A 72,089-nucleotide genomic window follows, 5' to 3' on the forward strand; every position below is an offset into this window, starting at 1 on the left:
GAGAAATTTACATTTCACAACAGCAAAGTTATGAAAGGAAGGGAAAAGTAAAGAAAGAAGGAGAAAAACAAAATAGAGGAACTGCTGGAAAGACAGACTCTCGGCCATCTTGAAATAAAAAGACTAAACAAATAATATGACAACACAAAGACACAGAAAGTCATTCATTCTTAAGCATTTTCTGTTGCATCTTGCACCCTCTTTGTTGCATGAAGCAGTTCTAGTTCAAAGAGGAGAGGATCAAAGTGTCCTTTTCACCAGTGGATCAGGGACGTCATGGTGGAATGTGCATGTCTACTACAAAATAAATGTTGAAAGCAAACATGAAGCTGTTGCATCCATGGACGAAAAGAGATTGTCTCACATTTTCTCATATTAGTATTATTCGTATTTTTTATTATTATTATATATATTTTCTTCATACTCTTTTTATTACCATTATTAGTGTGAAAACAAAGCGCTGTGTTCAGTTTTTTTTCCCAATTTTACTTTGTCATTTGGTTTGTCGGGTGGTTTCACAACAACAATAAAAAAACATTTGTTCACCAATATGAAATACACAATTTATGATTCTCAGAGACATTAATAAACTGTTTGCAAAAAAGAATTGCAAAAGTGAAAAGGAAACCATGCCACACTGAGGCGAACATTAAAATATAGTTTTACTTTGTGACAAAGCCATCAACACTATAATCCTCATGTACAAGGATTTTTTTTCATGCCGTGCATTTTTATATCCGATATTGCACCGTGCAATGAACGGTGTCACAAACAAAAAAAAAATTGCGCCACTGCGCAAGTAAGTACGCTGAGATAAAGCTATTCTATCAGCCAGTGAGTGGTCGGTTATTGCATCCGTTCCGCGTCTGTGAACTGACTGCTTAAAAACCCAGCAAAGTGACTCTTGGGGAGGCTTGTTTTCAACTGCTTGAATCACTTTCTGGAACACAGAGTGGCCTGGCCCAAAAAGGAAAGGAATCAATCAAAATTGTTCCATTCCTGTCCGGCTGTAACATGCGCAGGTAATGTTGGAGTGAAACGCAGAGATCATGAGCAAAGTTTTCACGACCCGTAGTTAAAACGAGCATCTCTGTTCCTTGAGTCAATATCCGTTGTGGATGGTGTGGAGGCTGATCTATGTTTAGCCATGCAAATGTGGGGATTAAAACTTCAGGCAATGCTGGAGAGAGGGTTGGTGCGCGCTGCTAAATTAGTCATTCTCAGAGAAACGCATTCACAGGCAAACGCGCAGTCTCATATCAAACGAGACCCAGTTTTTTTTCGTTCTTTTTTTTTTTGTTTGGTTGCGGTTTCTGTCAAATGGTAATGTAAAACGGCTTTACCAAAGTGTTTGATGTCAAGAATAAACCGTAAATCTACTGCCTCGCCATTTTATATTTTTTGAACGACACTCTACAGAGCAAGGGTGAGTAATGTCCTCCTAATGTGACAAACATCCGCTGTCTTAGGGACATCACCAATCTTCTCTGGCATCAATCAACCCAAGGCGCGATACTTGTCCCCAAAGCCCATTCGGCTCCTCTCATTGATGTGCTTCCTTCAAAAAGGTGAATCATTTGTTCCACCCCCAGACATTTTCTAATTGGATTGTAAATCTTGGGTGATGATTAATCATACGGCCTGCTTCAGAGGTGCTAATGAGGAGCTATTTTAGCTGAATGACATCACCACCAATCACCTCTGGCCAACTTCAGGCAATGCGACCCACTGTATTTTCAAATGTGTCTGTCAAAGATGAGAAGAATTTGATTGTAACTCCTTTCGCTGAAAGCACTATCGAGTTCCTCTCCCGGTTATCTTGTACGATTTACGGACTTCTTTCTACGTGACGAGGGGGTAATTCGGATTAATGTGTTATTATAATGCAGCCTTTATGTTTGACATCCTCGTTCAATGTTAGCACATTAAGACTGAATTATGGTCTCATGGGGGACAATCAAAGTAACTACAGCGACTGATTCTGTGTCAGAACTATGATTCAAGTCATGCATAACCCGTCAATATTTAATCATTAGGATGGCTTAATGCTTAGTCTATAGTGTACATGAATGTGGTTTTGTAGATGACTGATCAAGCAGTCTTTTTCATTTATTATAAGTTATCATAGTCTTCGAACACTAGATCACATTCGGTGGGGGGAGTAGCTCAATTTACAACATATAGTCATGTTTTTTTCATGCTATTTAAATATTTTTACATAGTCTCTCAAGGAGGTGGTTGTTGTCTCTTCTTTAATCTACTCAAACAACATTTCCCCTATTTCACATTTTAGCATTTGTTTGCTATCTTGTGGACATTTTTTTACATTATATAATATATAGAAAGATTTGCAGTTTGAGATTTGTAGATTGCAGGCAGCCTTGATTTAAAAATAATTATTTTTCTTCAGACTGAAGCTATTTGTCGTTCAGTCGCTCTATGTGATGAGAAGACAAACGAATCACAGACCATCACTGTGACAAGGTTTTGAGACATCTGTTCTTCATAGAAGAAAGAAAGGTACATTACACAACGTGAAATGGGTAGTTAATTAAATTTGCGGAATATTCACACTGTGTAATAGGAAGAGAAAATCTTATTCCAGTTTCAGACTTTGATAGAAATATTGTCCTTGCAACAGACATTTTCTGCTCAATCTCCTTTTTTTCTTTATTTGGTACTGAAGATGGCTGTTACTGGTGATATTGGTGTCATCAATGATTCCTTTGTATCGGTTGATTTGCTGATAACAGAGGCTAGCAACAGTAAGAGTTAGACTTTTTAAAATTTTGGTAAAAGAAACATTTGCTACTTTCTCACTGACAGATGTCCCATTTTCTTATCAACGCTAGCTCATTCTTCACATACGTACAATTACAATCACAGGGGTCTGATCCACGAGTGGGACTCAAAGTATTTGGTGACCAACTGTCCAGTTATCCCTCTCCCCCATAAAAGTCCCACTGTTAGCCTCATGGCTTATTGCCCAGTTACATTAGCCTGAAATAAGCAAAACACGAAGCAGCCGATCTTACATCACATCAAACAAAGCAAATAAATTGTCTAAAGGCGCAATCGCCAAGACACACCGCATAGTCAGAATGCCCTTTGTTGACTGATACGAAAGTGATATACCCTGGCAATCCCTCCTACACACCTCCTGTTAGATTAAGGACTTTCTTTTAAGGACTACCTTTTCAAAAGAACCCCCAACAGTCAAACATAATCCATTGTTTGCCTTCTCTCAAAACACAAAACACCGGTTCCCTATAAGGCGGTGTGTTGAGCCGATACACTCCGCGCCCTACAGACTGATTGAAGACCCGCCAACTCCAGCAAAGGTGACACGGAAATATGGATATGACATCGAGGTGCGATTTATCACAGCGGTGGAGGGGGATTAGGGGTCTGTTTGAAAGAATCATGCTCTAAACAATACAAGGCAAAAGCGACATCAACCCGGAAGGCACAGAGCAGATCTGTCCTCTCTTCAAATGATTGTTGACCACGTGGAGAGCATCCACACCTCCACCTTTTTCTGTACTGTGATCTCCACTCTTGCTGTTTCTTGACATGAAACATCTGCTAGCAACCTTCTACACTTAACCATTGAGAACATTCTAATGTATTGCGTCATAGTGTGGTTCTTCAATTGTACTGGGGCAGATGAAGGACACACCCAACCTAACCACCACACCTCTTACACCTACTGCCTTCTGGTCCAATCAAAACCAGGTATACCGGCAAAGTCAAGGACAGAGTTGGAACACAAACTATCACTTTACTGAAAACATAGCAACGGCAACATTATTACACTGGCACACAGTGAAGTATGCACATTCTGTCCCAATATTTCAGGATGCCTGCTGTTATTTCATCAGTATCTTGTGTGTGTGTGTGTATGTTGCACCTGAGGGGGAGAAGAGATAAAGTGTCCTAAACTTTAAAGAATAATATACTGCCATATTCTGCTGGCACTCACCCATGTGGTCAAGCCGCCATTTAAAAGTGGCCTGGGCACTTTGCTCTATACTGGGAAACATCGAACAAGTCAACTGCACCGTCCAACCTCCTCAGGGAGCGTCAGTGTGTTTGGCAGGTGCAGGTATGCAGGCAGGATTGATCACAGAACAGGAAAGTATCTCCCTGGCAGCTGATGGCATGTGCTGCCCACCCCATTGATCTGTCCCGCCTGTGTAGGCAGGGCCGCACGATTCTACTTAATATATGAGGAACAAGGGAGTGCTGTAGGCTTGTCAAAGTCAGTGTGGACTTATCCATCTGGCTTTATTCGAATGCAGCCAAGCAACCGCTCTACAAGGACAGACCCCAGCTTCAGGCAGTCCTCAGTCTCCCCGTGCAAATTCATCAAACAGGAGAGCACTCTTTCTGAAAACAACTTGACAGCTTGAATTAGAAAAAACGGGATGAAGATATTGCACATTAGTTACTCGACTTGTCAGCACTGCACACCTGAGTATATTTTCTTTGAACACAAGGAGGATGTTTGATTAGGTTAATGCGAGTGACTGAATACCTGCAGCAAAAGGAAACATTTTTTAATCATTGTTTGTGTGAAAGTGTACATGAAAAAAAATCCACATTGCTGTCGACCTGTCAAAGCCATGAGTTAATATTAACTCACCTCAACTTCACTGAATTTCTAGAGCATTTTAAACAACCAATGCTGAATAGAAAGTACTCTAGGTGGTAATCAGAGTCAAATTCCAAAGAGTTCAATTGAGTTTTGAAGCGGCATTTAAAGAGGGGCAGCGAGGGGGCTTGCCGAAATGTTCAGTGGGAGGTTATTTTAGAGAGAGAGACCAGCAACAGTCAAGGCTTGATCCCCTCACAGCCTGCGCTTAGTTCTCGGTTCCTCTAATAAGGTCTGGTCTGAGGCACCGGTAGATGTGTGAAGAAGCTCACAGCGGTAAGGTGGAGTGAGGCCAAAAGTTTAAGAACAAATAATAAGATCTTAAAAATAACTTTAAAATGTATCGAGAGCCAGTGGAGGCATAGTAGAATGTTATGTGCCCCGTTATGTGTCCCGTTTTACGAGTACCAGTCAAGAGGCGAGCAGCAGCATTCTGGATCCACTGGTTACACTAAATGGAGGATTGACTGACTCCAAAGTAAAACGCTTTACTGTAACCCAGCCGCGATGCGACAAGGCCACAAATGACTGTTTCAACCCTGGTTTGCAAATATCACTGTCTCATGACAAAAGGTGTGAAATTATAAACTCTTCCAGGTATATATTTCACTGGTCCGTCACTCCATCAGTAAATTTGTCACTCAATCTCTCAGTAAATCCCATCTGTCCAACCCTCACCAAAAACATTAATTAAAGAGTTGGAAAAACCCAATGTGATTAAAATGGTAAAAGTATTTTGTTGATGATCATTAATGTAGCTTCTTAGTGATCAAAATCGAATATTACAAATGAGTTTCAGTTAAAATCAATAATTAAATACATATACCTGTAAATAAATACATAAATACAGAAATGGTATGGGAAATAAGTCAAAATGAAAAGCTGATCGTTTGTAAATGTAATCAAAAGTGCTCGTTACATACTTTGTCATACTTTGTTTGGGCCAGCACAGATCATTCGGAGCATAATTTTCTTGACAGGGACGATCGTCACAAGTCTTTTTTCCCCATTTTCCATACACGGGTTGTAAAAAAATGAATAATATTGAATATATTTGGCTCAACGCACTTTATAATCATCAAAATGAACACTGTGCAAGACACAGAACACCAAACACAATTTCTCGAGTGCCAGGAAAAAAAATCCCAACGGTGTGGAACACGAAACTACGCTTCTGCAAGACATGACAACAAATGGAAGAATTAAGACTCAGGTTAATCAGCCGCATGAGACGCAGCTGGTTGAGCACAAGGGCAGGCAAAAGGCTGATTAGATGAAATGGTGGTAGCCGGGGGTGGCGGGGGGTGTAGAGATGATGACAAAAGCTGAAAACCAATGAACAAAAGTAAACAGACACCAGGAAAACATCTCCCAGATTGAGGAGAAAAACAAACCTTCATGAATAAAAACAATGGAATTCCAACCGAAAACTGTCAGGTGAGACAGCTCAGACCATCAAGTCAATGATGCGGTCAACAAAAACGGAATGCAATGGATTCAGTATCTATCTATCTATCTATCTATCTATCTATCTATCTATCTATCTATCTATCTATCTATCTATCTATCTATCTATCTATCTATCTATCTATCTATCTATCTATCTATCTATCTATCTATCTATCTATCTATCTATCCATCCATCCAAGGAATGCATTAATTAAAATGTTAATGTTAACCATCTGCCGTAACAAAGGAAATAGACAAATGCAGAAAAAGTCAAGCCTCAGTTCATATTGAAGTATTTTATTTTGTGCAGTTTGTCCTGAACACTTCTCACTGGGATTCTTCTCAACAAAGTGATTATAGATCAGGCTCATGTTGTTTTACATTTTATTAAGAGCAACACCAGAGTACTAAATGTACAGAAGGGAACAGTCCAATGAGAATCGCATTTACAGTGCTTGCAAATACTGAGCTTTGTCGTACAAGAATAACCAAAAAAAAAAAAAAATCACCTGGAAATTTGTGATGTGTACCGATACCTACAAAATGAAGTTTTTTCAAGACAAAAAAAATAAAAATAAAATAAATAAACAACCTACACAAATCAAAGTATACATTTAGCCGTCGCAATGACGGACTTCTTTGTGAGTCACGTTCTTTGTATTTGTTTGTAAATACACGTCATAAAGTCAGAGCGGTCTTGTACAAAAAGTTCACAGAGGTACTCATGTATATATTAAACACAAATATCAAAAACTGTTAGATACAAAGTACAAACCCTTCATATTTATGGCAACAACACAACTTGAGTCAAGCTTCTCATGACAGCGATGAATTGTGATTGTACTTTCAAACGGCGTGTCGCTCTTTTTCTCAACCGCTTCAAATCAGCCGATTCAACATCACTTTTGAAAATGTGTCATGCTTATTTCGTGGCCCTATTCCAATATGGCACCCGGTTCCTTCTGTGAATAAGAACATTGAGCAATGTAGTCCTGATTATATCCAAGCATTTTTGAAACCGAGCGGATAATTGGATTGATTGACAGATGGTATACACGTGCAGGCCCGTCTAACCTTGGCTCCTATTCATCATGTTGTGTTGATTGAAGGAATTCTGTCAACAACGTGGCACAATCAGAGGCTGAAAGTCTATTGGAAAATGCTAACGTATATTTTGGCTCATGTATATTTTCTTTTCTGCAGAAACCCAACCCAGGGTTGACATGCCCAGTAAGTAAAGGCCTGTTTTTTTAAACTGCTCTCTAATTTTCTGTGCCACTTTGGGATACTACACAATGGGAAGAAAATATAGCAACTCATTCTTTTTTTGTGTGTGGAGTCGACTGGTGAATTCTGCTGCCCCACCTGCAACCCTCCGGTGGAACTGCTAATTAAATTTCGGCACGGTGTATTGCACGCCTGGAAATTTTGTGACAAGAAAAATAATTGTACAAGCAGCACCACCAGGTGTTTTGGAGCGGGGTTTTGTGAAGAAAGAAATAGAGGAGGACTGTATTTTTTTAATGTGTTGGACGACTTGGAGCAACTAAGATACGGCATCAATTAGAATTCAGGATATTATTGACTGTTTGTGATCAATTCCCAAGAGTCATATTTATGTCAAAGACTCACGTTTGCTAGATGGTCCTAACTTTTTTTCACCTGAAATTATGGTACTGAATTGTTCAAAATGGGATGTCGTGTTCACACAGCTGTTATAACTTTGCACTTTCAGCTAATTGGGCCACAGCACAAATTCTGTTTGCATGAATGTTAACAAAAACAGGTCAGAATTCAAGGGTTTAAGAAGCTGGGTACTTTTAAATGTTTTGATTGCAAAGTATTGATTGACTGCATGGATAGGAACAAAATATGATAGCGATGAGATGAAGACAAAAAGCTCTTTTGGACATTTGTAAAAGCCAAGATAAACATTTCTACAATTCGCCCCCTGGTTTCAAACATTTTAGTTATTACATTTGAACCTTTTTTTGTTTTTGTTTGTTTTTTTTGTCGCATAGTGTCCTCCTTCTGTCTCTACACTAGCTAGTGAGGACAAAACAGTGCTAATTAAAGAGAGTTCAGACACCGAATTTGCCCTTGCGAAAGGCACAATGTTTAAATATAAATCTTCACTGCATTTACGATAAGTGCAATTCATGTTTGTTATTCATCATTTCCTAGTCGCTATCCACCAGAGTCAACTGTCAACAAATCAATTTAGTCTCCGCCAGGAACCTAATTATCATGTCAGCAGATTTATTTTTAGTGGCAGGAGGGCAACATCATAAGCTTTCAAATAGAATATTTATGCCGCCATTGGACCGGATTTATCAACATTATTTAAGATTCTGGTGCATACAATGACTTCAGTAAAGCCCGCGGTTTGTTGATACGTTGATGGGAAAACATTTGATTGCTCATAAACATTGAACATGCGCCAGTTAACACTTGCCGATGAATTGACCCCATGCAAAGCAAACAAACAAACGCGGTACAAATCACTGCCATGCAAAATGTCAAATTTGAAAAAAAATGCTCAGGTCCACGCTATTAATAAATAAATAAATAACGTATAAAACTTCTCTTGAGGTGATGAACATGCTAGTTTTGAGCGGGTGGTATTTTACAAAAAAGTTAAAGCAACCCATGCAAGAAAAAAAAAGAAAAAAATAGCAGGCGTTCCATGACAAACCAATAGGCTCGCGCTGGCACCCAAAGACTCATCGGGCGATCAAAAGTTGACAGGGTGAGTTTCATCAAAGGAACTGCGACTATCTCAGCAGAAACTTCTTGACAGGCCATCTAATATTTAAATATTTCAGTTATTTTATCAATTATGTAACGGGCGGAAGACACACCCTGATATCACCATGACTTGCATCTTGGGAGGCACGCGCAGAGTTTCGGGTAAGGCCCGATTTGAAATCAAACCAAGAGTCTCCTTTTGATAAAAAGTTTTCCAGATTGCATCAGGGACACTTCAAATCTTATGTATGTGGAGTCGGCTCGGATTCATGTCGTACCCACATCAATCCAATCATCGTCTTTCACGATCACTCATTCGAAATTCCCGATTCCCTGTCGCCCTTGTCGGCGTAAATTCCGGTGACAAATCATACAGGATGTCAAAACAACATACAAGTGCGACAAATGAACGGAACGCCATTTCGTTTGGAATGTAATCGGATGGCTTCTTGGCAGCTACTGTAAGATGAATACCATTTATTGTCCATGTGACGAAACACGGTCTATCATCGTTTACACATCGGTGACAGGAAGTCATTGGTTTCCCAGCCGAACATGAGCACAGAAAAACTGAATAGATCTCCTCGCTGCCGCTTTTTTTCCCCCATCCCCCCTCGTCTTTTGCAGCGTCTACAGAAATATTATACTGGTGGTCTAAAGATATAATACACATACTGCCTGAAAGTGCAGGTAAGAAGCTTGGCACAAAGTTAGTTTTTGTGTTTGAATAAAAATTATCGTTATTACACATGTAAACAAAGACACTATCTCAGACCTAGCTTAAACCATTCCCCAGAAACGGGTGAGTTGTTGAAAAAAAAATACACAATGGTACAGAAATAGAAGCAAATATATAGAAAATACATTTACACATGTATAATATACATGTATTTTTCCTTTAGAACCATCTGTCTATTAAGATTAACACTCTTCATTCCAAAAATATATAGGTTATGTCAAAGAAGCAACTCGGCAGCCTGACACCAGTGAAGCTGAACTGGTCGATGTCATTTGTGAGGGTGGTAAATGGCGGTAGGGGGGGTTGTTAAAATAAAAGAAATGAAATTAAAATAATTTTGCGCCACAGTGTTTGCGTCCGAGGCCATCTGAGGGCCTCCTTCATAGCATTTACGCAGGATGATGTTTTAATCGAAAGAGGGTGGAGGGGGTTGGGGGGAAGAGATTATGATATATGGTCAAGGAATGTCTGTAAACCCAAAATCAGTTTGGTGACTTATGATGACTAATGGACTTCAGTCCACATATGTCAAGTGCTATCTACACCCCCCCTAAAAAAAACATGAAGATTTGCAGAAATGGAGTTGTGCTTTGTACAAACCAACAGCACATACAAAAGTAGCTTCCTGAACAGAACAAATGTAATCCAGCCCCCTCAAAGCTTTGTGTTTCACCGTTCAATGATTTGGAACTCGGAGGATCGAGAGAGTCTTAGGGTGCTTTCACATAAGCTACCTTTTGGTCCGTTTTGATCTAAATCGTGTTTGTATAGATTTGTTTAGTCAAGTAAGAACTCAGGTGTGGACCAGATCAACTACCACGTGCTAGACAAACTCGGTGCGGTTATGTTGGTGTGGAACAAATCTGCCAGTGTATTGACAAAGTGGTGATGCCACCAAAGGGAAATCTTCAGTTTGTCATGTCTGAAGTTAATTTTATTCGCAACAATCCCTTTCAGTACCACTTTCATTCGTCCATTTTCTGATCCACTTATCCTCACAAAGGAGTCTATCCCAGCTGTCTTCGAGCAGAGGGCTGGGGACACTCTGAACCGGTTGCCAGCCAATCATAAGGCACGCTGAAACAAACAATCATAGCACGGGACAATTTCGAATTTTCAATCAGCGTGCTATGCATGTTTTTGGAATGTGAAGGTACATGACATATGCATGGGGAGAACATGCAGACCCGAGAATCGAACGTTGCATGCTTGCATTGTGAGGCTGATAAGCTAATCAGTCGGCCATCAGCCCCCCTTTCACTTCACTTTCTAGGAAAATAAAACTGTATACCTGATTGTGTTCTTGTTTTTTTGTCTTTCTTTGTGTGTGTGTGTATGCATGTACGCATGTATGCGTTTATGTGTGTGTGTGTGTATGTGTGTATGTATGTATGTATGTATGTATGTATGTATGTATGTATGTATGTATGTATGTATGTATGTATGTATGTATGTATGTATGTATGTATGTATGTATGCATGTATCTATTTATCTATTTATCTATTTATCTATTTATCTATTTATTTTCGTGGACCAGAAAATGAGAAGTAAGGAAGCACACCCTCCTACCTTTCCTGCCTATGAATTCTGATATGAAGTTTCAAATACAGGTACTCTTTGTTCAATCCCCCAGAAGTTGCCAACTTTTGCTTCTTTGCAAATGACCATGATCGTGAGATACCCCTTTCCTTGTTTTACGTACCACTAATTATTTTATATGGATTCATAATATTGTGTAACATCACATTTTATTTTAAGCAAATTCATTTTCTTTTCTCCCAATTTTATGAATATTATACTTTGACTGGCTACGAAACAATGGTCTCATTTATGGAATAAACTCGGGTGTCACTCAAGAGGATTTCCTCTCGCAATTATTCTTCTTATTCATGTGAATAAGCACATCCCGATACATAAAAAGCCGTATCTGCTTGTAAGGCTCATTGATCGATTGCTGAATGATGAGAAAATGTAGAATTGATTCCATAACAGCTTTTGCGTTTCCATAACAAATCGTTCGAGGGAGTTGGACAGACCTGAGCCAGTTAAATGTCCTGTCCAGCTGTTAGCAGTTTGTTTTGTACAGTAGTTTCCCCCTCCTGAATCCGTCCATACATGGGCTGCTGTGAGATATGTTGCAGCATGCTTTTTAATAATAAATAAAAAAGACAGTTTCCAGTTATTCAAATAAGGGAAGAAAATCTCAAATGACCCTTTCATAAGAGTGGCAAATCCAAGGGGCTTTGAATCTGCGTGGTCAGGGGTGTGGCAGGGTGGTCTGTATAAAAATAGCACTGTTCTGTTTTTAAAATGGGACTTTATATTGTATTTTTCCTTCCATTCTTTCCCAGTCTATTAGAGTTTTACATAAATAACGACCATTTTCCAAAATACCTCTTAAAACTATCCAAATACAATTGTATCATTTCACAGTTCTTAAAAAAAAAACTACGACAACAACAAAAAAAAAATGCAGATACAAGGTTAATATAGCTCTCTTTGTTTTTGTCCATCAGTTGTCGTTACAGCTTCCTTCTATCCAGGTTGTGGCACATAGTGGCATTATTGGCACATTGTTCAAAAATTGAGTTCATCTTCTACCCACAGAAGCCCCTTTGGGTGCCTTTGTCAAATGTCAAACGCGTATCAATGATTACAGATACCAGTGATGATGATCCACACGTCCTGTGAATGTCCCAATGCGATTATCTGGTCTACATCTTCAAGGTGAAACATGGAGGGGGTGTGCACTGTGACTGCTCTGTTTGTCATCTCTACAAAAATAAATATCTTCACCAGTGTCCAAAGACAGATCACACTACTTTACAAAAGAAGCCGCTTGTGTCCATTTGGCTCCTGTGGAGATGTAAAGAATAAAAACAATTATAGTGATATCCCTAACTATGAACGTTTTTTCACATGAAAATTTCAAGTTGAAACGGCAGCAGCAAAATATTGCCTCATATTCTTAAAGAAAGTTCAGATTCAAATGGTAAAAATACAGTGTGGGCCACTATTCACAGCTCGGAGTCTTATAGCTGCGTTACCATTTGCTATAACTGAGCATCTTCCTGGCATCCCATTGGCTAATTGGGACATCTATCCCACGTGTCTATGGGTGTAGATAAATAGAAATGTGTTGATGCAGTTTCTTTGTCATTCACCCCTCGAGCCATGTGGCGCTCTGATAGTGTTAGGTAAAGTGAATCACCCAGAAAAAGTGTTCGCTAGTCCAGCAAACGCTCATTATGCTGATGTTTGCCTTGGACATTTTCGAAGGATTGTTAAAAGGCAACAAAAGCATAGGTCCCTGGATCAGTTCTTTAAAAGTCACCAGACAAAAAAAAAACATTCTAAGAGAGAGCATGAACAAAGAGGTTTAAAAAAAATGATGATGCAGTTTAAATAGAAATTGATACATTTCTATTATATACATTTAGGGATATATTTATTTTTGAAATATGGGAAGGGTTGGAACGAATCAGGGTATATACATTGAAAACATATCTCTACATACAACAGTTTTCTCGTTCTTCCTGAACCAGTAAATTTACCAATACATATCTCATTTTTGTATTGTATTGTATTATTAGCTGAGTTAAAAACAACATGTTGGAGCCCTGAATTGACTGCGACAAATGTATGTTCGCGATCAACAAGATGCTTTGCTCTCATGCCACCACCTGCTGGTAATCTGTTACTTTTTAAATATAGGTCAGTGGTATCTCGAATATCTTGTCTGACGACGTTTCCTTTTTCATGGGGAAATGAAATCATGTGTTGCTTTAATTTAACTGCGGTATTTAAAATGATTGATCAACAATATCCAGCTGGACTGCGTATTTGATGAATGTTGTTGACGACGGAGAAAAATCTATATCAATTTCAGGTTTATTTGATTTGTTCTTTTTGTTGAAATGTTTTTTTTTTTTATCATCACTTGATGAATGACATTTTGGTTCTGATGCTGTTTTGTGGCATATACGATTGAAAGACGAGGCTTTCTGACTATTTTTGGGGCTTTCTCATTAAGCTGGGAAGTGAAGATGGGCGGAGCCTGCTTCACACATGATCTCAACGACAATCAATTCAGGCACAGGAGCTACATGCCAGGCCATTTCCGAACTGTTCACATTTGCCTGTCAGTGTCTGATTTTTTGTTGTACATACAGACGCTCCCCTACTTACGAACATTTGAGTTCTGAACAACGGTACATACGAACTTTTTTGTAGTAACATATGTAGTATTCTCTCCAGTACATATCTTTATAGACCATATATTTTGGCATATATTTTATGAAATGTATATTTTTCAATACAAACCAATACAGGTTGCTTATACTAACCTTAAACATACATTTCATACAAAATATATCACTGAATCAACCTACAAACAAATTCACCTTACGAATGACCGTTCGGAACGTATCTTTTTCGTACATGATTGTCCCTCTTAAAACACTTTTGCTCTTTCTGTAACGCTTGAGTTCTTGATAGTTTCTCTCGTTTTATGTTTGCTGAAGTTTTTAGGCAGTAAGAATTTCACTTTCACTTTAGTATCTTTCATTTGATGAACTGGCTCTGCCTATTTACTGAAATGTTTATTTTTGTTGTTTATTTTGGACATTAACATTTTAGTTTTTTTTAGCATGTTGTAGTGAGATTTTCTGGTGTGCCTTTTTGTTCTGTTCTCTTTATTTTTTGTATTTTGTTTGCCCACTTTCGGGTTGAAGATTGAGCATACCGTACAATATTCCAACCATAACAATAGTTGATGTCATGTAAACGACCCACCCGTTTGAGTAATCATCTCTCTTTTGTCTCAAATGTATCAAAACATATTGAATCAACTATACGGCAACTTCTACGCTCCGTCCGAAACCCTTGACAAATTTTGTCTGTAGTAACCCAATCCTTTGACTGGAGAGAGGACAGTAAGACGCCCACAATAGTAAAATATCAAACGTACAGTAGAGTAACATCATTTTACAGTCACGATGCATTACCTACCAAAACGTGGATTGTGGAACCCTTTTTCCCCCCCAAAGGGAAGTGAACAAAGCCTTCAGCTTGTCAACAAGAGATCTCAAACCATTTCTCTGACACAAAGGCGACAGGAATCAGTTGTCTTTCAGATGGGGAAGGCCTGTGAGTTAAGTTGAAACATATTAGGATATTCAGTGCAATATTAAAGTAGTATTGTATCCGAAATATGATGACTGCATAGGTGGTCATAATCATTAAAGAATTGGGTCACAACAACCAAGCCCCCCCAAAAAAATAATGTGCCCATATTCACCAGCAGCACACTTTGTAGGCAGCGTGTTTAATTATTCAAGACACTTTGGACTGTTTGTACCAGATGAATTACTCTTCCCTCACTGCCAGCATAATAAATCTGTTGCAGGGCTTTGGATACAATAAGTAAGTGTGACCATCTTTGCATGCCCAGCAGCTCAGATGACAGAAACTGTTATCCCCTCTGACAGCGAATGCTGTTAAAGTGAAGAAGCTTCCCATCGCACGACACATACAATGGTATTAAAATCCAAAAAAGAAAGATTTCAATGTTACCCATGACCGCCACATTCATCCACAAAGCGAAATGTCTTCTAAATTGGAGTGAACTCCCTCTTCACCAATGCTTTACCGGCATTTGTGTTCTGGGATCTCTCCGTGGTAAACGGATAAACTTGGATTGAAGTCTTCGATTGCAGCGGTGACCGTTTGTTTTTATAGCGACTCAGATGTATTGCACTTGTCAACTATTATATTGAAGTTGACTTTTCTAAAATAGTATACCTGTCTGCAATTTCTATCAGGTAGAAAATATCCCCGTAGAGACTTCATAGCCTTTTTCACACACACAACAAAAGCAGCGGTGCCTGGTAGTTTCAATCATACAGTCGAGTGCGATTAAATGTACGGGGCATGTTGCTCAAATTTGCTTATTTTAAAGATTAAAGTGCGTCATATAATTTATGACATAGCAGACATGTTACCTCAGACTACTATTTAGCAAACATTAAGACTTGAAATTGAAGCTTCATATCATGCAAATATTGGAACTGGTTGATTGATTTTCAGTTGAGAGAATATCTTGTCATGTTGCAGCGTGACTCCATACAAAAAGAACGTGCGTTTCATTGATGACAAATCAGTCACATCATCTTCAACCTGGAAGATAACCTAGCCGAATGATTGAATAACAAATATATTTGATGGGTCCTTGTCTATTGTACCTGTTTCCATTATAAGCCGTCTTGTAGACGGGCGTCTGCTGGATCATCTCGTCAGTGTAGATCGGGACGGCAGTCCGAACGCACTCGTGAGAGCACTGCAGGTTGTCGTTGTAGGCAGTGAAGATATCCACCTTGCTGGGAACCCTGGCCGGGGTGAAATCTGTCAGGTTCTGGCAGCTTTCTTCCTGCTGGTGGATCTTACGCTGATGGCTATTGTGGCGGCCATTTCCTGACTGTGCACAGCTACAAAAACACGCACCAAAGACAAAAAAAATAAAATCATACCTTGTGCTTGAGGAGTTTAAAGGCCTATCTGAAGAAAGCAGTGAAGTGTTCTGAACATTGTTTTGCTAGGAGTAAAAAGAAAGGAGACTTTCCTACCAGTTTTTAAGGACAAGTGTTGTGATCAAGGCGGCAATAACCATAATGAGAGACACAGTGATAGTGATTATCTGATGAACTGCCAAACCTAAAATACAGTCAAGAAAGAAGAACAGAAAAAATATAATTAATAATTGAACACATGAAATAAAATCAAAATATAAAATCATCAGTGCTGTGCATAGGCCCGTGCAGTATTTAAACAAAATACATATTCACACGTATTCATTTCTATTCCCTCTCATTTCCCTCAGATCCTCTTCCTCCCTCCACCTCTGTGTGCCCCCCCTGCTCATATCAGCACGATGGGGGACAGAGCTTTCAGCTGCTCTGCCCCCAAACTCTGGAACTCACTTCCTCTCAATATTCGTAACATCGATTCTCTCACCTTCAAATCCCATCTCAAAACCCACTTATTTAAAATGGCATTTTATGTGTAGCTATATCTCTTGTTTCTATTTATAATTGTATTTTACTTATTGTATTGTATTTATAATTGTCCATCCATCCATACATTTTCCGTACCGCTTATTTATAATTGTATTTTATTTATTATTGTATCTATGCTTGTCTGTGACTGTAAAGTGTCCTTGAGAGCTTTGAAAGGCGCTTGTAATAAAACGTATTATTAATAATAATAATAATAATAAGAATAATCTGTACAGGAAGTACAAGAAGTACAGATGACGGCTGAAGAAACCTTTTCATCGATGGACCACTCCTGTACTACTGAGATCTTACACAGACGTATCAGGGTGACTCTTTTCAGTCCGACTTGAAATGCAGAAAATACGGCATACTATTTTGTGATTTTTATTTAGTTTTCTTTGATTCTACCTTTACCCCCCCCCCCTCTCTCTCTCTCTCTCTCTCTTTATCTCTCTCTCTCTCTCTCTTTCACACACACAGACACACTCCCACAAACACACACCAAGCTGACAATATCAACCGAAAAGGGAAATATTGTCGTTTGCATCATTAACACCTTGCACAAAGAGTAAATCTAATTTATGCTTCCACAATGTCAAACAGAACATACTCGGCATGCACGTCATAGACCTATCATGATAACATTTTTGTTGTATTTGTTTTTTTTTTGACATTTTTTTGGACCTTTTTGTTTGAGTGGGTCATTTGTGCATGTGCATAAAAGCTTACTGGGCACAATGACACATTGCAGCAGGTGACACACGTCAAGGGGAAAAGAGAAAGAAAAGAGCTATCGTGACGAATAGGTCTCAGTGGGCCTTCATACATCTCACCTCTCTGTCAACCAGTTGTCTCGTAAGACTGATCCAAGCCAATTTGTTTTTGGGAAACTCAAAAGGAAGTGCAGCTTAGTCATTTTGGAAAAGCTGCCAGGCTGGATAGCCCCCTCGTATTATAAACTTCACTGGTCCAAGTCAACCTTGGATAAATGATATGTACACTTGGCAGTCTTAACATCCAGCTGCAATCAGAAGTCCGTTGCCATAGAAAAGACAGATTGACCTCTGACAAGTAATTTGCATTTCCTTCAAAACTCTCTCTGGCCGTGACTGACGTCAAGGCTGTGGCCATTTATAAAGTAACATCTGTCCAATATCAGCCATAATAGAGCAAGGCTCTGACCTTGATCAATAGATGAGGTCCCTTCAGAGTAGAATAGCTTCATTTTATAAATGGTAGGGGAAGTAGTGGGCTACTGTATTTCAGGCATAGAGTAAAAAAATAGTGTTTTGTAAAATAACCAATGATTTATTCCGGTAGGGTGGGCTAAATAATATACAGTGGTACCTCTACCTATTAAAATAATTAGTTAAGAATATTCTTAACTAAACTAACTAACTAACTAACTAACTAACTAAACTAAATGTACTGTCTAAATGTAGATGCCTTTTCCATGTACTGTAAATGCACTTCTCATTTAAATACAAATTTCCGTAAAACAATCGGAACACCTCATGACATGAATGACAAGGATTTTACATAGGAACATATTCATCTATTGACACACATACTATTAATACTATTAGCCAATGACTGAGCAGTTCTTAGTGCTTTGTGTTCAGGAAACTCTGAATTGTAAACCATAGTCTATTTCTACCTTTTATATCTTAACATTTATTTTATAACAATATTTTCCTTTTGAGGCGTTTTGTAACTTCACACTTTTGTGTGAAGAGATGATCGTAAGTAGAGTTATCACTGTATTCTGTTGGTCATTGGAGTTCATCCGTCCATTACGGGCATACATAGAGAAACACAAATCCGCACTAATAATCACCTATGGACAAAATAGATTTTCCAACTAAGCTACCATGTCTTTGGAATGTGGGAGGAAATCGGACAAAATACAGGGAGAACATGCAACCCCACGAAGGTGGGCTCAAACACTGCACCTCTACACTCTTCGGCTGGCGTGCGAACTGTGCCACAGCTAGCGTAAATGTGCTAATAATTCTTCAATAAAATAAGAAAAAAAAACTTCTTTGGAGATACGGAAGAAACAGAAGGACCACTTGTCCTTGGTCTAGGTATGCATTTTATCCTTCGTGCTGGCTATCAGGTTGAAAAATCGATTTTTTTTTTGGCAAGCACCTTTCTTCAAAGATACTCAGTTTGGTAAAATAGCTGCCAAGTGAAAGAGGCAGAGAAGATGATACGGTAGATAAATATGGAGGGTACAGAAGATACCTCTGGGCAGCGAGCATTGCAGTTCCCAACAAAGCTTTCGTGGTGCTTTGATGTATGTGACAAAGGATGGTGGTGAAATGGATTATGGCCCCTCACTACTTAATTTAATAAGAGATCCATAGCATAATATCAAAATTCAAAGCGATATACCCGTGCAGGTTGTATGATATACCCGTGCAGGTTGTATGATGGTTGAAATACATTACCTGTTCAATGAAATGATAAAAACAGGGTACACATTTAAACTGCCAAAAGAATAAATGTATGTATTGGATTGGATTGGATATGCCTTTATTAGTCTCACAGTGGAGAAATTTACATTTACATGTATGTATGTATGTATGTATGTATGTATGTATGTACGTATGCACGCATGCACGTATGTACGTATGCATGTATGTATGTATCTATCCATTTATGTATTTAATTATGTATTTATTAGTTTAGATTGTCTCTGGATGTGATCATAAAAGAGAATGGTTGTTTGTCTGTGTGTGCATGCTGTAATTAGCTTATTTTGTACACCCACTAGACAAAATAAAATTCAATAAATTGTACAAAAACTTTATTTTCAGTGCAGTTGCCAAGCAATGTGTCTAAAGTGTCAAAAAACTTTCATTTTGTGAAACTGGCTGGCTATCAGCGTGTAATTGCAGGCGATTGTTGTAAGAGACATTTGGAGCTAATGGTGACAACACCCACGCAGCATCGCTCATCAAGCCGATGAACAATGTGGGGAACGCCTCTTATCTTTTAAATGTTGATGGAACTGAAAGAAACACCTCACAACCATTTGAAATACACAGAGACATATTTAATACAGCCAACACTCTCCCACAACCAGAAACCTTGACAGGACAGGTGAGGGGGAAGACAGACTGATGATAGTTAGGAATTGGCAATTAACGTTGGTGTCAATCTAGACTGATTTCCACTGAGCCACCAGGCAATCTAAAACACTTACTGAATGAAGGACAGAGTGCTGAGAGAAGCAGAGTAAAGAGTGGGGGCAGAGAGATGAGGGAAAGGTTGAAGGGGGTATCAGAAACAATTGCTTGACAATGCATCACTCTTGTTGTCAAAGGCATCACTGAATAATTCAGTCAGTCTGGATGGAAAACTCTTTAAAAATAAAAGGGAGGCCATAAAGAGGAAGCGGGGGTGTATTGGACCGTTGTAGGTGTCTATAAGAGAATAATATCTGTCATTTATTGAATATACCGTATTGTTGTTCTATACCACTTTTCTACGACCAATATGTATATATACATATATAAGTATAGAGAGAGAGAAAGAGAGACCACTTTTCTATGACAAAGAAAAAAAAATCTATAAATATATGTTTATCTCTCTCTCTCTCTAAATATATATATATATATATATATAGAGAGAGATACGTATACAGACAGAGAGAGAGAGAGAGAGAGAGAGCGATACAGAATGGATATATACATATATATACTGTATATACGGATATAACTGACAGATATAGACATATCTATATTGTTTTATTGAAGAAAATTCAAGATAGTAAAAAAACTGCATTTAATATATATATATATATATATATATATATATATATATATATATATATATATATATATATATATATATATATATATATATATATAAAAATATAACATTTCAAGAGAGTTTTTGTCATGGGAAGTTTATTACTTTAACTGGTTAACAGATGGGCATTGGAATGCCATTTATCTTAAATATTCCAAAAGGCTGTACGGTATTTCCGATTTAATCGTGGTTTCCCCCCCCCCCCCCCCAAAAAAAAAAAGAAAAAAGACGGCATCTGGACCTCTCTTGCTCAAGGCGGATATGTCAAGCCATGAAAAAGTTGCTGAGCAAAGGACAGACAGTGAAAGCATCTGCACACTCCGGTCTCTTCATGTCCTCTTGGCTGGGTGTAAATCGTGGAAAAGGGGGTGTGACTCGCCTTGCCTGTCAAGCGGCATCAGCATTTCAGTCTACATGAAATACCCGGGAGAAGGAGATTGATTTTTCATCCACTTTAAATCGTCAATACTGATCATGGGGAAATGAATTGGACTGCCACGGTAACTGCAGTAAAAGTAGTTTGTGTCTTATCATGTTTTTCTAAGAGGTTTAGTAGTATGTTTTCGCAGGCCATTGCACATGTTATGAGAATGTTACATTTCAATGATCAGTGAATGTCATTCTTTCAGCATTTAACTCCTGCTACACTTTGCATTAATTTTAAACGTCCTCACATTGCTCCACTCTCAACACGGCATTCATTTCGTGACTCTTTTCATTTCACTCTACCCTCCGGTCACCTCGACACTCCAAGGTTGAAAAACAAAGGTGAAACCCCACAATATATTACAAACGCCACTATTATTTGCATTTATATTACCATTTCACGAGCATTTAGCAAGGGCCAAATGATTGCAAGTTCTTTTCCTGACAGTATTTTCAATCATCACTTTATTTACGACAGTCCCAACAGCGCCGTCGGTTCAGCATTCAGTGAGTCGGCAACACAGCCATTCAGAATTATCAGGAATCATCCCAGAATATTAAAAAAGTGCTTTAGGACGCCCTTAGTGGTCATGTATAAATTAAGATTACGCTTTATTTGTTTTAATAAATGATCATCCTTTTTTTTTTAGTTTCTCTTGTGTTCGCTTTATAGTAATTTAGTTTGCAGCAGCAGGACTATGGGTCGGCTCTATCCAGCTTGGTCCGTAATTGTTTACAAAATCCTCTGCATCTGTTTGGTGCTTGTAGATTCATTGCCATTTCTATGTTCTCTGTAACCGTGTTTTAATGTGTGTTTATGTATTTATTAATTCATGTATGGATTTATTTATTTACGTTTTTATTTATTCGTGCTGTTCTTCAGTTTTTTTAATGCCTATTGTGCTGTTTAAGTGCATTTCGTGACAGTCCTTGATTGGAATTAATTTGCAAAATTCACTCTTGGATTTTTTTTTTTTGTGTAGGACAAGTGTAGCCTTTCATATTCAGATTGTCAAACCCTACAACCCCGACTACATGGTTTAAAAGCAATATTGAAATAAATAAATAAATAGCACAATAGCAAAATGTGCCAGAACAAATGTCACGTTGCGGCTACACTATTATGCTCTCACTATTAATGTCAAGAAAGAGCTCGGACGTCAGAATTACAGATGCAAAAAAAAGGGGTGGGGGTTTCACAGAATTTGGGGGTTTGTGCACTCAGCACCCGCTCTCCCAATACATCCCAGACAAGTATAAACACACAAATTAGATGCATGCTTATTCACTGAGACAAAGCATATTAATGACTTTCATTTGTGCTGACTGCTGATGTTATTCATGAGTCAGTTTGACTCATGCAGATTATTTAGTGCAAGGGTGAGTGCACATACTGTAATCTCACAGTTACTGAGAGCCTGACTAATTATGATAAGTACTTTTCCCCCCTAACTTTATGTAAAGTTAAAAGAAGTATTTAAAAACTGCAGTTTTGAATTAAACAAATCAATTGAATGTCTTTGGAAGATTTTAGACAATGATAATGTGACATTCAGCGGGGGTTTGCCATTGATACCAAATGTGTTGGATAACAAACAAACAAAACAGACCACAAAAAGCAGGGTGAATAACGTTTTTTTTCTTCTTAATTTACAGATACATAGTTCAATGGATAAAACATGATGAAACTCATTTAGGTGAATACGATTAGGCATGTTATGTGCACCATATGAGAGAAAACGCTTGGAGAAAAAGAGGAATGTTTAGACTTTCTTTTGCTTAAATAGGGCACATCAAACTGAAATGCACGGTGCATTTTTAATCAATACCTTGAAATATTTAGCATGGTAAGGAAGTTGGCACTGTGTTATATCGATATATCCGATATCGATATAACGAGACTTTACTGTATTTGAAAATAAAAATTTCCTAATCCCACATTTTTATTACCCTCTGCACTAAAATGTCATTTAGTTACATCAGTTAATAGAAATAATTTGAATACCACATTTCCCACACTATAAGGCACACCCAAAAACATTTGATTTTTATGACTGGTTAAGAGACTGTCTCAAATGTCATCAATGTGCCTTATAATCAAATGAAAATCATATATGAATTCTTGGTTGCATATTTAAAACACAGACGTTCTACAGTTTACGAACATTCGAGTTACGAAAAACGGTAGACACGAACATTTGTGTGAGTAGTGCATGTCGATAAATGTTCGGACAGAGATCCTGTCGTTACATTTTGTATTGCGCGCCTTTTTCCGGCTGAGCTTGCTTGCGATTGGCTGCTTCACGCACACGCATTTTGCCAACAAGTTCAGGCCCCGATCTGCCGAGGTTGCTTATGATTGGCTGCTTAGAATATTTGGGCGGGGGTTTGGGGGGAATCCCTCTTCCCAGTTGACGCTCCAGGACGCAATGCATAAGTAATGTCTGCTGGCACGTAATTCGGTAATTACCTGCCAGCAGGTTCAGTCATGGTTTACTGAAGACCCAAGGGTATATGTCGTCATACTACAGTAGGTGTGAATTTATTTCACGACTGTTAGAGCGTCTGTGTTTTATACTTCCCTGTTCAGTGTTTGGCTTAAACATACATTCCATAAAAAAATATAGCTTACGGCCAAATTCACCTTACAAACGATAGCTCGGAACGTATCTCGTTCGTAAGGTGGGGAGCGTCTATATCAAAATATCACGTGCTTTGTGCTTTTGTGAAAGCTCTGTGTAAATAAAACGGCAATTGTATTGTATTCCCTTTAGGATAGCTCTATCTAGTGAATGCATAGCGTCACAGCAGCCACTATTGTAGCTTCTATTCTATATGCCTTATGATGCGGTGCGCCCTATTCATGAAAACAGTTTTAAAATAGGCCACTCATTGAAGGTGGGCATACAACCTGAGGCGCCTGCAGAAAATACGGTAAACTATCCACAAAATGAGTGGAAATCCTTTGTCTCATATTCGTCCAGTGCAAACAAAGTCACCCAATAAGATGCAAACAGCCGACGGGGCTGAAAACAACAGTACGGATCGATAAGAAAATGGCTGGAGATATCTTACCTGATGTATCTCCATATGGCTTTGGTGGCTTGACAGTCTCCCCAAAGCTGTTTGTGGCCTTTGTGGTGCTGAGCCTCTTGGGTTCCAGTGTAGTCAACATAATAAACGTCCTTTGGGATAGCCTGGTAGTACTGCTAGTGGTTGTAGCCACCGTGGTAGTTAAAACCCGGTTGGGCAGGTTACCTTTGGGCTCTTGTTTACCGTCCTCATCTATACTATCTGTGCCTGTTGGTCCCCAGTCAATAAATCCGGCCACGGTGGTAGTCCGGCCTTCCTGAGACTTGTCGAAGCTCTCCCATTTGAGCTGCCTTCGGGCTCTGAGTAGCAACCTTGCCGCATTTCCCCTGTTTGCTCTGGAAAAAGCCGCTGGAGATTTCGCCACGACTGCCTCGCCCATCTCCATTTCAGAGTACGGCAACCTGCATTCCTTACATGGTGCTGGTCGTTTATGCAGGGCCTTCCGAGGCTTTTGCGCTGCAACCTTGGGCCCTATCCTTAATTTATTGTCTTGGGGTGGTGGGATAGGGCTCAAAAGCCTGCGCGCCAAAGGGCTCACCGTTCTCCAATGGATGGTATTCGGTGTATCCCAAACAGGCTGCAGGCGAGGTCTTGAGCGAGGCACCGGCTTAGGCATGAGTTTGAGCGCCAAACCTTGACTGAGAGGGCTGCCAACGGAGAAGTCCAAGGTCATGTGGGTCATGGCCAGTAGAATCCACACCCGGTGCCCCACACAGCCGCCTGGCTTCAAAGCAGATGGACTGCTGATAAAAGAAGACATTCAAAGAGGAAAGTCATTTGAGATTCAGGCTGCACGCTACCTATTAAAACCATTGAAATTTGATAAGTAAAGGTCTATCATTTAGATTAACGTGTCTATTTATCCTTCATTTAAACGGCAAGTTTCAGTCTGTAACTTCGACTCAATTAAGCCGCAATATTAATTAGTTTCACTGAAACCCACTTGAATTAAAGTGTAAAGGTCAGACAAAGTGAATGTACAACACAAACGATGATGGCTTTTCTCCTTTGACGTTTTGCATTTGGAATGTCTTGAATTTCCAGATGCGTATATATGAACCCCGGGATAATTAAAGCAACACGTGAGAACATTCACCCTTTACCTAATCCTCATTTCATGCCTTAGTTACTGCAGACACATAAAGCATATGTTTCCCAGAGGCTAATTATAAAACCAAAGGCATCGCGATCCCCAGTTGAGGTAGCTTTCCGTGATATACCTGCAGCATAGAAAACAACCTCACGCACGTCATAGAAATCTTGATCCAAATGGACGCTTTCATAAACAAATACTTCCCTTTTTTATGTTTTTAGACAACGACGACGGCCGCCCGGCAACAAGGATGCATTCCATGCATGATTTAATCAAGTATATCTTGCGTCTATTCTTCAACATATTCGGATAAAGCTTGTGGATGATTTGATTTGGAATCACCGCATTGATTTGAGTGAACAAGCCACGACATTGCAAAACTATGACGCGGTCGAGGGTTTTATTTGACACTTGATTGGAGGTAATACTTTTATTTTAGTTACACGTTTGCCGAAGCCTCACTGGCACTGCCAAACCATACAACTGGCTCCCAAATAGAAACGGCGGAGAGGAAAGTGCAAGTACGCTGCCTGATAAATAATTTAAGATGGCATTTTAATTGAGCCATAAAAAGATAACTGATGTGGTCACGACACAGCAGTGACAAGGTCGACATATTGTTGACAAGTATAATTAGTATTTCAAAAGCTTCAGCCCTGACCTCGGCTGAGATCCTGGCAGTCATCACAATGGAGGTGACGGTGTTTGAAGAAGAGAGACGAATTAAGAACCGTATGGTTGACAAAAGACCAGAGGAAAAGGCGCCGGGTGAGATTTTTACAAAACATCTGGTGTGTTTCATAGACTGTGCCCATCAGTGTTTCATGCTCTCAACATATTAATAGTAAAACTATTAATATGATAAAAAAAACACATCCTTTTAAATAAGCAGTGCACAAAGGTTCATAGATGGGTTGCTGTATTAAAATACTATGTTGACTATCTGAGTGATTGGTAGGTGGAACAGTCGTTTCCAAGCCAGTGAACGGATATTTATTTTTGTTGAACATCCCCATGTAACAACACCCACTTCTGGGATATAAGTGGAGGGAATCCGTACTGTAAATTAAGAAGTGCAAGAAACCTTTTGGGTTAAAGATGAAATGTCTTCAGCTAACTTGCTGACTTGAGTGAACATTTGCAAACGACCTGTCAAGTCTACCTGTATTTTACTCTAAGTACACTTGTATTAAGCAAGTTAACCTGATTAAGTTAAAATCATTTGTACGCCTTGTTTTTGGGCTACTGTACAGCCATTAGCAAAATTCCAGAAGCTGGCAACCAATTCAGGGTGTCCCCTGCCTTGTGCCCGAAGACGGCTGGGATAGGCCCCCTACGACCCTAATGAGGAATAGGTGGGATGGAAAATGGATGGATGGATTGATCTCTCTCTCTCCCTCTCTCTCTCTGCTCGTCTCTTCTTTAATGTGGCCTAATGTCAATAAATTTACAGCCATTAGCACTCTGTAAAAAAGGTCAATTTTAGCTTGTTTTAGAGTTGTTTATTGACACCCGAGTTGATATTAACCAGTAATAAAATAAAAAAGACATTTTTTGTTAGTTTTAGAGTTATTTGTTGATAATTGAGTTGATATTAACCAGTCATAAAAAAGTAATTTTTTGCTTGCTTTAAAGTTGTTTATGACACTTGAGTTGATATTAGCTCATTTACTGCCAGACGTGCAAAAATGTGTCCAATCCAGTGCCAGGTTTTTTGTCATTGTCACTTTCAATCCAGGACCCAAAGAAAATTGAGTTTTAGGACTACATAAACAGTCAATACAGCGTTAGAAATCTTAGACTCTCTTCTTTAATCAGAAAAAAAGTTAATTCCTAAGTTATATGGGTCTGGAGTTATCTGACCTTGAAATTAGGGCAGCTGTCCAAAATACAATGCAATACATACATTTTGTGTTATGTCGCGCTTTAACAGCTGAAGCTGTAAGAAACTGTTTACATGGAAAAGAGTGAAATGCTGCCTCCTTGTGGAAGGGAAAAACATTGCCAGGGGGCTGACCAGCGCTTTATCGGCACTCCCAGCAAGATGGTCCATGTCATATTTTCAATTGCAGAATACATTTGTGAATGACAGTGAATGAGTTCACCAGTAAACTAAACATACACAAAGAGAAAAAAACGCATATGGAGGATATACGAGAAATATGTGTTTTAGAAATACCGCTAGTGATGTAAAACCCTATCAGCAGAACATAGTGGCTAAGAATGGGTACTTCTATGCCGCACAACCCCTCTCAAAGAATGTTTTCAAAACACTGCATCACATGCACTTCTAGCTAACGTATCCCTACTGACAAGTAAATACAACAATGAAAAACAAATTATATTCAATGCGGTTCAGTTTCCACTTTCTTCCTCTGGTCTTTCATCTGATGTAATTTGCATGTGTGCACCGCATTTCCCCTAAAGAGGCCAAGGCATGCACACAGCAGGAACGGCACACTTCAATACAAGGTACACAGCAGGGACAGAACAGGGTGACTGATGCAATAATAAAGAAATAACATAGTAAATGGATCATGGAATTCATTTTGAACATTTTTATCCTTCAAACCGTCCATTTTAGGTTCTATTTATCATCACAAGGGTAGCGCGAGGGTGCCTGAGCCAATCCCAGTTGTCTTCGGGCAGTAGGTGGGGTACACCCTGAACTGGTTGCGAGCCAATCTCAGGGCACATATAGACGAACGACCACCCGCGCTTATACTGACAGGTAGGGGCAATTTAGAATGTTCCATGAACCTGGCATGAATGTTTTTGGAATGTGGAAGGAAACTGCAGTACCCAGAGAAAACCCACACAGGCCCGGGGAGAACATGCAAACTCCACAGCTATTTATTTTTTTTTTTTTTTTTGCAATTTTATTGTTTTCACCCTACACAACCCCCACACTCCCCTCAAAAAAGAAACACAAAGAGACTTATTCAACAGACATCAGGGGGTCATCATTTAATAGCATGTCTAATATTTTAAGCCCATACGATAAAAAAAAAAAAACATTGCATGTGTACAGTACAGATGAAAGCGAAAGACTAGTATGTATTAGCGATGTGAGCATAGCAGTTTGCTTTCTGATGCAAATGGGTGCCCGGTGTCCTACTTTTTGAGCACATGTTCCATCATACCGTCATTACCAAGTGTAAGTAAAAAAAAGTTAAGCCTCAACAATACGGTTGGAAATCCTTTTAGTGCAGATTGTGATGTTCCCTGTTTCGGGAGGACAGGGTCACAAAACATAATGGCGGTGAATACTCTTGGTGGAGAAAAAGACATGGGTTTCGTTTAGAAAGCCACGTTTGGAGCTGAAAACTCAGCTCTGGTGGAGTGAGGACAATTCCTATTTGTGATGATGGCAAGATTGGGATGGTTTAAATTAAGCAAAGGGGTAGAAGATAATAATAATAATAATAAGAAGAAGAAGAATGGATTTCATTTATAAGAGCCTTTCGGAACTCTCAAGGACACTTTACAGTCACAGGATATTTTTGTCTGCGGGTGAGCAGTGGCAGCCACGCCTCCTAATTAATCAGAATCAGAATCATCTTTATTGCCAAGTATGTAGAACACACAAGGAATTTGTTTCCGGTAGAACACGCTGCACTAGTATCGTCGTCAAAAAAACTGCTAAGTGGCACTATACAGTTCCATTAAGAATCTAGAACTGAATAGTTAACTGCAAAATAAAATATGAAGTCACAGTTGGGTGTCAGTGTTAGGGAGGAGGAGGCTCGACTTTGATCTTTGTGTTTAAGATTGAATCTTTGGCAAAGAAAGTTGATTTGATGTGGTGCCAAAAGACATTTGCGATGAAACAATTCCTCGTTTTAATGGAATGGCCAAATGTTCCAAGGCAAGCAGCAGGTTAGTTGCAAATATTTTCAGCATTGATCAAAATTTTATGATGGCTTGGCTTTGTATTGGATCAAAAAATATAGTTTTTTGGGGGTTTAGTGCTTTACAAACAAAAAAGTGAGAACAGACCAATTAGCTGAAAGGCTCAGGTGCTTCACATCATGAAGAATGAAATGAGTCTCTCTAGTTAGCTTCACAACAAAATGCTGAACTAAAGGAAGGGTAAAAGATGACAAATGTTTTCATTTTTTTTTAACTGTTTTACATGAGAGGATATTATCTCTTGTAACCATTTTTTAAAATGTCTGTGTGAATAATCATTGGTCTTTGTGATGCGCGAAGTGAGCCAAATTGGAAGTTGAGTGCTTTGGAAATCTCAGGACTGACACACATGAGGGAAAATAACTATCCAGTTGTTCTTTTTGCTTCTTGTAAACATTACCTCGTGGATTTCATGTACAGTAAAGTCTCGTTATATCGATATTCAAGGGAGTCCGAAAAAATATCGATATAACCAGGACTATCGATATATCCGACCCTGTTTGCATGTAATTTTCTCCGTGCGTGCATAGAAATAGTATCGATATAACCGGGACTATCGATATATCCGATATCGATATAACGAGACTTTACTGTAGATATGATCAGCTGACACTTGTATTCTTCCAAAGGGATACAAAAGAGAGAATCATGGCCTGGAACTGTCATTACACTGCATCTGAGATTAATTGCACAGTCTTCTTGACGCCACTACGATCCAGTTTTTACACATCCGAGTCCTGGCAGTTTTTTGTCGCTGTTCCTCCGCCATATACCCTGATATATACCCAATGACAGGACAATTATAGACGAAATTAAAAAAAATGACTCTCACGTCAAGAATTTTCAGTTAAATAAACACCAAAACATACTGGATGGATGTGATTTCAGTCAGTTAACGCCCAAGCGCTAACGATTGTCGTCAGTGGCCTCTGAAGTTCCAGATTTTTAGAGGACGTCCCAAAGGGAGTTGGCACAAAGCACCAATGGTGTTAATCTTGCACTATGCTGTGCAGTGTGATTGTTGTGATTGTTTACATCACACTGCACTGCATCACTAATTCATCATTAGAAGTTGTGATGTACGTCGTGTATAAGTGTGTACAATCTTCCTTGCAACACTGACGTGGAGAGCCACTTTAGCATCTAGTCATAGTGTAATTTTCGACCATAATCCGTTTCAGAAGGCTGTTTGAAAAGTGATTTGCTAGAAATCAGAAACTATTTTATTAGCCCATTATTATGGGCTAATACAGCATGCAGAAATAACAAATAAACAGTCATGTTTGCTTAAATCACAACAAAGTCTTCTGCTCTCGATGAACGTTGCATAAGGAAGAGTCTCTTCCTCATCTAAGGAAGTCAAGAGGAGTCGAGTGGCGTTTTTGGGTTTTGTTTTGTTTCGTTGAAAACAGATTTTTGGTCGTAATCCAAGACGTAAAAATCTCAACGTTTCTGGTTGAAAACTGGTTTTGTAAAGACCAGAAACGTTCGTAAACAAAAGCACAACTGCATTTAATGATCAGTAAAAAGCAAATATAGATGATTCAATACTGTCCTACCACTGTCTCATTACAATGACTGTCATAGATCGAACCCTATATATATATAATTAAATTAAATTAAATCAAATTAATGAATAAATAAGTCATTGAGTGGATGATTAGATAAACAAATGAATAAATAAAAAATAAGTCAATAAATAACGTTAAAAAATAATCATATTAATATTATTATATAATATTAATTATTTAATAAACAATATTAATTAATTGTGGGAGCCCTAATGTAAATATAATTTCATTAATTCGCTGTAACTGGACACCATCTTGCTTGCTTTTTCAGAATCTGTAACAGAATCATCTGTATTGGCCAAGTATGTAGAACATACAAGAAATTTATCTGAGGTAGAACACACTGCACTAGCATCATGAAAAAAAGACATTGAATGGAACGGCTCCAAATGACAAATTTGTGTTGATGGGAGAATGCATGCGTACAGAAAATCAAAAAACAAAAAAAAAAAAAAAACGGTAAACAGTACAGAGTAACCCAAAATTATCAGGAGGTACTTTCTTTCTGACTCTTTGTGTCACATCAGATCCCAGAAAAAATAATCTCTGCAGCTAATTAGATATGGCGCCCAATTATTGTCTATTGTACTGTATCCTTGGCCCACTTCTACTGTCGGCATCACACTGTGATCACTTGTGTGGAGTCGTGCAAGCCTTTAATTAGAACCTGTCTTGAGTTTGCAGAAGGGATGATGCTTCAATTGGTGGTCTTCCCACCATTTGGGGCGGGAGGGTGGGGCGCTGAACGAGGCCTATCTTTCGTATATCGCATCGCCTTGCAGCCCGAGGGCTGTCACCGCTATCAGCGTCGTCTTGACAGCCTCACCGCTGAGTCCACATCATTTTCTAACCCACACAGACATCCAGAGGTCCCCGAGTGAAGGTGACTCCGATCCTGTTAAAAGGCAGATTCTCTTTGCTAGACGGGATTTCGGAGTGAATCAATGATTCAATAGCTGCTTTGTTTTATCTGTCAATGGGGCGTTTTCATGTCGGGGGTTTCGCGAATGGAGTCAGGCTCTTGCTAAGATTTCAGCGGACCTTAAATAACTAGCGATGTGACTCGGAGTAGCATTAGCAATTGATAATGTGTTTATGTGCTTGATTGTGTTTCCTTTCTCTCTCTCTCTCTCTCTCTCTCTCTCTCTCTCTCTCTCTCTCTCTCGCTCTCTCTTATAGTCGTTGACTCTTCCTCTCTTTCAAACACACACACACATCCATAAATGTCACTTTGAGAAGGAAAAAAAAAAGCCTACTGTGAAAAAAAAACCGCTACAACTTTAGTTGAGGAAGTCTCAAACTATAGTGGGTTGTTTTCCCTGATGGATTCAAACAGAAACAACAGAAGGTGTAAAGAGAACTTTCCGAAGATATTGCAAGAGTGATGGATAGATGTTATCACACACTTTTTTTTATGTAGTCGGTTCAGACCGCCATACTTCATAAAGTTACGATTCCATTAATCTTTATAATCTTAAATAATCACATTCGGATGGAGATTTGCCAATCACCACCTTATTCTCACTGTTGCAATCATACAGAATTATGTGATCGGCCAAGCTGAATTTTTGATTCCATTCATCCCATTAAGCATCCCAAGAGACAATGATGTGTTGTCCTAGTTGTGTGGCTATGCGCGAAAATGGTCATTATTTACATCAATGACAGCTTTACCGGGTAACATCAGAGCTGCAGAATCTCCCATTTTCCTTTTACAGCAAAATAACAAGGTGAAGCATCATTATTTACTTTACTTTTCAAATGTGAATGTGTGTCAATGTTATTGTACGCTGCAATATTTTTGTTTATATTTGTTATATGACACATTTCACCATGACTGTATTCGTGGTAAGCCGTGGAGGTTCCTCTGTTTAATATTTATTTATAACAGCAATATAATGGCACATTTTCTACAAGTGAATTGAGGATATAGAAGAATGTAACAATCATTTTCTTTGGCCTCTCAGACATTTTTCCGATTGAAAATGACCGTGGTGTATTTCATTTATAGCCAAAATATCTAATGATTATTCCCCCCTCCTCCTTTCCACCTTAGAAAAACCTTGATACACTCACACTTCTCTTGAAATGCCTCTGGGAGAATGAGCGTGTGGGTTATGGCTCCTTTTATGTCTTACATCCCGAGAGATATTCCTAAGTATCGCCGATTGTTGTTATGCTTGATTGAGCAAACTCAAAAGTTCCTTGAAGAAAGCATGAGTATGCAGGAAGAATAAAAGCGAGACTGGTGAGCGCTCATACATTTCACTTGCCCCCTAATTCTGCCAGCCTCGAGGACAACCACTTCACACTGGGGAGAAGATTTAAAATAGAGCGACTGAGACCATGCGTTGATATTACCCGAAGACAGCAATAGAGATTGGGGGAAAAGAGAGACCAAGGAAGGAACGAGACAGCAATCTTTGCCCTCTGGAGGAGAGAAAGTGGAGGAATTCTCCGATAACATCCAGGCCAGAGAACAAGGGCACTTCTCCTTTCACGGCTCACAGTGAGGGCGGATAGGACCCTGCCGGCGAAGAAAGCCGCATTTGACTGCTTCATCAAATTATAACAATGGCCCCACGAGTGTGAATACAGAAAATGGCATTGGGGCATGGCAACAGAAACATGCAGGGTAGACAGTTGAGATTGGTCTTTGAACTCACTGTGATGATGACTTGAAACTTTTAATGTATTTATAGATATAGATATAGATATAGATATCAGAATCAGATATCAGAATTAGAAAACCAATTAAAGGTTTTCTGATTATATCTATATAATGTATGGATGTGGATCGATCGTTGGATGGATAGATCGATCGATAAATGATGGGAGGGAGGGGTTTATTGGATGGTTGGATGGATGGATGGAAGGATGAATGGAATGAAAGAGAGAGAGAATGAGATCCATCCATTTTCCATCCCGCTTCATTAGGGTCGCGGGGGATGCTGGAGCCTATCCTAGCCGTCTCCAGGCACTCGGCAGGTTGCACCCTGACTTGGTTGCCAGCTGCTGGAATTTCGCTAATGGCTGTACAGCAGCCCAAAAACAGGACGTACAAATGATTTTAACTTAACTTGCTCAATACAAGTGTACATACAGTGAAATACATGTAGACTTGACAGGTAGTTTGCAAATGTTGACTCAAGTTTTGAGGGATCTCTTGTCCTCGTTAGCTGAAGACATTTTATCTTTAACCCAAAAGGCTTCTTGCGCTTCTTAATTTACAGTACGAATTCCCTCCACTTATATCCCAGAAGTGGGTTTTGTTCAACAATTAAGAGAAGACACTGTTAAACGATTATCACAGACGTCTCTGTTATGTTACACATTGTTATTCATTCTGTTCGTGCTATCATAACTTGGGTATATTACGAGCCCATTAGGCCATAAAACACTCTCTAACCTTCCAAATGACGTCTTTAAAAAATTCATAGACATATAAACAAATATAAATAAATAAATAAATAAATAAATGACACTCAGTCAGAACAAACATAACCAAAGGATAAGTAACATTTTCTTTCTATACCCCTCTTAATTTCTACCTTCCTAAATTGTCTGTACAAAACATACCCTGAATATGAATCCGAAACGCTTCTGACCTTAATAAAATCGCCGTGGGAATTTGTTTTCACACCCAAGCCCAGTCTGTTAACAAAATGAGGGCAAACCAGTGCCTCTCTGCCCTTGCCAATTCTATTAATTTGGGAAAGCAGCTTGGAGAGAGCGTGACCCAGAATAATCACCTTTGCCAAGGGGTGCACTCTGGTTTACTCGTGCTTGATTAACACAAGACAACTCTATCAGTGATGGGATTTCTTGGATTTCACTAAACGCAATGTCTAATTTGGGCTTTCTTATGGGTTGGGAAAAATAATCGATTCTTAGATGCAATCGGGGGCTTAGCACTACATAATCCCCATGCAGGACCCCCGCCACGCTTTCGTCAACAGGGGTGGGATATAGGAGGGTGGAGAAGGGCGGCATTGGCGTGTATTTTTGCAATCAAAAACTATCTGGAATTATTTTTTGGTCGAGGGGTGAGGACGGGGGGCATTTGTGTAAATTCTAATGATATTGAAGTTTTAAACACATTCATAGAGGCATAGAAATGATTCTGCAATTGTGAGCTTGAATAGTGATTTACAAATGAGCAAAACTCTTTCGTCACAATGACATTTATTGTCCACTTGCTAGCACAATCGAAGGAAACAAAACAAGACGGCATCTTGGTGAATGGTTCTCCTGCTCCTATTACTGTGCCCCCAGTGTCAGAAACGTCTGCTGTCATATCCGACCTTGTGGTCCCAAATGCTTTGTCAGATTTTTCCGCCGTCCAAAGCCATTCTCTGCTCGGTAACTCGCCCTGGACACCACCATTTTGGACGACAATTTAAGGAATCTTCCCCGCTCGTCTGTCATTCCCCTTGCCCACCATATTATCATCCTTGGTTCCCATCAACTACCGTTTTAGTTGGTGATTAAATCATTATTACAGTACTACATTATCACCAGCTATTATCCAAGAGTCTAAGCAAAGGTCATAGTAAAAATTCTGCCTGGTATTCTTGACTCTCTACTACCATTTATCTCCCACCTCATTTTCCACGTAGGGACAAGCGAGACAGTCGACACTCTGAGCTGACAAAGAGATAATTCAGACCCTCTTTGCATTGTTAAGAACTTGCGGGCTGTCGGGCTGGATACGCCACATTCTACTGACACTATCCCGCGGCATCGAGCTCTGTATACATGGCTCCTTTGCACCTGTGGCCATCTTGATTTTGGTTTTATTGACAATTTTATCATGTTTGGGATCAATGTTTTTTTTACCAGTCATGTGGTGTTCAGGCAGACGTTAAGGGCAGCTTGATGCTAGCTGCTAATATAACTCATGCAGTCATCAATTCCACTCCCAGCTAACTCTTGTTAGAAAATTAATCAACCCATGTCTCTGCTGCTACTTCTCTTCACTTCTCTTATTAACTACCTAAATAACCTCACGACATCCACCTACAGGCCATTACCAGTTGCTTTCAGCACGTTTCCCCCTCACGAGCTTCGCATACAGGCCGCCGCCATCAATTCCACTTCCAACTCGACAGTTTCTCCATTCAGAATATCATAGGCAGACACTTCCTCAACTCCACAGTAAACAATGAAGTTTAAACAATGATAAGCTTGTACATGTTAGCAACCTGATCGTAATTTATGCCCTGTCCACAACTGTGTGTTTTCTGTTGTTAACCTGGCTCTGTCACGCCAATACTGTATTAACATCACCCGTTTTATCATCAGGAGACCCTCGCCATGAAAAACAGTCAAGTATATATTAAATCCCAGATGGCAGAGAATTTCCTTCAGCTGAAAATTGAGTTTTGGGCCCTGAGAAAGAAACTTTTACCTAAATTACAGCGTCTTAAACCTCAACAAGGAGTGATTGGGCGTCATTTTTGACTCTTAGTTTTCTTCCTCATATTAAAAATATAACTAAGATTGCTTCTTTATCGTCTCAAAAATATAGCCAGATTCTGCCCGTTTTTCCCTCAGGCCAACACGGAAGTGCTGATGTATTCTTTTATTTCCTGTCGCTTGGATTACTATAATGCCCCGGTCGCCGGTCTTCCTAAAAAGAGCGTTTTAAGCTTGCAACCCCTCCAAAACTCAGCCGCAAGTCATGACAAGGACCAGATGGCCTGAGCACATTACGACGGTTTTAAAATGGCCGAATTGGCGCCCTGTTTGTTTTAGGATTGATTTTAAGGAGCCTTCATGAGTTTCTTAATGGTCTTGTGCAATTTTATTTATCCGACTTGCTTTTATCTCATCAATCATCGCAGATGCTGAGGTTTTCTGGTGCTGGCTTTTTAATTATTCCCAGAGTGAGGACCAAAACACATGGAGATTCTGCATTCAGCCATTTTGGTCCCCAGCGATGGACTAGCCTGACAGAGAACATCAGGTCTGCAGAGACTGTTGATGTTTTCAAGAGGATCAACTTCATAACTTTGCCATTGAATAACTTATTTACGTACTTGTTTTAATTTTTTTAATTTAAGCCTATTCACTTATTTTGTTTACCCTTTTTTTAAGTGCCAGTGATACCTCTTGGGCCTCCTCCATGCTGGGATGTGTGCCTGCTGTCTGCTCAGTTTGGATCAGCTTCCCTTGGGTGTTTTTTTCCATACATATGGGTTTTCTGTGCCTCACCATATACAGTATATACTTTTTAAATCAAGGTCATCAGGGTAAGAGTGTGTGTGCGTGTGTGTGTGTGTGTGTGTGTGTGTGTGTGTGTGCATGCGCGTGTGTGTTTTGTGTGTGTGTGTGTGTGCGTAACCATGGGCATGTATATATGCATATATATATCTGTGTATGTTGGGGAAAGAGTAGTTCTTTTTTTATGTTGTATTTTTAAAATAACACAGCACTGCGAGTTTAATTTTGATTCATAAAAGTTGCAATTTAACGTTTGATTGATCGATTGGCTTGGTGTTCCCGCCTACTGGGGAACCAAATGAATGGAGTGTCAATGCATCATCTGCATAACAAAAAAATGTAGCACTGTGATAGATGTCCTGTTCACGAGGCAAAATGTTTGTTGTTCGAAATTGGAGGTGGAGAGGCCAGCAAGCTCAATTTCTTCGACTGAAAACAAAACCAAGCATGTGGAAATGCACACAGTCATAGAAACACACAAATGTATTTGAAGTTGACAGCTACAACGCCAAGTCGTAAATGAACTAAATTGCTTTCTACTTGTGGAAACACATGAAGCCATGTTAGCCTGTACATTAGCCCTGGAGCATTCCCATGAAACATTTTGCCGCAATATCCAGAGAAGTAATTCACTTTTTTCCCAGGTTCTTCGACTATAAAAATGTCTTTCACCCATGATTATTTGATTTTTTTTCCCTCCTTCTAACAGTGGCTTTGTTGCTTTGAAATACAGGATCAGTGGTGTCAAATTAAGCCCCGACAGCAGATATCTTGGATTTAGGAGAAATATATTACAGACTCAGCTCTGCAAATAGTTGCTTGCAGAGGTCTTTAGGGAATGAATGTTGAATGCAGTACAAATAAAGAAATAAATATGTGAAGTAAATAAATAAATATACGGTGGTAAAGCTGAGCAGCTGCTGGTCTAGCTGTGTAACAGGAGACTTGCTGCACTTGTGAACTTCACCCTTGACACAGCCTGTGTCCCCCAAGGCTCAGTGCTTGGCCCCCCTCCTCTTTCTCTCTTACATGCTTCCCCTTGGTCACATCATACGTCACCACAGTCTCAATTTCCACTGCTGTGACGATGACACCAAGTAAAATTCATTTCTGTTGCTTCTCATTGTACTATTCTCTTGAGGGCTTACCCACCAAACCCCTCTACAAACTTTAATGCGTCCAAAACTCTGCTGCCTGTCTCCTAATTAACCTACTCCTGCACCAAAAACAACATCTCAACAGTTACTCATTCAGTGCCAGACGATGTGCAAATATGTGTCCACTCCAGTGCCAGGGTTTTTGTTATTTTCACTGAAATCGCAGGACTCATAGAATATTGAGTTTTAGGGCTACATAAACATTCAATTCAGCGTAAGAAACCTTAGATTATCTTCTTTCATTAGAAAAAAAAGTTTATGCCAATCTTATTTGACTCTAGAGTTATCTGCAACGGAAGTGGGGGCGGCTGTACAAAAGACAAATGCTGCCCCCCGTCAGAGGGAAAAACATTGCCAGAGGTCTGACCGGAGGTCGATCCGCACTACTTTAAAAGAAACAACAAAAACCAATCAAATTCTGGAAAGGCACTCAATGTCATGCTTTTCAATTCCCCAATAAATTCAGGAATGGCAATGAATGACTTAATATTTATGTTGTCTTTTTCCTGTGCCATTGAGTGTTTTTTTAAAGTGCGATACAAATAAAAACTATTAATATTATGATTCAAAGTAAGAACACCTTGAATAATTTAAAAAAATAAGTCTGCTGAGTCATGTGCTACATTATAAAGTGTTTCAGTTGTGATTGTTAATGAACTACACAAAGTCCTCTGAACAGTGAAAATGATCCACATGCGCAAAAAAATATCAGCAAAGGTTACTAAGATCATGAACAACAACAATAAAAGTCCCCAATAACCTCAGAGCAGCACAGTCTAATTTCTGTTTTTATTGCATCTGAAGTCACAATCGACAACAGTTACCACAAATGCGGGCAATAGATGCTTTTTTTCAGTTTAAAAGTACTTTAGTCAAATGTGCCTCCCTGACAAATACCCAGTTTGCTGCAAGGTCCATGACAGATAGTAAATCTAATCTACTGATGAGTCGGTATTGATCTGGGGGTGGGGGGGCGGCGCACTACATGAATCAAGATGGGGCTCTGTTTTGTTTGGTTCATCTCCTCTGTAGTATATGGACACGCTTCAGTGGGAGGAACTCGCACAATTTGTAAAGCGTTGTTGACCAAACTGAAACAATGTTCGGTCACACAATCGGGACGATGGTAATTTTTGATAAGGTTGAAGTAAGTGGAAAGGGCAATATATTTCGTTGTCACTCAGTGATGTTGCGAATGAGTTTGAATGGTCATTTGTGACTATCTGGCGACCAATTCAGGGTGTAGTCAACAACGAGAAACACAGAGTTATGAAAAGCATTGAATCAAAATTTATTACCGTCATTCTTTGGTCAAGGTTCCATCACAGTTTATGTCTTTTTATTGTGCTTTGTTGAACTGCTAGTTTATTTCGAAAGCATCAATTCTAAAAGTGACAAATCTCTCATGCCATTTTGCACTTTTCAGACGCCTTTATAAATTCATGAGGCTGTTGAAAATGCATTTATGTACAATATCTCATGTTGCAACACCCATGAGTTGCTTTGTCATTTCTGTGTGTATAAACATGTTTTTTTCATCCACTTTTGTGCTTGGCAACATTGCGGAATCCAGCAGGTAATATCATACATGTCTTCCGTCGTAGGGAATTACCAGTTCTTGTCCTTCTGGATTCAACAGACGGCGGTGCACTGGGTATTTATGACGTTGTAGCTTACAGACGCGCAAGCATCTCCAGAGGATAGAATCTCAGAGAAGCGGCACAACCTATTTTACTGCAAATTAGGTTAATCATGCTCCAGAGAGACCCAATTGCTAATAGCCCTCGTAGACGCTATTAGGGTAGCACCTAAATTACATGAATATGGGAAGCTCAGCGATGCCAGCTTTATGCCTCGACATCTGCAAGGACTTTGTATCAAAAGCATTCATCTCTGACTACAGATACCACCATGATGGGAAATGTTATTTGTTTCGTAAAGATCTTTTAAAAAAATGGGTTGAGAGGCAGACTGTACCCTGGACAGGCCATCTGTCAATCAGAAGACGGACACAGAGAAACAGATGATTTGCATTCACACATATTCCTAGTTTCAAAGATCTTGGACCAAACATGTTTTCGGATGGCTGGAATGGAAACTTGCTTTTGGGGTGGAGGGCAAAAGTATCCTTATCATATAGGAAACTCATTGCCCTCAGAATCTATTCAAAGTAGCACGCAAAGCATTCATCTCAGTCTCCCAACTTTCTTTTGTTCTTTGCTTCCTATATTTAACTATGCTTTTGATGTGAAGAGCCGCTTACAGCGCCCACTTGAAAGGCAACTGGTGTCTGCCAGTGATATTTTTGCAATTGCTTTGCACTGTATATTATTTCCAGTGGTGGGAGGAAAGCTTGGTTTGGGAAATCTTGACCACGGAATGACCATCGAAATACGCCAAAGAAAGTCAATAGTCATTAATGGAGGCTTAATCACTGTAGTAAAAATCAAACGATAAAAAAGACCTCTTAATCACTGCTACAAATCATATATTGAAGGTTTTCTTTGTCAGTCTGCCTTTTTGTTCTGGATCTTTTCATTAAAAATGAATCCTTTTGGAAATGTTTATTTTTAAACAAACAAAACAAATGATCCTATTTGTAGCTCACTGGATACTTTTTAAATTCACAACTTTTTAATGACACATTGAAAACTACCTCCATTCACCAACAAAAAACAGTTTTGCGGAGGTGGTCATGCACATAAAACTTAATGATTCCCCATATGTAATCGATTCATTTTGTCATTTAAACATGAATTATCATCTTCATATTTATAAGTGACAGTGCTGCGAGGAGCTAGTTTTTTTTTTTTTTTGCTTCAGTTTATGTGTTCAGTCGGATACAGTGTGATTGATAGCTTCATAGGACATATTTGCAGAAAGACAATTGAGTTCTGTTTGACAGTAGTAGATTCACTCACGTCAAAAAAATCAAAGTAATATTTTCATTAATTGGAAACGGGTAAACGACTTCTGACTCATCTATCCAAACCCATGGTCGTGAAGTACTTGGACGTTACCTTTTAAATAAGCAACGTATGCGTGTCTCGGGAGAACATCATTTCCCCTGCGAGGTCAGCCTTGATATGTTCAGTATTGTCATGCATGCAAACAAATGACCTGCCATTTGATCTGAGCGCAAGTATCGAATTGTTGGTTGGTCTCATGTATCACACGTATCACACATAAACCTGTTACCAAAAACATAACACTTCATTAAGCCAAAGTAGGTGGTCTGGACTTCATTTGCCTCCCTCGTAATTTTGCGCTGACCAAACAACAAAGAAGGCATCCATTAATGGTGTTGTTGTTTTCACCCGGTAATTAGCCAGATAATTATACGTATGTGGGAGTGTGTGTGCTCTCACAGGTGGGGAGCAGACCCAACCTCGGGTCAAAAGCGATGCAGACGCCGTGACATCGGCGACCCCTAGTGTTCAGGTTCGGTATTGTTCGCTCAAAAGAGACAATTACAACAATAATAACAAGAATTTAAAACACATTAAACAGATGTAACGGATGTACATATAATTTCAACATAGAAAGACAATATTTTTCCAAAGACTCAAGCAGACAATACTTACGTATTTATCGCAAGCTGTCATAAACCTCTCTGTCCTAAATCGGAACGGCGTAATTTAAAAATCACGGGTTATCGATCAGAAGGCTGAAAGGCACATTTTCAAATCCACTCAAACATGAAATAAAGACATAAACGGTGTTTATACATTTTTAATCGATTCTTACCTGCGCGTGACACTCCGTTTTGTCCACATGTTCTCCTTCTCAAATGCCGAATTAGTCCATCGGGTATCTTCCCATTTAGATAAGCGTTCAACCAAAATCGAGAGTGGCTAATGACACTCAAGTGACGGACTTTTCTCCATCTAACGGTGACGCCAACATCATTTAAGCCATATCCACTGCGCTGGCGCACATATAATTCCTCCAGCGATGCCGGAAAACAACCTCTAACTTATTCGACTTAGTAATGATCTTCAGAGAAAACGAGATGAGGGGATTGTGGCACATGCGGGTGCTAATGGCTTGTGTAGGTGTGCAGGTGAATCGGAAGCCAAAGAACGAACCCTCAAACTTTGCATTCGTTTCTTCACCCCCTTTCAAGGCGGAGAAGACTAGGGGAGAACAAAAAAACATGAGATACAGTCGGCATCTTCGCCTGCTCTCTCTTTCTCTCGCTCTCTTTCTCTCTCTCGCTCTCTTTCTGTATTTTTTTCCTACATCGTTGTCAGGGTGATAAACATCCAGAAATGTTGACAAACAGCTGGAGAGAAGTCGTTGCGTAGGTTCTCCAGCATCTCTAAGGAGGAGGTAACATCTCTGGTTGGAGTAACATCTCTGGTTGAGAGAAAGAGTAAGCAAAAAAATGAACAAAAAAAAACAAGAATAAGAACAAGGAGGGGTGGCGAATGGGGTGGTTGTGGTTGTTTCCGTGGAGTTGGAGCGAGAAAGATGATGGGAGCGTGTCGGTGCAGAAATGAAGCGAGAGAGAAGATAGAGACAGAGAGAGAGAGAGAGAGAGAGAGAGACTCAGAAAAAAAGACAGCTCCGTCTTCGGCCGCCGCGCGGCTTCTTCTCTGTCGCTGACAAACGAGTTGCCTGCTGAGGCTGGCGTCCCCGTGACGTCATTTTAAAGCCAAATATGTCAGACGTCTGAGCTTGCACGTCAAACGAGAACGCGCACACACGCATGGCACATGAGGGGCGTTTTCCTGAATCCCTGAAGGCACAAAGTAAGAGCGACCATAGACCCGCTCTCGCCCCTTTCCCCACAAAAACTGACAGAGAAGCCTGCTAAGTAAACACGCCTGCCCCATTATGGAGGTTGTTGCTGTGTGTGATTGAAATCGACCAATTTCAGCTATCTCGCTGGCCCCGACTAGCCTCCAGCTATCATCAGATAGTGGGGACTTTATGTAAGGGATTTCCAACACTTGGTCATGATTAGAATAAATTGAATCTTGGACTTCAAGAGTTGGTTTGAAGTGGCACATGGGATAAAGAGAGGGTGGTGTGACGTTTGTGACATTTTCGAGTATCTACTCGGGCATGGGGATCACAAAAGAATTAGTCTGTAGAGTCATTGTTTGAAAAGACCATGTCTGTGTTGTCATTGCATTGCATGACAAGATTGCAGTTCTTGTTTACAGATGGAAGGCTGCATGCATTGCATTTTGTATATATTTGTTGACATGATGGACATTAACAAATTTGAAGGGACAAGGCTGGTTTGGCAAGGGAGGCAAATGAGCAGAGGCAAACTGGTTTGAGGTTGGCTGTGTTCGCCTGTGTCTCCTCCATTTTGCCACACTTAACCACCAAGCACCGCAAAGATTAAGCCGTATCGTAATACCATAAACAAAAGCCGTGTAATGGTCAGATTGACTGATTTCATCTCTCCATGCCGCAACATTTCAAGGTGTGATCAACGCATTGTCATCCAATGGTGAGTAGTTTTACTTTATTTGAATGTTATTGTGTATTTGAATGATTTTGTGTATTTGAATATTATTGTTTGAATTAGTGATGTATGTGTGTGTACCTGCATGTGTATATATTTATATATACACACACACATGTGTGTATGTGTGTATATTCTATGGCAGCAGTTCAGTGTGTAAGATCTTGCATCCTGCTGGGTTGGATGAAAATAGATCTTTTGGGGATTTTGATAGTTAAAATAAATATATAATGAGTATTATGTAACGCAATATTCAGTTTGTTTGGCTGGCTGTTTGCACACAATAAAGCTGAGTCAGCAACAGAAGGTGGCTGCCGTTAATGTCAGTGTGGAATTCTTAAGTGCAAGAAATAATTTGTACGCAGGTTGAAGCCTCCACTGCTTCAAAGGTCACCACTTTGTGCAGGTTTTATTCGGTGGGTCCATAACTAAAAATAAAGACCGGCCAAGAACAATGAACACAAAATGCCTCAAATGCGTATCCGGGGTACATGGTGATGTCAGACTTCAAGAACACTTAGACAGCAGGATCAATCACATCACGCTGAGCATCACAGTGTCTGAGCTAAGTTTTAAGTTGTTTTCCCCTCATCATCTTAACCAACAGATATACTGAAGTGATAGCGGCTTATGTTGGGAGGCTTACTTATTCTACCATATTTCCCATGTGACATGAATGCAGCATTAAACTGTCACCCCGGCGGCTTTTTTACATATCTGTACTACAAGATGTCAGCAGTAGGAAAAATCCATTAACTCACGTACACGCACACAACAAAAAAATCACCCATGACAAGATCAACCCTTGTGTGAGAACAAAAGAGAATGTGGCACCTTTCTTGTAAAGCTGCGGGTCAAAGTGTCAAACCAGTGAACGCATCACACCTGCTTTAGCCGTTATGACTGCTCTAGCCTTTTCTTCAGTGAACCTAATACAATTTTTGGGACCATGGTTCCTTTATGCTTTTGCTGTTGCTTGTTTTTACACAAAACCAAATCAATTATACAGTGCGCTGACTGGAGATTTTTTAAGTGCTTTGTTGAAGTTCCCATTGTACAGTTTGTATGAGTTTGTGGGTTTGGAAACAAAAACAAAAGTCAGAAAAGAAATAATATCTTCAGAATTCACATATACTATGAGCGGGCCACATTTGAGCATTTTAACCCTTTACCATCAAAGCCAACAATAATAATAACTAGTCTTTCTTCTTTCTGTTTTCCGGCAGTTGGCACAGGTCAGTCTTAGAAGCGCAAAAGAAAAAAAGAAAGGAAACTTACAAATTTGATTTGGAGAGAATATTTCTGTGTTGCATGGTTTTGGTCAATACGGTACATAAACACACTAAAAGAAGAGATGGTAGAAATATTTTTTGGAAAATAATTCGACGCTGCTATGTCGTCAAGTCGTTGCAGTGTGTAAATGAACCACCTTTGTGGCTGAATCAGTACTACCACTGCATATGTCAACTTGATGTTTCAGGTTTCAAGTAAAATTAAATATAAAGACAATGTTGTTACTTAAAACAATAAGGCATATTCATGGAATATTGTCAGCAGTCATCTTATTACTGCAAAGAAATTGTCTCCAGCTCCACAGGAGATGAAAGTTGTCATTCGCTTTCTTTTTATCACTTTGTTTGTACCGCCTCTTCACCCCCACCCTTGTCTTTTTCATCCTCTCTCCTCCATCCCAAATATTTTGCATGATGCCTTGATGCATTGCATGACTGCTCCCCCCCCCCCCCAAAAAAAAGTAAGCTCTATGCAATGTGAACAGGCTTATTTTAGACTCACAGACACGGTCACAGGTTGTCAATGTGTGTGTGACGGCAACACACTTGGACCCAAACACGGCACACGGTGGAGAACATCTGTTCTGTAAATCATTAGCACCCCACCACGGCATCACAAATTAAAAGGACGAAGGATTTGAGGATGGTTCTCTATCTGCTTTTCGATTTTAGTGTTCGGTAGAAACAGAATTATTATTATTATTATTATTATTATTATTATTATTATTATTAGTAGTAGTAGTAGTAGTAGTAGTAGTAGTAGTAGCAGTAGTAGTAGTAGTAGGAATAGTCGTAGTAGTACTAATATTACTACTTACTATTATTATTGACTATAATATTATTATTATTATTATTAGGAGTGGTAATATTGGTAGTAGTAGTGCTATTAGTAGTAGCAGTATTACTACTTACTATTATTATATACTATACTCTTACCTTTACTATAATAATAATAATATAATATGCATATATAATATATATAAATATAATAATAACAGTTATTATTATTATTATTATTATTATTATTATTATTATTATTATTATTTTTGGGACAATTTGGGAGAATGTCTGTCGAATTGAAAATAGTATCTTGTTTTGAGTGACATATCTTCTGAAGCCTTTTTTCCCATAATTTTTTGAATGGGTTGCATTTGTTAGAAATCATCATACTATTGCAGATGACAGTCTCATCTGTGTGGAGTAAATCAAGCCATACTTCATTTAATTCAATTAAATGTCATTGAGGAGCATGACCGATGCTTTTGTTAGTGGTCGTTTATGCCATGAGTGAATGAATAACGAATTAGATGTCTGGATGATGCAAGGTCTTTTATTCTTGTTTGCATATATCGAGGTGACATATAGTATGTTTGTTGACAGCGATTAAATCTAGTCATGTCATTCACGTTGTGCAACCCAATCATATAATGAAGTTGAGATTAATTAGTATTATTATTGGGCGGGGATTAATCCCTTGGGGATCCATTTTTGTTCAAAATATGTGCAGTGGAAGGCCAGACTCTGTTTTGTAATTTTCACAGACTCACGTAGTTTGGCGCGGTTTAAAATGGGAGTTTGGCACCGTTGTGGGGGTGAACATAGCCAACCTGATTCACTGCCAATGGAGCGACTCCTCGCATCCGCTTTGAAATCAGCGTGTGAGTCCTTTTCATGGCAGAAGAAGAAACTAATTTGCTGGCTTCCATTATGTGGAAAGTGTGTTCATGACAAACTGCAAACTTGCCTACATGATGTCAAGTTGACCAGGGAGATCAAAGACCTGAGAATTGGAAAGTTGGAGATTTGCTTCCCCGATTGTACGTGTCCATCGATACTGTTATTCACAGAAATATATTTCACAAAGACGATAAAAATAATAGAGTTGAACGACTTGCGTAAAATTGCAATTATTCATGCTTTTGTTATATTTATAAATGCAATGAAATTACGTACACCACACATTCAAGAAGCTGCATTACTCACCGTGTGGTAATATCAGAATGAAATCTGCCAAATGAAGCATCCTCAGCATGCCAAAACACCCAGCATGGCACAGAGACATGACCCAAAATCACGATACAGTACTTTTTAAAGGACAACCGACGTATCCGTACAAGTTGTGTCCATAAATTGTAAAATGGCTTCAAATGACTTCTACTGAGCGTATTTTAATAAGATTCCACCGCATATAGCTATATTTTACGTTTTAAGACTTGCGCTGAATATTCAGGAAGTCTTGTTTTTCAGTTGGTGACGAGTCCGTACGTGACGTCACTAAAGGAACGCCCCTGACCGAAAAAAAGACGCATTGTAGCGGTCCTTCCATCACGTCAATGTATTTTGCTGTACTTGTTTGGTCTGGGGACCTTGTGTTGCACTCAAAAGCCGCCAGAAGAGGGCGTCAAAGCTCCATATGAGGAATTTATCAGCCTGTGGAAACAGAGGTGCCGACAGGAGGTCGCCATTTTGTGCCTCTTTTTCGGTGAGACGTTTCCCTTCAATGTTGCCTCATAATGGCACGGAATAAATTCTTTAATCGATTGCAAACATGTATGCTTTCCTCTTCAGAACTATTTGAATCATATTCATAACTGGATGTGTAACAAGAAAGCATATTCTCCGAATCTGAAGCCATTGTTTTGATTCTCCAGCAATGCAAGACGTCTTGGCGTGACGTCACGAACTGGGGGCGGGACTTTCTAAAAATGCCCAATTCGCAGCTCAATTTTTTTGAAGATTTGCATTTGAATAAAAATATCATACTGCGTGTTTTGGGTATTTTAGATGCTATAAAACGTTTTTCTGATGTCAGTTAAGAAACAAAAATGTGACGTCGGTTGTCCTTTAAGATGGAGCATCATTATGCTTGCAACTAAAAATATATATATTTCAATAAAATGCCACCGTGTTCTGTTATTCCAACATGGAAAATTTAATCTCAAAACAGAAAAAAAAACATCTTTGCCAAAAATGTATCTGGTAAAAATATAAAATCAATGGGTGAAGCAACTTGAATAAAATCTTTATAGTTTTATAATAGGTGAATGATGAGTTGCCATTTTGCATGGACTTATAGATTCGTTTTAAAACAAATTAAAGTAGATGTACACACAAACCATTATTTTAAGATTAAAAAAATGTACATTGGAGTCTACAATGCTACACCTGTGCCATTTCACCACAACAAGCTTGCTGTTATATCATTATGTCTGACACGACTCATTTCATGAAAAGCGGCAGTGTTACCATAGCAACAGCATCATTTTAGACTGACTGTTTTAGAGGAAACTGGGTTGAACATGCAACAGTAAATTTGTGGATCTTTGTTTTTTTATTTTTTTTCCAATGAAAGGGCATTGAGGAAACACCACAGATAGATTTTTCTTGCCCTCATCGTCCGCAATGTTACAGAGCTTGGCATTATTAAACACTACCAAGGAGGTCATGATTTGACCACTGTCATTTGGCAGAACTGGACAGAAATGAAGGCCAACTTGTTTTTTTCGTTTTCTTTTGATGACATCCAGTAGTGTTTACTAGGAACAGTTTTTAATTATAGCTGAAAAATACAAGACATGGACGAGTCATGAAAAAAAAAATCATTTCAATTCATCGTCGTGACAGAAGCATTCTAGCCAGACTGCGTGCTCATTGTCTGTTCTCATTTTTATCCAGTGGGTTGCCTGTCGATGCCTTAAGCAACATTCCTTTTAAAATGGATATTTTCCATTTGAACTGCTTTAAAATGAGAGTAGCTCTTACCTTTGAGGTTTATATACGAGCAAGCGGTATTACCTACATCATCTACTGCCCACTCACTCGACTTTAAGAGACCCCGTTTTGCACATTCCAGTGACAGTTGAATGCTGTTGATTCTTTCATGAAAATGTTTTTTTTTTTTCGTTTTTTGTTTAGTATGAATCACTCTAAGCTTACTCATTGGTCCTCAAAGTTAAAATCCTCATTTTTATAATAATAATAATAATAATACATTTCATTTATAAGCGCCTTTCAAAACTCTCAAGGACACTTTACAGTCACATGATATTTTTACTGCGGGTGAGCAGCGGCAGCCACACGCGCCAGCGTTCACTCAACCCATCATGTACACCATCTGAGGCGCTACTGCCTCCTGGTACAAGAAACAAATAAATATTAATATAATTGCAGATCTTATCTTCTCTTTACAAACACCGCTACTGTCTCAGTGATTTTCTCTCATTTATTAATGTAGATAACAGGAAATTACTTTGTATACACCGGTGTGCGTGTGGCCGTGTGTGTGTGTGTGTGTGTGTGTGTGTGTGTGTGTGTGTGTGTGTGTGTGTGTGTGTGTGTACGGAAGGACTTCTCTAATCGATTGCAGACATTTATGCCGTCCTCTTCAGAACTATTTCAATCATATTCATAACTGGATGAGTAACAAGAAAGCATCTTCTCCGAATCTGAAGCCATTGTTTTGATTCTCGAGCAAGGCAAGACGTCTTGGAGTGACGTCACGAACAAGGGGGCGGGACCTTCTGAAACTGGCCATTTCCGGGTTCATTTTGAAGTAATTTTTGGACTCTTTAAGTCATTTTTATTGGTGTTTTTCATTTGAGTATAAATATCAGCCTGCGTGTTTTGGGTATTTTAGATGCTATAAAACGTTTTTTTCTGATGTCAGTTAGAAAGAAAATGGTGTTGGTTGCCCTTTAAACATACATTCCATACAAAATATAGCACTGAAGCAACTTACGATCAAATTCACCTGACGAATGCCCATATCTCGTTCGTAATGTGGGGAGCGTCTGTACATAGTCAACTTTAAAAAAATTCATGCAACATAAATTTCAGTTAATTCAACACATCATTTTTTGTCAGTGTCATCGGTCTCCCTAGACACACATGCACACATGCGCGCACACCCACACACACATATATATATATATATATATATATATATATATATATATATATATATATATATATATATATATATATATATATATAGTTACCAGGGGCTTTTTATTCAGCTGCTCCATTTCTGTATGAGTACCAGGTGTCTTGCCTCCAGCAGCCCTGTAAGGAACCTTGGCAATACATTTGATCACGATGTATTCTTCAACCCCCACAAACAACAAAATCCAAAGACAATATTTTTTTCACCACTTTTGTAAAATTCACAAAACATGCTCCATTATGTCTCGAAAGTTCCTCCAGATGAATACAAAATGCTGCTGCCCAAGTTATGTCTAGAATAAGGTAAGGGGCGGAAGCACTCGCTACTATTTTCTACAGGTAGCCACAACATAATTATATTTCTTTTAATTCTCTTCCAAAGTATTAAGCCACGAAGAGTTAAAAACAACATTACTGTTGCTCATCTTCATGACTTAGTCCGCATTATTAAATTTAATAGTCACGATTGTCAACTTTAATCAGCACAAGTTTTATTGTCCACATTTTGTCCCTCTGGAATATATTTGCACACGAGAGAATCAAAGAAAGTAAATGTGATGAGCAAGACTGCAGGCACAGTCCTCGCAATGAAACATTATCAAGATGGATATGAAGCCTGAAACAACCTTATACAGTGGGGTATGCCTCCCGCGGTTCTGAAGAACATTTGGAAAGCGTGAGCCGTTTCACTTGTTTTTTTTCACATGCAGCCAGTGTTGCAACGCAATATTTGACTGCATCGCTGTTATTCTGAGACCATCTTTTATTTTGATTCATTCTTTTATATATTTTGTTTCCAAGCCGGTTGGTACGCTCGCATTTCCTGGGGCACATGAATTATTACCTCTGCCAAGTAGGTTTTCTTAGCCTTGGGTTTATTTGTTTGTAATATTTTTGATAAAGGAACCTTTATTTTGGGGGAGGTGGAGGTTGATTTTTTTTTTCCCAGGAAAACTGCTATAAAACATATGTGAGAGAACTACCAAATGACAAGACCACAAAAAATATATACAGTATTACAACAGCCATGGACAAAATTTCAAAACCGTATTGAGTTTTACTCAAATGAGCTGCGCCAGAATCCATTAAGTCAAACTAATGTTCACCCCAATATGATCCAAAATGCCAACAGTTCTATCGCTGTCAGACGCAGTTCAGGTTTTATACTGTTCTGCCTCGGCAAAGGTCTTCTCACTAATGAATCCCGTGTCATTAGAGCTGTTTATTTTTCATAAAGGATTTTTATACGTCTGGTGACAAGTGGAACTCTCTCAGTGAATAAACTTTCAAATAATCATCTTCCTTCTGCTGTCTTTTTTACCTGAAATATTAATGTACCATATTTTCCCGTGTTTAAGGCACACCCACAAATCTTCTTTTTCTTTTTCAGAAGAGGACCCTGCACCTTATATGTAGGTGCCCCTTATACAGTATGTGAAGTAATATTGAGCCAGAACTGGTCTCGCAACTACTGTCAGCGGTCACTGACTCCATTTCCCCCTGTATAAGAAATACTACGTAACCCCAGTCTCAACTGTAGCTCCTAATAATGTGATGTGCCATATATTTGGAAAACTTTTAAATATTATATTTGGAAGTATTATATTTGGAAAACCTTTTTCATTCATTGAAGGTGCGCCTTATATATCGAAAAGGTTTGAAAAGACAATCATTGGGGCTGCGCCTTATCCACCGTAGAATATGTTACATCTAGACGTAAATGTACAGCTTGTGATCACGCAACAAATTTAATTGTGGATTTTTTGAATTGCTTTAACAGGATGAAAGATTGGGAAAAAGGTTGAAAAGTCTTAAATACATCGTGTAAATTGTTCATTTATCAGAGAGGGCCAATCCTTTTTTTTTTCTTCAATTTTGAGTCTGCATGGAAATGCTTGAAGCCCTCTTGATTGAACGATACTCAGATGCGGGTGTTTTAGGAAATTAAAGACTCAGCATTACTTTTGTCAAGCTCTCGAATACATCCGTTCAGAGATTTCTCAATCCCTAAATTGGTTGTCCATATTCCATTTATCAATATTTGGAAAGCCATTTGGAGCAAGTCATTTGACAACGTTTGTGCGATATGATTTGTCTTTTAGCAAATGAATTGTGAGTAAGTGCGAAAAAAGCGGCAGTGAGTGAGTGACTGATTAACTGTCATCCGGCTGTTTTAAACACGGAATTCATCTGTAGGAGTCCTTCCCGAAGAAAGCTACAAAATACATGAATACGAGTCTGCTCGATTGTATTCAGTTTTAAACCTTACACATTGACCCTGCACCACTCTTATTGTGGGTGATTGCCAAGGGTCACTAAGTAAAATCTTTTTTGTTTGTATGTAAAGCCCGTTTTAATAAATCCTCAAAATGTGGTTCAACACACACGTACTTTTGGACGGAGAACCAAACAAGTGCTTTTATTCCGCTGCATGGTACTTTATTCAGACCGCCGGACACAAAAGCAAAGCAACAGTATTGATTTGATGATTTGTGTGTTTACTTTCGGCTTCTGGGCTTCCCTTACGCAAATAAAACTCACAGCATTGGAACGTTCACTATTTGCAAACATACTATATCTTGAGAAAAAAAAACTTTTTTTTTCAACAAAGCTTATCCAAGTGCTACTAAAATATGTTCTAGTGTCAAACTACTATAGAGCAATTTGTCATACCATGAGATGCCTGAAAAGGCACAAAAATTGTGTGTGCGTATATGTCTTTGTGTGCCTGCTTGTGTGTACATGTTGTGTCGTGGATTCTGGAAATAGAAAATGGTAAAAGAATAAGAGTTGTCTACTGGAAGTCACCATAAAGTTAGCTCGTGTCAAAAATGATAGCGGTGGTCAAGTACTATCGTCCAGCAAGTTTTTCAGTGCCAAGATAGGTGGAGATGATTACTGAGATGTGTTTATTTTGTAAAGTGGGAAGCACTTTTATTTTGGGTACTATCCTTGCGAACAGTGAGCAGACTGTAATTAAAGCCCATCTTTTTTGTGATGTTTGACAAAATGAAGTGATCCGAGCAAACCACTGAATGCTACTGAATGCGACGTAAATGTTACTCTTGATCAAAATTAAAGCAGTTATGTGTTTTAGATGAACATTCTAAACAATTATTGTACATTTGTGGTTTATGACGGATAAATATTTCAAATAAAAATTGTCATTTTCTAAATTGGTCACATTTGGGTTATTTTGCCATGTATGAGCACATTTGACCAAAGCAGGTAAAGGCTGACGAATTTGAATCCACTCTACTACATGTGGGAGACAACGACAACAATGGTTGACTCCATTATTAGATCATCGAAGAAACATTATTTTTGTCGAGTTTCGACTACCTCAGTTTCTTCAACCCACACGAATGGGATTTTTCCCCCAATAGCAAATTATGGCGTCAGCATCAAGAGCTTAGCGCGGCTTTAAATGATATTGAATGTTACAGTACTTCACCCCAGATCTGGGCTACTGCCGCTTGTGTTTTGTCATTTGCTTGAATCATACAAAGACAGCCGGATGAATCAGTCAGATTTTGAGCTGCGTCAGCTCAGCAGTGCCAGTGGAAGAAGGAGAGCGCTGATGTAGGGAGCTGTCCTTGAAGGATGTTCAATTTATGTTAGTGATGGTGGTTGGCTGGAGTCTAACAAAATGGTTCCCTATCTCAACGTCCTGGATGAGAGAAAATGATGCCAAATGTAGAAAATGTGTAAGGGAAATTAGTTGATATGACACAATGACAATATACAAACATATATGTACAGTGATACCTTGGCTTATGAACTTAATTGGTTCCCAGACAGTGTGTAAGGCAAAAAGTGTGTATCCCAAAAATTAATTTCCCATAGGAAACCATTAAAATGAGAATAATCAGTTCCCAGGTCTCCATAAAACATAATTTTCTACTTTCTAATTTTCTAAGCCTTAAAACTACACAAAATATACCTTATTTTATGGATAATAAATGTGCTATGGTATTATAAAATAAATAAACTGTACTGTATAATAATGTTTTATTTCCCTTTGTGATGGTCGTTGATGGCTTGATGGAATGGATAGCTTTTTGTGTCTCAAGGAGCTTTTTGTGTCTCAAGGAGCTCCGGGTTGTACATCTTGGAAGTTGTGATATTGCATTGAACTGATGGCTAGTGCAGGTTATTTGTGGAGCCTGATTGATAGGAATTTTAACCTTGCAATTTTAACCATTTTCTCACTCTCTGCCGTCAGCCTGTCTTTAGTGTTTAAACCACCTCCCCTCACTGCTGCATTCTTGACCAATCACGTGGCTTTAACCGAAGACTGGGGGCGGGGAATGGAGGACAAAAAATGTCAGCAGCCATTTACTTTTTTTGGAGAATGACTTCACTCTCTCTGGCTGTAAAATCCCCTCACTGCTGCGTTCTTGACCAATCACGTGTCTTTAACCGACGACTGGGGGCGGGGAATAGAGAACCAAAACAAGCCTGCTGCCATTTTCTTTTAGGCGAATGGGCTCGTTCGCGAACGACACCTCACTCAGCTCCGTGTGTATTCCGAAAAATAGTTCGTAGACCAAGGTAATTTTCATAAGTTTAACGTTCGTAAACCAAAAAGTTCGTCAGCCAAGGGGTTCATAAACCGAGGTATCACTGTATATCGTCAAAACTGGTGCTTTAGCAGACCTTATTTTTCTTGAGGTGTCCCAAACTGGATAGTAACCTACTGTTATTTCATCTATTGGCATCCCATTTAGCACACAACACAAGAGTCGGAAATCCAGTATTTTACACATATTGTCATTATCAGAGCATGCTCAAGGTCAATTGACTTGAAAATAAAAACTCTTGCAGAAGGGCTGTTAAGGAAAGGAATCATACAAATAAAGTGTTGTCATTCAGGCATTCTAACCTGGAAGTACAGTGCGTAGGAGCACAGGAGTCATTGCTATGGAAACAAGCAGAACAGCGACAGACTGAGGCATTCAGAACTTAAAGCTGCAACCCTGGCACTGAGTGAGCAATGGATAAGGGGAGGAACTTTTCAGAGTGTTTCCATTTTTGCGTGTCGTTAAAATGCTGTGATTGATCGGTAGATATAATTGAGTGAGACATGAATCAAGGAGGAGAGTAATCATCAAATATGCTTTTGACTGAGCATGAGACTTGATTGTTGTCTCCCTTTGTTATGAAGTTATTGTTTGTTTTCTCAATCATGTGGTGTAAGTCAGTTTTTGCTTTGTGTATAAAATATTGTAGTCAGCGCAGGTTGTTTTAAAGTGCTCAATAAATCCAGTTGAGTTGAGATGAATTGACAGCACAGGTGGACTCACAATCCCAACTAAGGGCGATTTTGGAGTGGCTATCAATTTACCATGCATGTTTTTGGAATGTGGGAGAAAACCCAAGTAAACCAACACAAGCACAGGGAGAAAATATAAACGCCACACAGGAACCCTGCACATCTGCACTGTGTGGCTGACATGCTAATCATTTGACCACTGTGCTGCCTCTTTTTGGAACCAGTAAAAAATAAAACATACAGCAGAGAAAATATGGAGGAACACTGTCAGGGTGGAGATTAATATAAAAAAAATTAAACAGGCATATGCATTTTACACAATAGCGCCATCTGCTGTTTTTGGTGGGACCCGGCCCCATTCACTTAGCGGTAAAATCAGTCTGTACTTCCATCAACTGTTTAAAAGAAGGAACCCCCCACTCCCTCATCTCACCAGCACACACACTCCTTGGATCAAATCACGTCTTTTACTGAAGCCATTTGAGGTATATGGCCCACAGTTTCCTTACAATTGATGACACCACACACAAGTGCAGTGCAGAGGTTGAATCGTGACTATTGGAAATCCAGCAAACCCAATGTCACACATGGTTGACTTTGGCATTAACACGAGTGAGATATCTATGAAGAGAGAGGGAGGCAGCAAAGGCGGCAGATAAATGGATTAAATGTATAACACATGGCACTGGCTCGTCCTGAATACAGCCCACATGAACGATGTACCGCACGTGCTTTTCGAGTACATGAAAGTACCATCAGTCAATTATCATGTATATTTATGCAGCAACCAGTCGATGAGCCGTTGATTTAGTCATTTCTTTTGGAGACGAAAGAACAATGTAACATCAATTCTGGGAAGTAGACTTACGGTGCATACACAAAAGACCGGTTATGCTACGTAATAGTTCCCAAAGGTATTTTACCTCCATGACTCAAACCAAAAAACTTAGACAAACTACCATCCTAAATATGCATATGTGTTGACCTGATATTCCGCTATTTAAGCCGCATGTTTCGACATCAATAATTATTTTGGCATGAGTAATGAACTTTGAAGAGAAGTAGATGAATTTTGACAAGGAAGATGACAAAGATTAGTGAACGGCAGAGGATAGGCATCCTTGTGGTACGCCAGTGTGAATGACGCGTGTTGATAATGATGTCCTTCCCATCCATAACTGTTGTGTCCTGCTCGTAAGGAAGATAAGGATCCACTGGAAGGTTATTGGGGACACACTGAGCCTGAGAAGCCTGGATGATGGAGCTGAAGTTTGATTTTGTGGGCTTAAGCTCTGCGTTCAACACATTCCTTGCATTGGTCCTTGTTCCGTTGACGTCCCCCATGTCGTGCTGCCCCATGATGGTCCAGGCTTTCGAAGGATGCCAGACCGATAGGTCCATACTCATTCAGATTGGCTGCAGTAGGTTTCTTGGGAACTGACACAATGGTAGGCTGTTTGAAGCAGGATCGGGCCTCACACAACACATAGGGATTGTGTGAAGACTAGAGCCAGCTGGTCAGATTTTCAGGCTGGTGGAAGACACCTTATCTGGCCTAGCAGCTGTCTTGATCTTCTGCTAGTTGAAGAGCGATCGCACATCCTGTTTGTGGATCACCCGGGCGGGGAATGGGATGTGAGGTGTGAATAAAGTGGTGGGGGAGGCCAATTGTGGAAAGGGGTTTTAGAACCTTCAGAAAAAGAACATTGCCAGCCAGTTCCTTGTAGTTCACCGCTTGGTGGGATGGTGTGCTGTAGTTTATTCCTGCTTTCAGACCATTACACACAGACGCAGAGTCGTTAGCAGAACATTGTTTTTTTTTCACTCTCTGCGTAGCTTCTCTTTGCTGTGTTAATTTCATTTTTCAATTGGTTTCAGGCGTGTTTGTCGAGTGCCCTCACTCCTCCTCTGAAGGCGACATTTTTCTTTTCTTTTCAAAGTTATCCAGCAATGCCAGAGCACAACTATTGTTTGACAGAAGTGTGGTGTGGTAAACGCTGGCAACCCGCCAGCGTATTACGAGGACCTTAATAGGTGTCACTTGCTTTCATTTGCAATTGAAAGGATTTTTCTTCATCTTCAGACAAATGCCTTTTCTGTCTTCAGCCTTCTTTCTTCACTTCACATTCAATAGTCTGGATTTTGAGGGGGTGTTTGGGGTTGTGTTATTTATTTGAGCTTGTTTTGCCACTCATCTCAACACCTTTTTTTCCGTCTTTACTGCTCCCCTGCGTTTGTGGGCGGTGGCACTGTCAGTGACAGCAAGGTCGCAAATCCAATAAAATTCATCACAGGCTCAAATCAGATTAGTTTAATCCAGTCTTGGGCACTGGCAAGACCCACTTCCTTGCAAAAATAAAAGCCCTAACCTCTACCAATTCAATAATATGGATCGGACCATCTCCTTATTTTTATTTTGTGTCCTGGGAATTTTAGTCACAAAAAGGAGAAGACTAAAAGGGGCAAAATATGCTACCACATCAGAAGACAACATTTCTGGTTATGCTCATGTTATGCTAACTTTCTAAATAGCTTCTCAATTCCAACATTGTGCTCTTGATTGTCATGTAAGTGAAATTGTGAATAGTGGTCATCCGCGTTCTGTGACTTTTATGACACAAATCCCAACATAGATTGTGGACAAATCGTCATCAAATTCTTGTGTAATGTTGGAGTGTTTTAGCACGGGCCTATGTGGGTTTTCTCCGGGTAATCCGGTTTCCTCCTATATTCCAAAAACATGCACGCCATGAAGACTCAAAATTGTCCCAAGGTGTGAGTGTGAGTTAGTTTCTGTGTGCTATTTGATTGCATGGCAACCAGTTCAGGGTGTCCCCTGCCTAGTTCCCAAAGACTATAAATCTGATTTCACTCTTCATACCCTACGGTTGCCAATTATCCAGAATTCCACAATCATCAAGAGCAATTTGGGAAATATTTCAGAGCATACATTTTCCTTCCAATTGTTTGACTCTTGTACATCAACCTTTAACGCAGACATTTTTTAATCCACTTTTTATAACGCACTTTCAACCCGGTTTCTCATTTTATTGCTTACTGCTAGCGCCCTCGATGGCATCTAATTAATCATGAATGTATTGAATGAATATATTTTATGACTCCAAATTCATTGGGATGTGTGAGAGGCTTATTGGGCTTTACCGGAACCTTTGCCATCTTGCCACTGCCTTCCAATTCCAATCTCGGTGATATATTCGTCACGTTTCGTGAGAAGTGACTTGAATGATTTAGAATGTGCTTCACATATGCTTAGTTTGCCTGTTGACATGCAGCACATCGGCGTACTGATTTGAGAGCGACTTGCGTTCAATATACTTGCATGTACCGCGTTGCTTATCGGCAGAAAAACTGAACGGCGTCAGTATCGCGTTTGCTTCCCGGTTGGTATTTGATCGTTTGTCAGTGCAAGAAAGAAAAGTGGTTAGATGTCACGCTGGAGGCACGCAAGGACACTTGTATTGCTGCGATCGGCCAAGTAGCAGCCAGCCTGGCGTGTCGTCACATTTGTTTTGTCCTTTTCCTCTCCGCTAAATCTACTTGAAGATGACCTCAGGGCTCCCTTTGTATTTTTCTCACATGGGGTCCACTTGTCCGAATGGCAGCAAACATACGGTAATGATGCCTAGACAGGGTTTGGTAAGTGGTCAGACAGCTGCAAGCTACAGAGCAGATGGACGAATGTACCCTTTTCTGAGCTGAATGTCATTGGCTGGCATTTCCTACCAGTGCCTTGCAGCTCAGAATGCCGAAATGGCCTTAAGCGGAGTGGAAAGGCCCATCTTAGTGCAAAGATGTTCACTTTATTGCAAAGGAGTTTGAAATTGGCTTTACAGAGAGAAGAAATGACATACAAAGTAATGATCTGGGCATAGAGCGTTATGAGACTTTTTTCGACAAACAAACCCGACTAGTAAACATCTAAATGCACAATTTTGTTGCTTCCCTCTCGGCATAAAAGAAAAATGTGCAGATATGAAAAGTCAGCATTGGAGTTCCTGCTGTCTGTGAACCACTATTCGCAAGGGCGACCAGCAGAGAGGCTTCAGCCAAGGCAAGCCAAAAAGAATGACACTCAAAAAAACGCTGACAGTGTGATTTACAAAAATTGGAGCACAAATAAACCGGACGGGGACTGACTTTAATGAGAATTTAGTTGATGTAAGCATGTCAGCATTTATGCTTTAGATTGCCATTTGTCATAAGGCAGGGTTTACGAAAAATAAAACACACGTCATTCTTTCCTTAATCCGTTTCTGTTCTTGAGCGCTGAATACCAAAGTACTCCACAGTCTCCCCTTTCCTGCAGTGGTCCGTTTTCTGCTCCCCTCAATCTCCATTCAAAATATTTCTTTCCTGTGCAGTCACTTGACAAAAATACCACTAACTTGGCATGTTTCATCCAGACTCATTGTTTTCAATGTCTTAGTATATACTGCTGAGTAAATTTTTTTTGAAGTTTTGTGCAAATTTTGAGGCATTTTTCTTTATGACCTCAATCCATTTGGCTTGTATATGACAAATGCAAAAAAATGGATTGTTCGAGTAAAATGTTGATAAATGCTTAAGAACTACAACCACGTGATTCCATTTCCTTTGGTCACAGGCCCACCACAATAAATAATTATACAGTATAACTACTAGTACTACTACTACTACTACTACTAATAATAATAATAATAGTTATTTTTGTTGCTATTATTACAACAATAATCACCATTATTATTATTATTATTATTACAACAACAATAATAATAATAATAATAATAATAATAATAATAATAATAATAATAATAATTATTATTATTATTATTATTATACATTTCATTAGTAAGCGCCTCTCAAAACTCTCAAGGGCACTTTGCAGTCTAAATAAATAAATAAATAATTAAATAAATACATTAAAAAAAGGGATGGCAGTCCGGTGATCCAGTGGTTAGCACATCAACCTCACAGTGCAGAGGTACTTATTTCAATTCCACCTCCGGCCTCCCTCTGTGGGGTTTCCATGTTCTCACGTGGCCCCCGTGGATTTTCTCTGGGTACTCCCGTTTCATCCTACATTCCAAAAACATGTGTGGCAGGCTTATTGAACACTTGAAATCGTTCTGAGGTGTGAGTGCGCAGATGGTTGTTTGTCTGTGTGTGCCCCGCGATTGACTGGCAATCGGCAACCAGTTCAGGGTTGCCCCCACTTACTGCCCGGAGACTTCTTGGATAAACACCACGACCCACTGCAGTCCTCGTGAGGATAAGCAGATCGGAAAAAAACGAATGAATGACTGAATGACTGAATGAACCGTTTTGATATTTCCAATCATATTCTATGCAATCATTCACGCTCCAATCTATTTATGCTTATAAGGTCTTTGTCACTCTGAACTGGTCCACATTGTTTAACACCCCTTCACACTCACAATCATATCCTCGTCTGTTCTATTTATATTTTAAGACCAGAGGAGAAGAGTGAGCTTTTCAATGACATTTTTTTCCCTGTGAAATGATCACCAAAACACTAGACAGTGTTACCAGCAACAACCAGTGTGAGGTCCGTGAAGTGTTCCCCCCGAATCCCCACTTCTTTAATTTGGAGTCTGCCGTTGGTGGTAGCAATAACTGTAGATTAGCAGTGGGGGATTTCTCCAGGGAGAGGGACTACAGAGGAAATCGTCCATTCCTCTGCAAACGCTTTTCTTTCCAATGGCCGGAACGTGCCGCTTCATTGTCTTTGCGGTCCCCCGTATTACCCCCTACTACCAGCGCTGCAGTTTTTACGGCTCTTCTGAGGGACAATTTGTTTGGTGGGCCACAGTTTTATTTGTTGGTGCTCTGCGAAGGGTAGGAAAGGACATCAAATGAAAGCCATTAATCACCTCACAGCCCATAAGAGATAATTGTGAAGGGAGAGAGAGAAAGACATTGAAGTGTGCCGGAAAGGAGGTGAATGAGATAAATCAGAAAGCGTGATGCTCAGCCTCTACATACAACCGCCTCTGCCTTCAGTTTTTACCTGATTTACTTGCGCGCACAAGTGAATTATGAGCGTACGCGCGGGATTGACCAACAAATTGCAAAACCGATGAAGCGGTGATGTGTTTATAGGACAGAATACAGCGATTTGTCTCAAATAGAAGAAAACAATATTTCCTGACAAAATTTGACAATCTGTTAAGCAAGCAAGGTTCCCGACCCCTGATCTACAGTATAATCTATATTTCAACATGCTTAATCACATTACAATGGAACATTCGAGTGAAGGTGGCCCTGAAATCAAGTACCCAAAGGTAAAAAGATGATTTGAGGACGATTCAATATTTTTGGCGGTTGTTGAGATGGTGGAACAAAGACAAAGATGTGGGTCGTTAACAGGAAAAACAAGGAGCTCACACCGTCATAATTATTGGGTGTTGTGATGACTTTGTTTTGAGTCAATATAGCTTTGTTTCGTGTATTCCTCGTGTCCCTTTTTTCCCAATCATGTCTGTCTCATTCGGTTGTTGTTTCCATTTCTCCTTTGGGTCAGCTACCTGTCAGTCTTGCTTGAGTGAACCTTGTTGTCTGGTGTGTTTACTTGGATTTAGTTTCCTGTCTTTTTTTCTGTCATTGTTATTTCATAATTTCTGTTCGTGTTGTTGTCAGTGATATTTCACTTGTCGTGTCTCCTATTTATGTATCGTACGTAACTTTTTTGAAAATGCAGACTTATCAGAAAATGTGCATGTAATATGTGGAGGGGTTTAAAAATTCTAATGACTTCCCCAAATTCATAATGGTCCCCAAGTGGAAATTCTGACGACAATGTGGCCCACGGTAAAAAATGAGTTTAACACCCTTGCATTAGGCTTTCTTATTCTGATTGAGGTCTGTAAATGAAGCATTTTGATTCTCTTCTGTGATTTGGATTCAATCGAAATACATGTTTCCATGACAACCCAATCGCAAATGTATCCCCCATGATCAAGATATGACAGATTTCTACAACTCAAATGTGCATTCCAGGAGGATTGAAAGCATGTTTGTGGTCAGGTCAAAGTTGATACAACCCACGCTGCGCCAGAATGTAGAAGAGCACACGTTATATCACACTAGTCTAGTAAACTGGCACACATACTGTGATTGAGTAGACCATAAATGGTTACCATACACTTAAGGTGGGCAACTCCATTCCTCGAGATCGCTCTCTGCTCCAACGCACCTGATTCCAATGACCCGGGTCATAATCCAGCGTCTGTAGAGCCTATTGATGATCTGATTATTTGCTACAATGGCTCGCTTGCTTTTAATATGGAGCATGTTAACCAGAAATGATATGCGGGATGTCGGCAGATCTCTTACAACACAATTAGAGTCCTGTTAGTCGCTGTGAAACGTTTCCAACCGGATACGTCGTAATGATGTTGAAATACAACACTCTCATGCAAAATAGGTGTGAACTATCACAGCTCTCACCCCGTTCTCGTGTTGCTCCCGTCTTTCGAAATTGGCCCTGAGCATTCTGCCATTTTATGACACTTGTGCTGTGTATAATCATTTCTGAATGTTGCCTCATTTGAGTTGCTATGTAAATATTCACATCCCCTCTCTGTGTTTTTTTTCCACAGCCCAGCCATTTATTAAAACATATGGATATATGCGCAAATGGTTTAGTTGATGTCATTCTGATCCAGACGATGGTTCATTTCAAAGTTGAAATAAGGAAATTGGCCCAAGAACAAGTCGGCGATCTTATCTTATAATTAGCACTCTGGCAAACCGTCGCATTGACCATTTTGATTGATTGAATTTGATCTCACACACAGAGCCGGATGCGGTGAGACAGGTAGTTGCTCGAGCACGGCGATATTCTTCTCGGCCAGGAACCATCAGATGCTTGGTCCATTAAGAGCAGGCATGTAGTCATAGTGAGGCAGCTATGACCTCTCTTGCCACAAATCCGAATTCAACTCACATGGTTAAACGAAGCATACAACACAGAATCTCTTTGTTGAAATGTTTGTTGATCTTCTGGCCCACATTGTGGTGAAAAACTCAATTTCGCTTTGAAATACAACTTTTGTGTCAGATATCCGGAAACATTTTTTGACATACCTTGTATTTTCTGTGTATGTGTGTGTGTGTGTGTGTGTGTGTGTGTGTGTGTGTGTGTGTGTGTGTGTGTGTTTTTATTTTGTCCACAACATCATTGATTTTGCCAAAGCCTTTCCCATTGATAAGCAATAGAATCCGATCCTGATGCTATTGAGAATTTGCCAGTGTAATTTAACTTAAATAAATTTAAATGCTATTGATTAAAAGCAAGGCTCAAACATAAAAGTGATGTAAAGCTTCTCGTTATGTTGTGCAGGAATACGCTTACACAACTGGACTTGCAACAGAATGGCCGTTTTGGTAATCTCCTGAAATTCCCGATGGCAACAACACCCTGATTTTTTTTTGTCACAGATCAGCAAAACATACTGACAAAAACCATAAACTATGACAGCATGCAGAAAGAGAGAAGATAATTGTAACAAAGGAAATTTCAACTTTCTCTAGAAAGTCGTTGCCGTCATTAAATATGATTATTATGAAACGAATTTCCCCCAAAAGACCCTCCACCCAGCGGTTTTTAATAGTATTTCCCATCTGCTGATAACCGGAAGCTGTGATTAAATTTGTTCATCACCATCCCGGTGTGACTGAGTACCACCATGTCATTTTTTGCACAGGTCAGGCTGGCCGAGAGCAATATCCATGAAAGAATATCTGTCGTGTGAAGGGCGCTATATACTCAGTTTCTGGACCTAATGGATTTATGTATTTGGATTCCTGGAATGCGGGCTGAAACAATCACAAAAATATAGAAAAGTGCACCGAACATGCACAAACAAGAAATCGGTGGTCACAAGGAGCCAATGGCAAAAATAAACCACTTGAGAAAGAAAACTAAGAGGTCCTTCTTGGATATTGATTTATATGGAGAGCTACCAGTTTGATCTTACGCACTTTCAAAATAAATGCACTCCAACTGCCTTCATATGTGGGCCTGAAAGTACAACCGACGCCTCTGGACAAGTTGTGTCCATAATTTGTAAAATCACTTCAAATGACTTCTACTGAGCGTATTTTACAAGGATTCCACCGCATATAGCTATTTTTATGTTTTAAGACTCGCGCTGAATATTCAGGAAGTCTTGTTTTCGAGTTAATGATGATCCCCACGTGACGTCACGTTTGGAACGACCGAGAAACTGACACACAATGCTTTTTACGGCACTTTGTTTGTCTGAAAACTTTGTGTTGATCCGTGTTGATGGCAAAATTAGAAGGAAACACATAAATAATGCGATGGTGAATCGTGTGTTGCACCAAGACAACTATTTGACATTCGCTGACACAAATTCCCAGCAGACAAATCAGCCCATTTCCAACAGAGCTTGGGCGCCATCTTCTGCATTTTGTGGGTGCTACATTGCTGTCATTGACGGCTTGAGTTGATATGGGAGGACTCCTTTTAGGACACATTTATGCTTTCCTCTTCAGAACTTTTTCTATTTGAATCATATTCTGAATCTGAAGCCATTGTTTTGATTCTCGAGCAAGGCAAGACGTCTCGGCGTGACGTCACGAACTGGAGGCGGGCCTTTCTGAAAATCCCCAATTCGCAGCTCAATGTGTTGCAGTTTTAGCACACTTGGAGTCATTTTTATTGGTGTTTTGCATTTGACAAAAAATATCAGCCTGCGTGTTTTGGGTATTTTAGATGCTATAAAACGATTTTCTAATGTCAGTTAGGAAACAAAAAAATGGTGTCGGTTTTCCTTTAATGATTAATGATGTGCATTTCTGAGAAGACGCTAATCACATTAGCGATCTCAAATACTCCTGGCGAATCACAGTGTCGAATCACTGGTTTGTTTATTTCCTACTCACGTGGTCCTCGAAGGTTCTCAAGGTGCCTGAAGGCCCTAGCTAGATTGGTGACCCGACCCCTGGATTTGGCTGCTTTGCAGTCGTCAAATACATAGTAGACAGGCTTGATTGGTCAATGTGGAACAGGTGCGCATGCTGGAGGGAAACACCCTCCAACATTTTTCACCATTACTGTATTGACATTTTTTCTGGGCAATCTATTCAACACAATTCTTGTTCATTAATACCATTAAGACAAATCAATTTTCAATCCATTTATCTCACAGCGGCCTGGAATAATGGTATGGACAGCAACCCGGCAGCAGCAAACGACGACCTATGGGATATATCACCGCGGCGACCTTGTTGTGCAGCAAATCATCAGGGCTGAGGTTGCGGAGATGACAGTCGATATTTCGTTATGACAAGAGGTCAGAAGATTTATCTTTTGTGTGTTTTGACTCGTTTTAAATTTTGAGGGGAGTCTTCGCTTTTGCTGTGTGTGAAATGGATTCCATTCGTTTACACTTGGAACCTCTCCACTACAAATCTATGTCTCCCTTTGACTTCCTCGCTTTGCAATCAGCCCTGCAACCCGTAAACACATTATCTGGCGCATGATTGCTTCAACAATCAATCAGCAATGTGAACAGGGTGAGGGCATTTGGCAGGTACATTGTTGCTCCATGCATACTCGCTACAAGCATTTTCTGTTCAGGTCACACAGCGACACCAAATCTATGAAACAATGTTGCATAACTGAAGACTTTAAACCTGCGATTTGACTCTTTGACTTAATCAATGCAGCATTAATGAGGCCATCAATAAGGATTTGAGAATGACTATATTGTTTTGTTTTCCATTCATTCAACCCAATCGATTTTGGTCTCATTAAGGTCACAGGTGAGTTGGGTCTTATTCCAGCTGACTTTGGGTCACATTGGGGGGTACATGCGGGGCTATTCACCAGCCAGTCTTTGGGCCATATTTATTTATTTATTTATTTATTTATTTATTTATTTATTTATTTAAATACATTTATTTATCTTTTTATTTATTTATTTATTTATTTGTTTGTTTGTTTTTTTATTTATTCGGGCATATACATTCCGAGTGCAGATCCTGATTTGTCAGACATGTTCCACTTAGCCAAATTAATAATCAAAATTACTTTTGCATACACCTGAAGTAAGCAAACTAAATTTTGAAATGTCATGAATTGACTCCCAAAGGAGTCTGAAAACACACAAAAAAAATGCAATTTGAAATTACCCCCACCCCTGCACACGAGCCGTCTTTTTTTGTACCCAATTGTGAACCATGTCTCCAACCTCCGACCGTGCCGTATAGAATAGAATAAATAAAAACAATAAATAACTTCTATTACTGCCATTTTATTTATTGCAGACTCTGAAAGATGTTTTATTTTGGAGAATTACCATAGAGTGTTGTAGCCAGATATGACTTTCCTCATGTCATGATTCGTGTTTATGATTATGTTTCAAAAACACCACAATTTGCATGGAGGTCATATGTTATTTTGTTGTATTTATTCATTCCACCTTAAAGTGCAGTCTCTGAAAATATTGTCTAACATTAAACCGGTCTGTGGGGCATGAAAATGGTTGTGGATCACTGATATATAGTATTGCATGAAATTGTCATCCCTATATGTGGGCGGAGCAAAGCTGTGAAATTTGATGACTGGCCACATCAGTTCCACAAGGTCAGATGTCTGGCAAACGTGGAATGAAGGTGCTATCCTGAAGAGATTCATTGGTGCTGTCTTCGCTCATTGAGTTCCCCGTCTGGCAAATCTCATAACTTTTCAATGCCCCTGACGGACGTAGTGATGCAGGGACCCATTCATCGCCGCTTGCAGCTTTAATTAGTATTGTAATTAGTAGAGCTTACAGCCGGCCGACAATACACATTTAATTGAATGCAAGTGGAAAAACCAAAAGGGATCATATTAAAAAAGAGGCTGAAAAGTTATGCTGAACTTGCATTGGTTTTACTGGGGTACTTTTACTGGCACTTTCGATTCAGTGCTCGCTACAATGCCCAAGGCACAGGTTTCCCATTCATATTTTTTCGCAGGCGTATGCTCACTGCCGCGTTTCCTCATGCTTTGTTTTATATAGTACGTACATATATCCTCTTTATCTGACCATTGAGATCAGACTTGCAGACCTTCAAGTATGAGACTTGCCTCTTCACCAAGAACGACGAAAGAAAGACTAGTCTAAAAATGTATCATGTAGATCACATTCTTAAATATGAGGTGCACCATCCACTGCCAGGTTAAAGGTTTTCTGATTCTGATTTTCTGAAGTCCTTGCCACCGAAAACGAGGTGAAAGTTGCTCCATGATAACTCACAAGTGGTCCACCATGACAAAGCTCACAATGTCTTGAGTATAGACATTGTTGTAAAATGATACTTAACCATATGTATAATTTCACTGGGGTGAAATAGCGCATCAGCGACATTCAATTGATTAATTCTATTCCATGGTCTGTACTCTCGTTTAAGTTGTACTTTGTGTTTTGGAAGGAATATACAAGGAAAGGAATACCAAACCTAGCTTCACTGATCAGTCAACCTACTGTAGCTCAATGTGATCTCTTCCCCCCCACCGCCACCATCTTCCCTTCAAAGCTCAAAGGGGTCATTGAGAGGTCCCATTCTGAAGACGGGGACAGCGAAATTGTATTCAGGATTTGAATTTCGTCTTTTGTGACACCAGTCCTGGAATATTTCTCACAGGCAGTGTACACAAAACAAATGGCATAACATTTCCAAGCAATCACACTGTTCTTTTCATCCCAAATCTAAAATATATTCTTTGTCACTTGTTTCTAGTTGCTACATTGAGAAGTCATCCAAACGTGAAGCAAAGTACATACAGAGACTTCAGCTTTTGCACCGAATCCGATTGAAGATATTTCTATTTCCTTATTTCTTTGCTCCTCCGACACAATTTTCTCTCATCTTTGCGGTGAAAATAGTCTGAAGTTGTGGTAAACTCCTCCAAAACCTCTACCTAACCCTATTGGAATATTTATGAGCATCAGGGTATTTCATTCCTTCGAGTCAAGAAATTTAATATCACATTTTCCCCCCATAGTATAACATATAGTGTTTAAAGCTTGAAAAAATATGGCTATTATATTATATAATATTGGCCATTTTAGTAGACTTAAAAGTATTCATTAATAAGGGGATTATTCAAGTTGTTTGTCAGTCCTTCTTTGGACCAGTGAAGTGAATAATCCTAGACTTGTATCAGGCAGTGGTATGGCTTTGAAATTATCTTGTCGCATTGAGTGGATACTGCATCCAATGACAGATGCATTAGTCATCATTTTGAGGTCGTGATTCCCTACCAGTAATTATTTTTGACCCCCCCCCCCCCCAGGCCTTAATACGCTAATACGCTTTACTTTGGAGTCAACTAGTTCTCCATTGAATGTCTCCAGTTGGTCCAGAATGCTGCTGCTCACCTCTTGACTGATACTCGTAAGAGGGAGCGTTCCTACTCTGACATCTCTTCACTGTGTTTCTTAAACAATATGTTTATAAACACATATTTTTGATACTTGGATTTTGGTTTATTGTGTCATTACAACTCCAACCAAATAAATGATTTTCCAAATAAATACTGTGTAAAACTTGGCTTCACCTTCAGCCAAGAAACTACTTCTTTCATAGACTCAAGTTTTATGGTCAATTATTTATTTATTTATTCATTTTTGGTCAATCCGTCAGTCACACTTGTTCTTCATCTAAGTGTTTTCCCCTCGTTTCAAAACATATTTGTAGTCTCCCCATGATCCGCATCGTAGAGCTTGCCCATTACTGTACTGCATCAGTGACGTCGGCCATTGCCTGTATTGATTCTGTCCTTTTACATCATCTGAAGGATAAATGATTTGACTCTCAACAATGACAAAAGCAGTGCCCAGAGTGTTTTAATGGACATTTTCTTCATCCACGGCGTTATCAATAGCCCATGTAAACACGCAGACTACAAATCTTTGTGTAAAGTCTTTTACCTCCCTGTTCGGAGCGCGGCAAAATAGGCTGGACAGAAGGTCATGATAAGAGTCTTATCTGTCATTTTGTGCTGACTTGATCCACTGTGTTGTTTCACGTGCAAGTCAGCGTGTCGACAGACCCTGAAATTAGTTTTGTCAAATGGTTTACGAGTTCCGATGAATTTTCTTTTTTTATTGCAGAGGGCACACAAGGGAGAAACTACAATGAGAAGTCAGGTAGAACTTTGACAAAGAGCGAGAGGACACCTTGTACATGCGCTATCGTCTTCCGAGTGATGGCAGAAAAGACAAAATCTAATTAGCCAATACAAACACATCGCGGGTGTCTTGCTGTAAAACTTCGTGCTTCCAACCTAATACAGGTGATTAAACAAAGTCAGACAAACTGTGAAGACCACCTTCATTGTCTGATTAATTAAGGACATCTTTTTTCTGTTCAAATTCCACTCAACTTCCAAAAAGCCTTTGTAGCGGCCATACGGAAGATCAGACATTGACAGAGTTGTTGCCGATTGCATTTTACACCTGTCAAATGTTGAATGAACTGTTTGTTTTCAAAACAGAGTTGAGACATTTTGAGAGAAAGAATTCTACTTGAAAAAATGTACTACATTCTAGTCAGTACCAAACATTGCTGTTTAAGAAATGCAGTTGTATTTATTTAGCTTTAAAAGTGTGTCACGGATTCATTCAGTGAAGGGGGAAAAAAACAGAAAAAAGAAAGTAAGATTACTTTAACATGACAAATTAGGTAAAGATCATGTTCAAGTCGACACAATTCACTGAATATTCAAGTCTGTGCTGAGAGTAATGCAACAACAACCACAGGCAAGCTATTAGAAAATGGCAGGCCTCGTAAAACTAAGCAGTCTAGGGACACACAAATTCATTTTCTTGTTATTGAAAAATTATTCAAATGAGAAAACCATTAATAATACGATTTCTACGGAGAAAATCCTCCATGATAGGTCCAATGGGATAAGCGATTTGATAAAAGACCATGTCCCATGTTGAACATCTGGAAAAAAATGGATATAGCCCGTGCGGTAGTCAGATCATTGAAAGAAAACATCCCTTTGCCAATGTCACTTTTGTTTGTTGAAGTGTGTGTCTGTGGGTGGGGGGACTTTTCAATGAGGGTTTTCAGAACAAATCACACCGGGCAACTGTGCTGGTTTGCTTACCTGTGCTAATTTTGCCATTAGCTCACCAATGATGATCAAATTACCATGACGAATATTCTCCGCTTGTACGCTAGCACTAAAATCCAATGGGCCAAAGTCTGGTACCATTACAGTTTTCATTATCTTACCGTCAGCTTTAAACATATGCTCTACATTTCTTTCTCTTCATATTTGAAGGAAATCAATGCCATTTTCTGTATGTTTCTGGTGTGCTTCATTTTCCACCTCTCATATCTCTCTGCTTTTGTCTTGTAGATTTTCCCTAATGTTGTTTGACCATGTTATGTTACTTTTTAGCATGTAGGATGAGGGTGCGGGGGTGGGGCGGGGATTTAGGCGGGGGGGAACCACAGACATTTCGATCATGACACTCAGCATGCTAGTGACCTCAATCCATCATCTTGTCAGAAGGATTAACAGGCTCCTAAATAGCAGATTGTAACGCTTTTTTTTAATTGGTGTGAAATGACTTTCTGGTGTAGTAGTTGACTTTGCTAGCTATAACTAAATTTAAGATTCTCCAACGACAAGATTTCGTGCCCGTGGCGGTGTTGTCGAGATGATTTTGGCATAGCATTCACGACACAATAACAGCTTTATTTCTTCCATTTTGAGAAACCCATGAGCTGTATGACATAAAAAAAATGTGAATTTGGGTTTTGGTGGGCTAATGTAAAGCACACGCCTCTCACAATTTCAGTTTTTTTTTTATTTTTTTATTTCTACTAAACATCTCAAGTTGGATAATGACATGCTGCCTTTTACTTCACCTGCGATGATAGCAAATTATTTGACTCATCAATGCCGGAAGACAGAGCTGTCAGACATGGTTCTGTTGTTTACATTCAAAGCTTTGGCGAATGAAAATAGAAGGCAAAATATCCTTAAAGGACAACTAACACCATTTTTTTGTTTCCTAACTGACATCAGAAAAACGTTTTATAGCATCTAAAATACCCAAAACATGCAGGCTGGTATTTTTAGTCAAATGAAAAACACAAATAAAAATGACTTAGTGTCCAAAAAAAACGACTTCAAAATGAAACCGGAAATGGCCAGTTTCAGAAGGTCCCGGCCCCTTGTTCGTGACATCACGCCAAGACGTCTTGCCTTGCTCGAGAATCAAAACAATGGCTTCAGATTCGGAGAAGATGTTTTCTTGTTACTCATCCAGTTATGAATATGATTCAAATTGTTCTGAAGAGAAAGCATAAATGTTTTGCAATTGATTAAAGGAGTCCTCCCATATCAATGGCATCTGGACTGAAATGTAGTGTCCCAGAAATTCCAAAAGATGGCGCCCAAGCTCCGTTGGAAATGGGCTGATTTGTCTGCTGGGAATTTGTGTCAGCGAATATCAAATAGTAGTCTTGGTGCAACACACAATTGACCATCACATCATTTATGTGTTTTCCTTCTAATTTCACCATCAACACGGTTTAACACGAAGTTTTCAGATCAAACAAAGTACCGCAAAATGCTTTGTATGTCGTTTTCTCGGTCAGGGGCGGTCCTTCAGTGACGTGAGGACTCGTCACCAACTCAAAAACAATACTTCAATATTCAGCGCGAGTCTTAAAACGTAAAATATAGCTATATGCGGTGGGATCTTTGTAAAATACACTCAGTCGAAGTCATTTAAAGTGATTTTACAAATTATGGACGCAAGCGTCGGTCCGGAGGCGTCGGTTGTCCTTTAAGTGAACTTGCCTCATCCATTCTTATCATATTAAATTTGAATTTCTTCAGGAAAAAAAACATGCCTCGCCATTCCAAAACTTTTGGAATGGGCTGAACTGGGACTACATAACTGTCACTTGTCTCAGCTGTCATTCATTCAAGTGTGGATGCCGCTGAAAGCGGGCAACTTCGGCTTCGGCGCGGAGGAGAGCTGGCATATTGCCGCACAGCAAAGCTTTTTATCTGTAGCCAATCAAAAATAATTGCCTCCTCCTTCCAGATCAAGCCAAAAAAAAAGGAAAGATCCTGAAAGCAACCCGGCGGTT

General features: G+C 39.4%; 1 protein-coding gene across 1 annotated transcript; it reads right to left on the reverse strand.

Annotated features, from left to right (window-relative positions):
- Positions 1 to 11,103: 11,103 nt before the first annotated feature.
- Positions 11,104 to 42,473, reverse strand: ajap1 (adherens junctions associated protein 1). Its single transcript, XM_089004841.1, has 6 exons — positions 41,687 to 42,473; positions 23,964 to 24,724; positions 16,215 to 16,302; positions 15,834 to 16,076; positions 14,602 to 14,737; positions 11,104 to 12,447 (listed from the first exon to the last, which is right to left on the reverse strand). Exons 1-5 carry the CDS (start codon positions 41,713 to 41,715, stop codon positions 14,665 to 14,667), a joined length of 1,194 nt encoding a protein of 397 aa, XP_088860967.1. The 5' UTR covers positions 41,716 to 42,473; the 3' UTR covers positions 11,104 to 12,447; positions 14,602 to 14,664.
- Between the last annotated feature and the right edge of the window lie 29,616 nt (positions 42,474 to 72,089).

Source organism: Hippocampus bargibanti, linkage group LG01 (assembly GCF_051943395.1).
Source record: "Hippocampus bargibanti isolate YZ-2025 linkage group LG01, ASM5194339v1, whole genome shotgun sequence".
Classification (NCBI taxonomy): Eukaryota; Metazoa; Chordata; class Actinopteri; order Syngnathiformes; family Syngnathidae; genus Hippocampus; species Hippocampus bargibanti.

Excerpts from the sequence above, each read along its gene's own strand:
- ajap1 (XM_089004841.1), bottom strand. The coding sequence starts at position 41,715 with ATGTGGACAAAACGGAGTGTCACGCGCAG. Across the intron at positions 24,725-41,686 it reads AAACGGAGTGTCACGCGCAG|CAGTCCATCTGCTTTGAAGC; the intron begins GTAAGAATCGAT and ends TTCTTTTATCAG. Across the intron at positions 16,077-16,214 it reads ACACTTGTCCTTAAAAACTG|CTGTGCACAGTCAGGAAATG; the intron begins GTAGGAAAGTCT and ends GTGTTTTTGTAG.